The 71368-nt window shown below is 41.5% G+C and overlaps 1 protein-coding gene across 3 annotated transcripts; it reads right to left on the reverse strand.

Moving 5' to 3' along the window:
- Positions 1–361: 361 nt before the first annotated feature.
- rhobtb4 (Rho related BTB domain containing 4) lies at positions 362–54298 on the reverse strand. Of its 3 annotated transcripts, none has more exons than XM_057357225.1 (12): positions 53441–54298; positions 34701–34902; positions 34154–34257; positions 29041–29226; positions 28053–28854; positions 27713–27932; positions 26102–26220; positions 24535–24609; positions 6897–7047; positions 5565–5653; positions 5236–5341; positions 362–5155 (listed from the first exon to the last, which is right to left on the reverse strand). In XM_057357225.1, the coding sequence occupies exons 2-12, from the start codon at positions 34890–34892 to the stop codon at positions 4974–4976; spliced, it is 2226 nt and encodes a 741-aa protein (XP_057213208.1). In that variant the 5' UTR covers positions 34893–34902; positions 53441–54298; the 3' UTR covers positions 362–4973. The 3 variants fall into 3 exon arrangements, with proteins under 3 accessions (XP_057213208.1, XP_057213200.1, XP_057213216.1); XM_057357217.1 differs by lacking the exon at positions 53441–54298 and adding an exon at positions 40896–41243; XM_057357233.1 differs by lacking the exons at positions 24535–24609; positions 53441–54298 and adding an exon at positions 40896–41242.
- Positions 54299–71368: the final 17070 nt, after the last annotated feature.

The raw sequence follows: 71368 nt of genomic DNA on the forward strand, positions 1-71368 counted from the left end.
ATCTAATAATTTTTAATGTTTACATTTTCTTTCTGAATGTGCTAGAAAAAAAATACACATTAAAAACAGAATTATAAAGTGTCAAGATTTTATGTTGTCATGTTAATAGCTTCAAATAAAAAGGAGACAAAAAGAGATTTTCAAGCGTTTTCAAGCACTGTCATAAAACTGTATATGTCTCCCTCTACAGGACAGATAACAGTAGTGAATGTTCCTGTACATATCAAGTATAAATAAATTGTGTGCATTTTTATGCATATTGTATATTTTGAATAAATAAATAATATTGAAAATGATCTGATCGTGTGTAAAATTGCAAAACTACATTTTTTTTGTGTTGAAAAGTTTAAGAAAAAATATGTAAAGAAAAGGCGAGTTAATAGATTTCAGTTTAGTTTTATTAAAAGCCAAGCAAACATTAAAATACTGAAACAGATAACTTTTTTCCAACCCTTCCCCACACTCCATTTTGTACAAATCACAGTTGGTTAAAAATATTACAAAGGTTTCAATAAAACGTTTTTCTTTTTTCTTTGCAGCAGCAAAAACATTCTGATTTAGTATTTTAAAAGCCCTTCATAGTGTATGTGTAGTGTGTGTGCTTCTGGTTGCGACAGAGTACAATAATTACAGAACAGTAACAGAATCTTCGTTTTAGGACCAGAACAGTAATTCTTCAAACTAGGTTAAAAAACACAAAGTGCAAAACAGCTTTAAATAATCACAGATTTGATAAGGAAGAGAGGTAAAGAGTCGGGTCAATCTAACAGGCAGCCAGTGACACCCCCCCCTCAAGAGGAAAAAATTGGCAATGACCACTTTGACAGAACACCTACCACATCATCTGCCAAGGAGAATAAGTGCTTCATTATAACTGACCGATCCATTTTTTCTTAAAGGGATCGTTCATCCAAAAATGAAAATTCTGTCATCATTTACTCACGCTCATGTAATTTCATACCTGTATAAATTACTTTGAACACAAAGAAAGATATTTGGAAGAATGTTAGTCATTTTCAGTTCCGGGACATCATTGACTAGGAAGAAGTTTTCTTAAATTCTTCAAAATATCTCATTATGTGTTCAACAGAACAAAAATATTTTTTCCTATATGGTAGTGGATGATGTCCCAGAACTGAAAATTGTTAACATTCTTCCAAATATCTTTCTTTGTGTTCAAAGAAATTTATACAGGTATGAAATTACATGAGCGTGAGTAAATGATGACAGAATTTTCATTTTTGGTTGAACGATCCCGTTAAGAGAAGAATGGAAATGTGGATTTCAAAACTAGTTCTAGAGCCTTTCTTTTCAAACAGAATCTTAAAAGTGGTCTCTGCCTATATTAAATGAGGTTAGATGTACTTCATTTTACAAACAAGTTTAATAGAAGTGCAAGAAAAAACTACTGCTCTGGTACTACATCTTTTCAGGGAAAATCACCCTTAACAGTTTTACCTTCGGCTGACGGTAGAGGACGCAAGTGTACCTCTGACCCTCTCTTAATGTGAAACCTTCTAGTCATGATCACAGCTCACAGTAAGAACAGTTTCCACTCAACTCAGCACAATCAGAAAGAGGAAAAAATCAAATGAAACAATGTAAAAATCATAAAAAGATGCATCACATCACTCAAAGAACAGAAGGGATTGCTACATGCTGGCCACAGGCATGCAAACAAAGCAATAAAGTGGTCTGCTGGCTGTCAGGTAACTGTGTACTGTTGTGTGTGTTTATATGAACACTACAATTACCCCGACTGAAACTAAAGGCGGTGGCCTCTCTTAAAAATGATTACGACAATGATTACAGGACTTTGAATAAAAGGCACAGGTAACACAGACCACGACTTTTAACTTTTAGCTCTCATCTCTCACAAAAATTCTGAGTTTATATGCTGCGCAATGCAAACCACTTACATTAAATAACCGAGTATAGAACAATATTACTATTAACATGATGCCAGTCAGGATTCTGGATTATCTGTGGTTGAATGAGGGATGTTTTTTAATAACAAGACAAAAGTGCATAATGATTGCTTAATAATGAAAGCTACCACTATTTAAAACTACATGCTAACTCTCAAGCTAGCACTCCCAAGACCGTACCCATGCACATCTTACCTGTAAACATGCATACTTTAACGTTACATTTTTACAATTTGTCACTCAGTACAACTTTTGTTAAACTGAAAGAAATCTAACTTTGTATCTAATTTAAGGATAAAGTGCATGTCTAGCTGTTATACTGTTAGCAGTTGTTAGAGCCAAACAAATTTCTTGCAACTTGTTTTAAGAGCAAATGGGACCTCTCTGATACCGTTCAAAAGAAATCAACTAGACCTTCTAAATACTATTACAAAACATACAACTCGAGAGTTCATGAAGGCATAGTCAATTAAAGTACAAGGGAGGAAGACTTTGATGCCTTCATCACAGCAGACATCAAAGTAAAAAGTATGAGAAAGTATTTTTCCATGCAAGCACATAATATACAGGGCCATCAGAAGCACCGTTTTAATGGAAGAAACCCATTCCATGCTACAAAATGTAACCTCTTTTAAAAAGCCATAGTTTAAAAACAGTCAATGCCATGCACATCAATGCCAGACCAAATCGAAGCAAAAGAAAGTGCAAAAGCAAACAAAGACAAAAAGTGCTAACAAGCCTGAAATCACCACGGCAACAAGCTTCCATCCTAGGAAGTATACCGATGTTTATCATTTTCTCAAAGCTCATAACTGTAGTCGGTGTACCTTGCGTCAATATTCTTTCAGTTAGCAAACTCTAGGGGGTCTCTAAGGGGCAGACAGCAGCTATCCGGGACAGGGAAGCTGTGATTAAATACATAATTCTTTGCAGAGCCAGCCTGCAAATAAACAGTAAAGCCGTACATTCTATGTTTTACTAATAGCAAGCCTTTACGTAGCGGGTAGGCATACAGTGTGTCTTTGAGTGCTTCAATAAACATTCATTTATTGTTCTGTCCCTATAAATACTGCAGAAGTGGAATTCCCATCAAGGGAATGAAACAAACGCATTGAATGCTAAATTTCCCTTAAGGGCAGGTGAGTTTCAAAAGCCTCTACTCAAATCCATTTCGCATTTTTAATTTCTCCAATTTCACTGCCGTTCAGGGCACATGGGCTCTGTGCAAAGCGAGTCTATTTTTGTAGCTGTTGATGATTTCAGCTTGTCTGGTGGTGAGAAAAGCAGTGCGCAGTCTCGAGAAAGCGAAGTCAGAAAGTCAGGAATAGCAAAGAGGTGGCAGGAAAAAATGTCTTGGATTTCTTATTCACCTCCAATAGCTATTAATAACACTCTTGTTTAAAGGCACAAAACAGGCAAAACAAACATGCTTCCCCGAAAAATACTTGAAGGATGAGTGTATCTCAATTTTGAAGGAAAAGTGTAACATGGTCATAGGCACTCATGTACTTAAATGGAAGGCAATATAGACAGACTCAAGCAAACAGATTCTAACACTGCGGATCTGAAAAGTGAGGAAAGGGTATATTACAAATGTCAGTTTAACCTCAAAACCTGTTTTGAAATGCATAAAGCTTTTCTTAATAAAAAAGATGCACTTTTCAATAACAAGTTATGCCGGGCTGTTATTAAGATTGTCAAAAACAGGTAAACTTGTATAGAGAGGTGAATGAGTAGCTGAATGTTGTGACATTTTGCAGGCTTATCCTGAGCACCGATTTCGTCTGCATGTGTAAAGTGCAAAGTGACATTTTAGCCGTGAAGCATCACAATGCAACAAATGAAAGACTAGAGAAAATGGATTGATAGTTTCTCCCTCTCTTTGGTTAAGAGGTAGAGGACCAGAGGAATAACAGAGGGGAGCATTTGTTTTTAGCTTGAAGGGAAAACAAACGTCACAATCTATTTTTTTTTGGTTATCAGACATTTCGCCAATAGGTGCTACAAAATGCTTGGATTCTCGAATGCAAAGGTCCACGATTTACACACAAATGAGCTGATAATACTTTCTAAAGAAGGGTAAACTCAGAAGGCATGGGCGCCACCTGGTGGTGGAGGCGAAAGGCAAGCAAGTCAAGTAGCTTGCTAGTGGTCATATTGTAGAAAACAACTCATCCTATAGCTGTGATTGCTAATTCTCTCACGGCAGTGGTATGAATAGCCCTAAATTTATAGTTCACTTGCTGTCAAGTTTTGTCTTGTTTCAATAAATTTTGGTAAGGCGTTTGTGTCTGAATGAGTGTCTGTCTTTGGTGCTTTGCTAGAGCCTTTATGAGTGACAGACCTGAAATAAACCCTTCTGTTCCTGCCCCTGGTCTACTAAGACAAATGTTAAAAACACAAGAGTTCCTCAGTAGGCAACACAATTGGTACGCAGTGCCAATATGGGGCAATGGAAGATCAAAAATGGAGATTTTTTGTGTTGTGAGAATGTAAGCAGACATTAGTTTGAAAAAGGGGCGACTCAGCCCCTTTTAATTTGTATATCCCTGCTGCCATTTTAGTTGCTTTTTGTGTTCAAAGCATACGGTGTGTTTCAGCTCGTATGCATTGAACATGACGGTTTTCCCAGAAACAGGTCTCACAAAGAAAGCTTAACACAGCAGCACCATGCAGCATCCATGGGCCTGGGCGCCAGCGCAAAGACAGGGTGCTGGTGTAAGTGTGTATGTACAATAATAACAGTCTCGAGTAGTGGAATCAGGTCATTGCAAAGATGGCATGTGGTGAACATAACGTTGAAACAGATTTGAAATTTTCTTAAAGCCTTCTCCTATTTAATGACACATTCTGAGCGCTTGTGGTAGGCGGTCCACTAAGGCCCAGCTCGGAGGGAAGATGAAAGTTCGGGGGCAAAGAGACTCCAGAATAATTTCCAGAGAAGCCAGGACGGACACACCTGGACGTTGAAACAGGGATCCCCAGGCTCGGCTACATGCCTCAGGATGGAGATGAGTGAAGGGGTTGATGGGTAGAGTTGAACCTTCAAGAAATATGGGGTGCTGAGGAGGATGGATGTCTCCAGAAGCACCAGCCCCGTTTAGTGTGTTGCTTCCGTACGATCTCTTCCTCGCGGTCTCGCTCTTTTTGGGAGCGGAGGTAGCGGTCTTCCTCCTTCAGGAACCAGACGGGTGGCCAGCGATGCTTCTCGAAGTGTTTCTGGTTTTCTAGACAAATAAAAGACAAAATTGGCCGATTTTGAAAGGGTGAATGAAGCTAAGGTTTCTAATCAGGTAAACCTTCTTACCAGCAGACATGGTCTTCATGTCTTTAGGAAATTTGCGGCAGACGCTATTATAGTTGGTGCAGATGTGATGCAGACACCAGGCCGAGAGCTGTTTGGCATTGTGGAACTACAGCAGACAGAAAGCAGAGTTGGCACACATCACCAAAGAGTGATTTTTTTCAACGAGGCTCATTTGAAAAGCAATGTCTGTATATCCTTTGAACAAGAATGAATGGCAATTCTGTAATGTGTCCCAATTGTTCCATAGCCACTTCATTACTTAGCGTGAGTGCTTTGCATTTGCATAGTATTATTAATGGCTCTGTTCACTTCATATTTATTGATATTACCTGAGCCATCTCCAGATAGGTCAGTACGGGCCCATCAATGTCCACCCCTTTAACGGACAGCTGCAACAGGTCCTCAACAGCATGTTGCTCTGTAGACCACATCAAAGCATCATAAAACAGGTGTTAATATTTCACCCATTAGGCTTAATGGTTAACATTTGGGAAAAATATTACAAGACAACCACAGTGACACTTCATAATTCACTTCACTGATCTGTCTTTTACAAATACAGCATGCTTTTATTCAGCATGCAGCAGTAGATACAGGTGGTACATTATTATGCAACAATGGTGGACCTTTGTAAGGACTATATGCAATATGCATTACTAACAAAATATTTTTTACAAAATTGTTGGCTAGCCCCAAATGGTATATTACTCAACATTTTGTCTATGGATTTTTACAGATCCAAATAACACTGTTTTAAAACCTGTGCAGCCACACAAGCCACTACTGGTGGGCTTCCTACACAAAAGCTGTTCCAAAAGGCATCTTAACTCTTTTTCACGCCAGCATTTTTTAAAGTTGCCAGCCAGCACAAGCATTCTTGATCATTATCGCAAAACTTTCAGGGCCCTCAAAATATTTGCCTCTATATGAACATACAACATATTTTTTATCTCTTCCTCAGCAACAAATTCTTAACAAAAAAGCAGAGAAATTTCTATTTGGTCAAAGACTTCATCCATATCATTTTAGAATGATGATCACAACATAGAGTATTTGCTTGTTTTTGCTCCCCCTACTGTGTAACAGTGAAAACATGAAAAGCTTCACGCCTTGTCATAAATAACGAAAAAAAACCCCACATAATTTGCAGGAAAGCATTGTATCATAAATGACAAAAAATCTCATTAATGGCGGGGAAAGAGTTAATAATTCTCTATGACAGTGGATCTCAAAATTTTTCGTTGTAAGACCCCCGTTGTGTAGAGTGCACCACTTTGCAGCCCCCCAAATAAAGACTTAATAAATAATCTTAAACTTAGAATTTAATTAAAGCAAAACATATTCAGTTATACAATGCTGGAACATCAATTCTTTCGGTTGGTGGTGTTATTTTTCTGACGTTTGATTGCACACAATTTGATACATTTCTATACTTCATAAAATGCCACAAAATCTGTGCCCCCCTGGATCCATATTGGGCCCCCAGTTTGAGAACCACTGCTCTGTGATATCCCTGTCCTCAAAAGCACCACTGCAACTGGCTCTCAGACAAAAAAAATGTTGTATTTACTTCCAGGTAGCTTTTTTATCTCCAGCCCTATTACCCAGAATTACCCTGTAGTTTTTCACTGTCAGGCCTACAGAGTCATTACCAAACTTACCTGTAAGAGCTACAAGGTGGGGAAGACAGAGGCGGTTGGCTAGTATTATAAGGTCCATTGGCTCCAGTTCAGGACATGGTGTTAATACACCACAGTAGAGATACTCCAGAACTGCTCTCATACAGGCACAACTGGTGTTGGGAATAGACACCTGACAAAGAGAAATAAACCATTAGTTATCAAAAAATGTGATTTACTAAAGCCCAGAAGAACTTCATAAGCCATATTGAGGGATGTTTATTCAAAGCTCATCTCCAGGACATGGAAACACGAGAGGCAGATTGATCCAAGGATGAAACAATCTGCTCAGCACCTCTCCCCTATTGAGACCTGCATGGTCCTGGCCACCGACCATTAGACGAGGACTTCATGTGGGCATGGTAGGACCCAGAGAGAACAGGAAGTGGTCAGAAGGGGGATGTGGTCCATGAAGGCTCACAGAGGAAGGGGCCTGGCCTGAGTGTGATAAAAGGGCAAGGCCAGTGGACCCCATAAGGGGTCTTTAATCCTTCTGGAGATTAAAGCGCTGTGTGAAATCGTTGACAGTCTCAGTTTAAAGCTGTGGAAAAATAACTCTGTGGGCTTGTCGCTACGGGAAACCTGGCCTCTGCATTAACAAAAGCCAACAAGGCGGCCTACAGGAAACTGTCATCATATAACAGTGCACACAGAATATGCTTTACAGAATAAACAAGTCTCGGTTTCAGCATTATAAAAGCCACATTGACAGTTTTGATGCATAATTAGTTCTCAGACTAACTATTTTCATCCATATAATATCAGACCTAAGTGAGTAGTTCGGCTCACAAGGACACCAATGTCTTAAAAAGTGTCATTGTGAATTAAAGGCTAATTTTAAATGAAATGAAATGGACTCCTGAAAGAAAAAGACAAGAAATCTGGATCAAACTGGAGAGAGCTGCCCGAAGTCATGTGACATCGGTGAGATCCCTTGAGGCCCCATGACATGCCCATGTCCTAACCCCATTCGTACCCAAAGCTAAAATGGAGGAGAGCTTTTGTTTTGACACTACTTTGACTGGAGGGTGGCAAGCAAACAAAGGCATGCTTATTCTTTCATCTCCAAGGAACGGCTAAGGAATTAGACAAAAAGAGGAAAGTGCCGGGCCTGCGAATCAATCCATGGCAACCTTCTCCTCATGCTGTCACACCGCTCACATGAAGCAGTTATTCTTCTGTGAATTAGGACAGGACACAGTGGATTTAATTGCCTTTTTACGTTATTCTGTTCGAGGAGTTTGCGCTTATAAGGGACAGACACTTACGTACAGCAACCTAGAAACCGTTAGCACTTTATCTTCTGAAGGGGTTAGTGATCTACTTTGATTAATTATACACAATAAAACCGAACTTCAAGTATATCGTTACTGTCCTTCTGAAACCTTGTACGTCCATATTTCATGATTTTAATATTTTTGCCATAAATCATTATTATTAGTCACCCTTTATGTTTGTCACTGGGTATTGCAAATATCTAACCAATAAAAAGTATTAAAAAGTGTTTTTTTCCATTTCCTGAAAAATGTAGACAAGGTTTCAGAAGGACAACAGCAATACACTGATCCTAAAATACCCCCCAATACGGTTTAAAAAATGACATTCACCCCATAAATTTACCTCATGCCATTCTAGATGTATATATATCTCATTGGTACTGATATAGTGATATATAGATAAGTGAAGCCGTCATGCCGCCATATTGACTGTAGTTCTCTTATCTATACATGTTCTAATTATAACGCAACCTATCTTGACCCACAGACATATCATTTCGATTACTTTGATGATGGATAAATGCTTTAGGAGCTTCAAAAATGGGGCATTACAATTCAATGGCATTACAAATCTAACAGCCAGGTTTTTATTTAATATTATTCCAATTAAAGTTTGGCTAAAGAAAGTAAGACATATAGACATTTCATCCGACGCTCGCGCCTGGACTGCCGGTAACTTCCGGTCTTGTCTTTGTTTCGTGGTCTGACATAACTATTTTTATTTAATTTATGTTAATATTCATTTCTATGATTATTTTGTTGCATAATAATTGTATTAAACAAACAATTTGTTGAATTACCTTGTATGTTAATTTTGTTAAATAAAATTTGTTCAATGTGTCGTGTATCTTTGTTGCATTTAAAGGCGCAGTTTTTGATTTACAGCGGCCACTAGCGTTGTATTATAGATTTGCAACGAATGGCTCAGTCCAAACACGACGGTGGCCACCATAGTACAAAAAGATGTCGTTCTCATGTTGACGCAGGGAAGAGATCATGCGGGCATTAGAAAGACTGTAGAAAGAGCGATGTCTTATTTATTACATAAAATAAATGGTCTGTGGGTTTTAAGTATAAAAAGAAGGATAAAAGTCAGGCAGGAGCTAGGACCTGTGTTAATATTATAAAGACTGTCCAGCAGAGATGCGTTAGGATCCGTGGTACTAAGTCTTTTAGCAGAGATACTCACAGATATCTATGGAGATACTTTCCAGCAGAGAGTCGTTGGAGAGAAAGATCGTCTTAAAGTCACCCCTGAGGAGGTTGCTTTGATTGTTGCTTTGAAGTATGTGAGTAACATTGGTTTTTCTGTTTGTTAGAACCAAGATATGTTGTTGTTTTTGTTCTAATATTAGCTGTGTGACGGAGCAGTTTTGAGCGTCATTGTTTATCTGGAACCGCTGTAATACTGTACTCGTCCAGATACTGGAGAGAGAGAGGGAGAGCGAGAGCGTGTTGGTGCTAAAACTGTAGAGAGAGAGCGCGTTTTACTCTCTTACTTAATGATGAAAATGTACATTTAATCCGCGGGTAAAATGCATTCCGAAGAGTAGAGTAGGATCAGTACGGATCACGGATCATCCGCGATCAGTTTCACCACTATACCGCAGGGGAGAGGGAGAGGAAACGCGCGTTGTAGAGTTGTTTGTCCGTTTAGGGCTGCTGTACAAAACATGGTGGCGAATTCAATGTATATAGGCCCGCTCTGTATGTAGATATAAACAGTTTATTCTAAGGTATTAGAAACATAACGGTTCATTATGTAAGGTCTTTATACATATCTGAAGAAATAGTTTTGTATATTATATTGCATTTCTGTCAATAGATCCTCCTAAAAACCCTGTATTGTTCCTTTAAAGAAACCGTATGGGACAGTAACATCTAGCGGTTGAGCTTGGTATCGCAGTCTAAATTCAAAATATTGGAGAAGCAGGTTTAGCCAAGTAACGGTTCTTCTCGGTTTCTTTTACTTGTTATCAGAAATAATCTACAGGCACTTTATTAATTGCAAATGTGTCCCGGAAGTTAAGGGCAGTCCACGAATGCGCGCATGCGCAGTAATGCTAGTTTATGTTGTTGCTTTGAAACTGTCTATACACCTAAAATGGTATGAGGGAGAGAATATGATAGTGTAAATTTCATTTTTGGGTAGAGTATGACTAAAAATGCATCAAATAACATAAAATGTCTCAATACAATCTGTCCCGCTTCCATTACTAGAGCAGGAGTTTATGGGACCGCGGCACCGAGCAGAAGCACATTCTATAGGTCAGAGATGTTACGTCACGGGGTAGCAAGATGACACTCAGCGCTACTTCAGAAGCCTTGGGGGTGCCCTTCACCTGCCTGTCTCAAAGCCAATTAACAGAATGTCAATGTGAATATGACCTCTCATTATGGCTAAAGGGCAGGCTTAAAAGACGCAGATGGAAACTTCCTGTGTAAACCTAAAGATAATGATGCGGTGAGTGAGAGGAAGTTCTCTTTGCCCAGATCAAACGACTCAAAATTCTAGTTTAAGCAAATGTTTATGAATTTTACATTTACTTTTATGCAAGTGGCTGGCACATTTATTCAAAGCTAAACATTTAGGCACATTTATCCAAAGCTAAACATTTGATCAGTATGTGTGGTCCCGGGGAATCAAACCCATTGTCACTGTTTATGCAGTGCCTACTGAGGTACAGGAACACATGTGAAATAACTCATTTCTTCCTTTGAAAGGGAGAAACAAAGACAATAATGAAACTACATAGAAAGCACAGTGAGAAGAAATGAGGTCAAGAAACAGAGGGCTCTGTGTGTCAGGAAGTGGTCACCTATTACAAAGCAACCAGACTCCTTCTCATCAACTAACAATTACTGTGCACACTGAAACCATACAGACTCCGCCTTCATTGTCTTAGTTTTCACTTCATCTTTCGCTCGTGGGAGAAAAGTGACAAGTTTTCACATCCGAGCTTCCATTGGCTTTTGTGCTAATCACACTCAAAAGTATGATGTTGACAGGAATTCTGAGACCACAGCGTCTGCCATATGTTAAAACACTGCCTGTGTTTCTGAAAAGCTTTGCATGGGAAAAAAACAGATGGCAGGACATTTCTGAACAGGTCCTGAGAATTCAGTGACATGTGATGTAGTACAAATCTGATATAAAAAGAGCTATAAATAACATTCAGATGAGGAACTAGCACAGACGAATTTGAAGAGAACTGAATTTTTTTGAAAAGACAACTGTCCTCAGTAATAACTATGCACTGCCTAACCTTGAAAACCTTAAGATATTTTTGCACAGCGCTAGAATAGTAAAGCTTGCATCAAGGATGAATCTTGACTTTGTGCACCATGAACCAATGTGCATCAATGATTATTTGGTTACACACAAAAACATTTGAGAACAGATTTAAAAATTCACTTTGGAGTGAACTCTCGGCTTTACTCCACTGAATAACACTTTATAAAAATTTGCCACCCTGAGGTCTTGCAAGCGCTTTATATCTGGTTATACAACACCTTCTGTGACGCCTTCCACACAGACTATGACAAGGCTTTGCTCTATTCAGAACCTCATTCTATAAATAGTACAACGTTCACTACAGTGTCCCAGACCAACAGAGACTTCTACTAGTCACTTAGCAACTCTGTGTCTCACATCATTATTGTGATGAAATATACATCGGCGGCATGTACTGTACACATTCGTTTTCTTTTTATAATCTGGAAACTTTCTTGCTTTCAGTCTGTTGGCTAACTTCGCTTTTTACTGGCTATATAACTTCTTCCTAGCCACCATATTTGCTCTCTACGTAACATCTCCCAGCCAATGCCATCAGATTAGAAAAGAAGACAGCATCTTATTTCCTGCAGTTTGGGTGCTGTAAATCTAACCCCCTGTAATGCATGTAATGTTATCCAGGGTGATCCAGTTCAGCAGCAGGCCTTGGCACCTATAACCCAGCCAGTTCTCTCTCTTTGCCTCTCGTGCTGGTCAGCTTGCTCCTGAATCTCTACCCTCTGGGAGTTTGTCTTTCTAGAACTTGAGCTGACAGCCGGTAGCCTGGGGAAATCAGAGAGCGTGCATGGGATAGACCTGGATTGAGTTATGCGCAGGTGAGATGCTTTAGAAAGGAATACAGAGAAACCTTACCTTTGACACCCCACTTAATAGTTTTTAATAAAAAATGCATGAGGTAAATTTGTGCCAGGTACGGTTGGCGATATGTTTGTGAATAATTCCTACACCAAGGTAATAGGTTTGAATCCATGGGTGGGGGTGTTTGGTGGTTGTTAGTGGCATACGTGTCATAAGAAAAAAATGTAATTTTAAAAAATAATGTAAATTATGCTTTCTGGCGCCAAAAAAGACAATATTTGCTTCAACACGCAAATGTGACCCAGCATAATGAGTTGGAATGTGCACGGTCTAATTTTGAGCTACAGGAAAAAAAGTGACAAATATGGATTTTGGTCGAATTTGAGATTTTCATAAAAAATAAGTACATCGCCTTCGATCCCAATGCTACAAATCCTAAGTAAACATCTAAAATGATTACGTTTTCTGAGATGTGTATGGAGTTTATATAGACCCAAAACTCACGCGCATGGAATCTGCGCGCGCATAATGATAACCACGGACGGAAAGCTGCTCCGCAAGAGAGCATTTATACTCCGCGAGCGAGCAGAATAGTATCTGTGCACGGAAAAGAATCCTCGCGCGGGCGCATTTCTGCTCCGCGAGCAAAAACTCAGTCCGAGAGCAGAGGCTTTGACGAGCGCGCGCGCAATTCTCTCTATGCTCTAGCAACTGCTCAACACTTGCTCGCTCGTTGAGTTGACTTCTGAGACTTTGGAGGCGGGGCAATGGCAGATGTCTCCGCTCATTTGATTGGTAACTTTAACATGCATTCACCTACATGCAGTCACCTACAGATTACCTGTCTTACTACCGAATGATTAGTGTATTACCTTGCCTTAGCTATGTGTTAGTATTTTAGTAAGTGACATTTTGATTTCGTACATCTGTCAACAAAAATTATGCTATATAATATAGCAGTTAAACTCACATGTCATGTATGACCTATGTAAGAACATACTATAATAATATAATTAAATGTCTCCTGTAGTCATTAAATTTGAGTTATCTAATATCTGTTTACTGGCATAGACCGTTTTAATATTTTCAAAAACAAATAAAGAAAAACAAATAAATTATTTAAATAAAATTTTAGAGAGTACATCATAGGGCTGTAGTCAAGTCCACCATTGTCAAGTCCAAGACAAGTCCAAGACCAGGACTAGTCGAGACCGAGTCAAGTCCGAGTCCAAAGAGGTTCGAGTCCAAGTCAAGTCCGAGTCCAGAGAGGTTTGAGTCCAAGTCAAGACCGAGTCCAATTGAGACAGTCAAGAGAGACTACATCTACAAAAATCATGACTACAAGACCACATACTTAACTATTGATAATTTATGTGATGCAAGAGACAGCATATCTTCTATTCTGAGATAATCATTTTCATTATTGTTTGTAATGATCAAAAAGCAGATAAAATAAGGTCATTTTATTTTTACTATATAGGTATAGCACTAAAGTCACAAAGCCGAAGTGTAACTGTTTATTACTTTAAGGAACTTTTTTATCAGCCCTCCTAACAGCAAGGTTGTGCAGCAATGAACACTTTTGTGCGTGTGTGTGCGTGCATGTGCGCGCCTGCCCGTGCACATGTGTGTTCGATAGAGGAGCCGCTAGAAAGAGCAGAGGCTCCACGGCTCGTTCATAAGCACGTCGATGCCCATCCTTAAATAACATGTTCATCACAATGACAATAAAAATACAATCAATCTTATCTTTAAGCCCTACTTTCCAAACTTTCTAAAATACTCAAATGCAATGCTAACTCTGACACATGGCATTAACTTACCTCTCTTTGTGATGCCTTTGCAGGTGTCTTACGAAATTGGATGTTGTCCCACATGTTTCGGGGAAAGTTTTGTTGCAAAAAGTTTCCTTTTAAGCGCACTGTCGATACATTTATTATGGTTTGTAAAACCAATCTGTATTATGCCGCTGCTCGCTGACATCATGCCTGATGAATGATTGATGCTGGTTCGCGCCGCGGACGAATCGTTCATTCGAACCGGTTCTTTCTTTTTAGTGAACCGGTCGAACCAGTTCAGCTGAATCGTTCCCGTTTAACGTCTCCCGTAAACACTTAATATTATCCACAAATTAATTCAGTTATTCACTTTCTGGCGTGCATGACAGTCCCGCGGACTTGAACCAATATACCGGAGTTATTTAATTACAACAACAGCACACACTGAACTGAACTGCTGTGTGAAAAGAGAACTTATGAGCACGCATAATGAGCGCATAAGTCGAGAGCTTATGAGCTCTCGACTCGTTCTAGAGTCGAGAGTCGGCAACAGTTTTCGGATCACAAGAACATTGCTCTATCAATGTTTTGTTTTGAAGGAGAAAATAAAACAAATATCGCTGGACTCGGACGAGACCAACTAGAACATTTGCGAGACCAATGACCAAGTCCGAGACAAGTCCGAGTTCAAATACCAACGAGTCCAAGTGTTATGCCAAATTAAGACGTCTGTACAACGGGTAAGATACAGGTTGGAGACTGTAGGTGAGTACATGTTAAAAGTGACCAATCAAAGGATAGGAGAAGTCTGCCATTGTCCCGCCTCCAAAGTCTCAAAAGTCAATTCGACGAGCGAGCAAGTGTTGAGCAGTTGCGAGGAGCATAGACAAAATTGCGCATGCGCTCGTCAAAGCCTCTGCTCGCAGACTGCGTTTTTGCATGCGGAGCAGAAATGCACTCTCGCAAGGATTCTTTTCCGTGCACGGATACTGTTCTACGCTCCCGCGAGGGTGTGTTTACGCTCGTGGAACTGTTCTGCGCGCTTAAATCGCACGTGGTCTGCGCACTTAAAGCACGTGTGGTTTTCATGCGCGCGAGTTTTGGGACTGAATAAACTCCATAGATGTGCACCTTCCTAAGTCTTTCCAAGGATGCGTGTCCATCGGAAGCAAAGCGCTCGCACGTCTGACAGTTTGGTTTCGGTTTTAAAACAGGCAGGGAGAAAATAAAGTGTGGGACTGATGTCAAAAGTGCGGAGCCCGTCTGGTCACCCCTCGGAGAAAAAAAAACAAGACCGGCAAATCCGTGGCCACAGTTTTGTAATTCGTTCCCTCAGTTTAAAAATCCGTACTCACAGATTCTAAAACTGTTCCCACAGTTTACAAAACCGTGCTCTTGGTTTTGTAAACCGTCCCCTCAGTTTTTGAAATCTGTACCCACAAATTCATAATCTGTGCCAACGCTTTTGCAATCCATTCCCACAGTTTTGCAAACTGTAGCCTACTCGCGGAATTGAAGCCTCTGTCTGTCAACAGAACAAGCTCCTACAGGAACATTAATGAATATTGTATACTGTTTTATTTTAGATTATATTATAAATTGTCTTAATGTGTTTACACACGAGCGCGTGGCGCATATAACATCGTGGCGAACATCAAAATGAGAATAATGAGCAACTGCAAATGATGATGGCTCCAATATTGACTCATATTACAAGTTGTACTCAAGCCCCACAAACGTCAATGTTCACTGCGCCAAAGAGTGACACACGTGAGAGCTCCCAGCCGGTGGTCAGATAAAGGAGGGTGCCTTATACAGATTCACCCTTCCTTCAAGATACTACTGAAAGGTCACGCAACGTCACGGGTGGGCCGTTCGCTGGTGAGCTGGAAGTAATACAACAGAGAGCACGTACTTCGGGTCCCTCCAGGGCTACCCTCTCCATGGAAGCTGGCGCAAGACAACGTAACACTGAGCGTGGTTTCCAGCCAGTGCCACAGACTTCCAGTGTCGAACAACAGTCTAGTACTCCTTACTACCAAGGCCAGCCGGTTGCTACGGAAGGTCCCAAGGCAAAGCTCGCTGTTTTTGATGGTAGCAGAGACTGGGAAGCATTTCTGGCACCATTCGAGAGACAGGCCAGAAAGCATAGTTGGAGTGGGGACTACAGAGTGGACTGTTTGTACGAATGCCTGAGTGGGCCAGCAATTAAGTATGTCTGTTCGCTTCCTGAAAATATCTGTGAGGACTACATCCTTCTTAAAGAGCAGTTAACTCACCGCTTTGGTTTGCGCGAGACCCCAACCACAATCAGAAGGAAACTGGGAGAGCTCCGTCAGCTCAAGGAGTCGACAGCCGAGTTTGCAGAGGAGGTGCTACGCTACTGCAGACCAGGTGGCTGTTCTCTCACAGAAGACGGCATTCCTAACAGAGCAAATGGAGAAGATGAGTAAGAGCTATGTGTCTGCTGATCAGTTTAATATCCTGATGCAAAAGATGGAGCAGCTACAATTGAAGCTGGATAATCTTGCAGCCAGGGAGCCGAGAAAGCCAGAGGAGGTAAGCCAGGACAGGAGGCAAGGGTGGTCTCCGACACAAGATGGCAGGCTACGAGCAGGAACAAATTCGCCAAGCCCCAACCGCACTGGAGTAGGTTTGTGCTATAACTGTGGGGAAGAAGGGCATTTCCGCAGGGAGTGTGTCAGGCCGTCAACCCCGCCACGAAACTCGAGGCAAAGCAGCAGCGATCAGAACCACAGTATCACTTCAAAAGGGCTAGAACGCTGGAGGAGCCAGTCCCCCACACCACAAGTGGGGCGTGCAAAAAGCCGAGGCCCGAGTTTGCTTATGGATGTGACCATAAACTGCATTCCAACACAAGCCGTTGTGGACACGGGAGCTGAAGCAACAGTTATCTCTGAGACGTTGTATCAACAGTTATCTCTGAGACGTTGTATCAACAGTTTCCTCTCGGTATGCAGACAGCTACAATGCTGACACGTCTCCATAATGCGAAATCAGGAAAGGACATGACTGTGAAAGGTGGACTGAAAGTTAAATTTCAAATTGGCACCTGGTGCACGGAGTGGGAATTATTGGTGGCTCCGATACGTGACCCTGTCCTTATGGGGCTGGATTTTTTGCAAGCTGCAAACGTAACCATCCATACAAGTGGTAGAGTGTTCATTGAAGAAGAACTAATCCCCACTAGGATCGTTGGGGGTGATGGAGCAGATTATCACATCGCTCGAGTGGTCTTAGAGACGGAGACAATGTTACAACCGGAAAGTGAATGTCTAGTCTGGGGTGAAGTGGACAACCCAAAGCCTGGTATCTGCACAGTTCTGGAGCCCTACCTGAACAAGGAAACAGTGGCCTCGGGCAGTGTTGTCATCACCATGGAGCGCAGAGTGATTGTGAGGCTTTGCAATCTTTCCAGAAATAAAACAACCTTACCAAAGGGAGCCTGTCTAGGACTCTTGGTAGAGACATATCCAGAGGAGGACCTAATGGAAAAGGATTGTACCAACACCCAAGAACAAAGAGACGACACACATCACTCAGAGATGAGAAGACTGACAACAGCAACAGATCTACCTGAGAATCTGCAAGCCCTTTATGCCGCTGCAAGTGGAACATTAAGTAATGCTAAGCAACAACGACTTATTGAACTCTTGCTCTCATACAAATTTCTCTTCGCTGTTTCCGATGTAGACCTTGGCCTTTTAACAGCTGTCACACACAGGGTAAATACTGGGGCTGCTGGGCCCGTACGCCAGCCAGTCAGACGGACTCCCCTTGGATTTCAAGAGGAGGAGGAGAGGCACCTTAATGTTATGCTGGAAGCGGGAGTCGTCACACCCTCTGCCTCGGAGTGGGCGTCACCGGTGGTGTTAATTCGCAAAAGGGACGGAGGTGTTCGCTGGTGTGTCGACTATCGGCGCCTCAACAGCTTGACAGCCAAAGATGCTTATCCTCTCCCCAAAATTGAGGAATGCCTGGATGTCCTTGGGGAGCTTGTGTCTTCTCTACTTTAGACCTCCAGTCTGGCTACTGGCAAATTGCGGTGGATGAGATGGACAGAGCAAAGACCGCTTTCATCACTTGCTATGGCCTCTATGAGTATACCCTCGGATTGTGCAATGCCCCCAGCACTTTCCAGAGGGCGATGGAGCTTGTTCTTCGAGGACTACAGTGGGAAACGCTCCTAATCTACTTGGATGACATCATCATCTTGGGAAAAGGGGTTGATGAGAGCCTTGATTGACTTGAAGCTGTATTCCAATGCCTTTTCAGCTATGGACTAAAGCTAAAGCCATCCAAATGTCACCTGCTTAAAGAACAAGTCTTTTTCCTGGGCCATGTGTTAGTGGCGAAGGTATACGGCCCAATCCATCTCTGATTAGTGATGTGAACCCCCCCACAAGTGTACATGAGCTGAAAGCTTTTCTTGGACTGTGTAACTACTACAGGAAGTTTGTGCCAGCATTCTCGGAGCTGGCCAGTCCTCTTAATGAACTCCTAAGGAAGGAAGCAACATTCTTGTGGACTGAGGAGCACCAGAATGCTTTCACACAGCTCAAGGTAAAGTTAACTTCTGCACCTGTGCTTGGATATCCTCTAGTGGAAGGAAAGTACATCTTGGACACTGATGCATCAAATCACAGTATCGGTGCAGTGTTGTCACAACTTCAGTGGGGAGAGGAGAGAGTCATCACTTATGCAAGCGCTCACCTTACACCAGCTCAGAGGAGATACTGCGTAATGAGACGAGAATTGCTAGCTGTTGTCTTCTATACCCGCCAATTTCGACACTACCTGCTTGGCAAGAAGTTCCTTCTATGCACTGATCACAACAGCCTTACCTGGTTGTTCCGGTTCAAACATCCCGAGGGACAGCTTGCCCGCTGGCTGGAAGAGCTGTGTCAGTATGACTTCGACATCAAACACAGAGCTGAAAAACTTCACTCAAACGCTGATGCGATGTCAAGACGTGCTGGCGAGGCCCCAAATATGTGCAACTGCTATCAAGCAAGGAACAGTGTTGCAAATCTGCCATGTGGAGGCTGTAAACATTGCTAAAAGTTGCATGACCACTGGGAGAGGTTTGAAGAGGATGTTGATGATGTGGTGCCACTCGCAGTAAGGAGCATTGAGTATGCCACAGGGGAACAAGTTGTTGAAAACCCTGGCAGGGGTGAGAAAGAGAGGGCAGCTGCAGAATTGTTGGGAGCACCACGGGTGAACTGGCTGGAAGCTTTCCCAAAAGAAAAGCTAGCACAAGAGCAGAGAGCTGATCCTGATTTAGCCATCCTGCACAAGTGGAAACAGGCAGGAGTTCTTCCAACAAAGGATGACGTTGCGTTGAGAAGTCCAGCAGTAAGGAAATTCTGGCTGTGTTGGCCACAAGTTGAACTTCATCAGGGAGTCCTTTATTATCGTTGGGAAAGGCCTGGAGGACTCCATCCCTCTCTATTGTTGCTAGTACCGGCCTCGATGCAAAATAAATGTTACAAGCCTGTCATAATCCACCGCAGTCTGGTAATTTGGGAGAAGGAAAGACCTTAGAGCGACTCCATCAAAGTTTCCACTGGTATGGCATGGGTGGAGATGTACATTTGCACATACAGAGGTGTGGGCACTGCAATGCTTGCAAAGTTGCTGGACTGACTAAGAGGGCCAAACTTCAGAATTACCAAGCAGGGCCACCAATGGATCGGATCCAAATCGATATACTGGGCCCATTTCCTGTGTCTAGTTCAGGAAACAAGTACATCTTAGTCATTATTGGCCAGTTCACTCGATGGGTGGAAGCTTTTCCTGTGCCGGACCAAGGGGCGTAAACTACGGCTAAAACACTCGTGTACGAGTTCATCTCCAGGTTTGGGGCACCGCTGGAGCTACACACAGACCAGGGTCGAAATTTTGAAAGTACACTGTTCAGAAATGTTTGTAGTCTCCTGCAGATCAAGAAAAAGCGGACAACCCCTTATCATCCTGCCTCCAACGGACAAGTAGAGAGGTTCAATCGAACGCTCCTTCAGATGATTCGGTGCTACGTGAACCAGGATCAGAAAAACTGGGATGAGCATCTTCCGCTCCTTACAGCCGCGTACAGCAGCTCCCAGCATGCAGTCACTGGATTCACACCGAATAGGCTCAAGCTTGGAAGGGAGGTTTACCAACCCCAGGATCTATGGTCCGGTGTCGCAGAGCAAAGGTCGGACAGTGTGGAAGTGCCAGATTTTCTGTATAACCTGGAAAAAGGGCTGAGAGACACACATTATGTTGCCAGGGAACACCTCCATGCAGCCCAACAACGACAAAAGAAGATCTATGATCTCAGGGCTCAGGAGAGGAAGTACATTGTTGGAGATTTGGTGTATATGCGGGAGAGTACTAAGAAAAAAGGACAGAGCCCAAAACTCCAGCCACCATGGAAAGGCCCTTTCGTGATATCTGCCTGCTGTGGCCCAGTACTTTATGAGGTCCAGAGGTTACGGCAAAAGAGAGTCATGCATCATGATTGTCTCAAGCCCTATGACTGTGACGTGATTCCAGCGAGGGTCAGACGTCAGAGGAGTGAGATTCTGCGAAAGAGTAAGGATACCCCTGACAACCCCGTTCTGCTAGAACCCCTGCGGGTTCCGGAACTGTCTGCACCCCCGGGGGGCAGTGAAACGGAATCCATTTCTTCTGACCCTGAACCACAGGAGAACCAGGGTACGGAGAAGAAGCGGCAGCTGGCAGCTCGGCGACGTAGAAGGAACAGAAGTGGACATGGACTAATGTCGGACATAGGAGAAAAAGAGACAATCAAGAGAACGAATAAAGGAAGAGAAATACGGAAGCCCATGAGATATGACAGTTAATGTTTTATTATTGTCTTATATTGTTCATTACAGTTTTTTTTAGTTTAGAAATTGTTGGGTTATTACGGTTTTCATTTTACTGAAGGGACTCAGTATTGTTAAGGGGGGGATAGTGTAGCAAAAAGAGCATGGTCCCTTTAAGCTATCCTCTGTGTTCATCTTGTCTCTATTCCTATTGGCTGTGTAATGTGTCAGTCAGAGAGTATGCGCGAGTTAGGGGAATAGAGGAGTTTCTAGTTTAGTCTACAGGTTGTTCTCATGCTCATCGCACGGTCAGAAAAGCTGCCGTCCTGTGCCGGAGAGAGACAACCGAATAGTGTGAGGTTTGACATGCAAACTGTGTATATCGACTACTGTACTGTTGGTGAGTGTACCGATGTAACCAACCTGTTAAAGAAGTGAAGTAAATGCTCAGAAGGCGATCTCTTTGTCGTGGCTCCCACGCATCCACACAGGCCAACGCTTAATGAGGCTAACTAACTACACACGCAAACACGACAATATTAATAAATGTTTCTTGTGGATTTCTGCATGTGTTTTTAATTTATCTTAATAACTAACTATTCAGTCAGTGTTTATGTCTAATGCATATATTACACAAGTGATCTCTTATTAAATATTTGCACATTTAAATGATTTCAATAGCCTATTATTATATACTTTGCTAACTGCATGAGACTTTTTAGTAAAAAACTAACCCAAAATTGTTAATGATTTATAAATACATAACTTTACAGAAATGCATCAAAAGCAAGAGTTAAAAACTGCATGAATATTTGTAAGGGAAGTCAGGAAATAAGTTATTTTTGTATTTATACCACAGGGCTGTTGAATGCTTCATTCTGATTGGCTGACGAACGTTCGACGGGTGTGCATTAATTTTCAGTTAAAAGCACACCTATGACGTAGTTCCAGATTTGTCGACCGAATTACAGTTCCATATCACTGCGTCCAGTTTAACTTAAATGTAGCCTACTGTCCACCACTGAATACGTATCTAACAACAGACAAAGTGACAGGCAAATTCCATTGTCTGAGAATAAATAACTATTAATATTTATGGACAGCATGAACATTTGAACAACAATGGCGAGAGCACTGTACAGGACTCTTCAGATGAAAAACTAAAGCATATATCAAAGGTAATGGCAAGCTACATGACACAGTCAGCGGGTTAAACATAAAACACGAAGCACAAAAATAACAAAAACAACATCTTAAATTCGTCTGTGGAATGGGTAAATGGGACTTAAAACACACAGCAGGAAGCTTTCTATGCCACTGCGAGAACCGCAGCTGGCGCAGAAACCTCCGTGTCACTTTTTTCTCTTAATACTTTTCTTATACAAAAGGGGTGTTAAATACGACGAAAACAAATCAAATATAGATACTTGTCTTTTCACTCTCAGTGAAGCAAACGCGTGTGCATGTGCACTGTCTGTCTTCCTCTCGCTCTCAGAAAACTGCATATGCAGGCTCAAGCAACGCTTTCAGATGAGATGCGTAAGAAATTAGTCCTACCAGCAAGTGCATTCCGGGACAAATACCATACAAATGTCTTGAGATAAAACATCGTAACAACGTCTTGTGGTATCGGAACAACATCTTGTGGTGTTGTGACCGTGGTATAAGCGGAATAATTGACTCCGGTCCTTTCAATTATAGAAAGTTAATGCACACCCGAGGTGTAACGGCCACTCCGCCACCTCGGGGTGTGCATTAACTTTCGATAATTGAAAGGACCGGAGTCAATTATTCCTTACGTAATACATTAAACACGCATCTGTCATATCACGTGACAAAAGAACGAACGACTTAAACCCGAAGACTCAGGAGATGAACTAATCTGTCATGGTTCTGCCCCACCTTGTCTTGCTTCTCTTGACCTAGTGGCAGAACCATGATAGAACCTCTTGTTTTATGTGGAGAGTGACGTTTTGTCCCTGTTGGTCTTCCACTCTCCGGTGTGGCGTCTCTGTTCCCGCCCTTTCGTCTCCTCGTTATTGTTTGTTGATTAGTTCATGTCTCACACCTGTTCCCTCTTGATTTATCCCCTTTATAATGCCCTTGTGTCTTCTGTCTCGTGCTGGTTCATTGTACTGTGTCGTGTTTGTGTAATGTGCTTTTTATTTATTAAAGTTTGTGTTAACCCCTTACCCGCTGTCTAGCAACTTCTGGGATCCTAACTGTCTCGCTGTGGTCTATCATCTATACGAAGCATGCCATTCGTCAGAATGAATTTCAGTCCCTTTTGGTACCCAGCAAGATACTGGGAAAACGAGTTTTGAATTGTTTTCAGCCGGGGGGGTCGATGCACTATGTGTGTTGGAGCTTAAAATTGGATGCCACTTGTCTTTCCATCATGAGTTTGAATAACGCCGGACTTCCCTTTGGAGGGATAGAATGAGGTCTGATGAAGGGCATTCAAGTCAGAGTCGGAGACCAGCCTCAATATACAAAGTGCTGCCGACTCTTTCCGGGTCGAGACTCTGACCAGGGCACGACGTCCGTGATCAGCAGACAGCTGAAAACCAGAGGTTCATGCCGGGCTCACCTTCCAAAGAGGTTGAGAGTCTCGGCAATGTCCCTCCTAGTAAGGGTTGAGGAGCGGTGTCTGTTTCCCAAGCGAGATCCTGCCGGCCCTCCACAAAGACGCTTCACGAAAGCACACCTCCGGGGTGCGGTGAGGGGCCACCCCTTGGAATTCGGGTGTGTGGTTTATATCTATAGCTAGTGAGTTAACTGTTTTAGTAGTGTGATATTGTGTATTCTGCTTTTATGCTGCCCAGCTGCCAGAGAGCGCTGCCCAGCCGTCGGAGATGCTGCCCAGCTGCCAGAGAGCGCTGCCCAGCCGCCGACATCCTGTCTGTCATGTCGACATCCAGGCCTGCCCAGCCGGTGATAGCCGGCTCCCAGCCGGCCTATCCAGCCGGCGCCATGTCCTTCCAGCCGGCCATCCAGCCGGCGCCATGTCCTGTCCAGCCGGCCATCCAGCCGGCGCCATGTTGTCCAGCCGGCCTCCAGCCGGCACCATGTCCAGTCCAGCCGGCCTTCCAGCCGGCGCCATGTCCTGTCCAGCCGGCTCCATGTACTGTCCAGCCGGCCATCCAGCCGGCACCATGTGCTGTCCAGCCGGCCTTCGTGCCGGCACCATGTCTTTGTTTGGACTTTTTTTTCCCTATGTATCACGTTTTTGGTCGTGTTTTGTATAATGTTTTTTTGTCACAGTCTGTGTAGTCTTGTTTGTTCCTTGAGGAGCATCAGGATGCTGCTCCTTAAGGAGGGGCTTCTGTCATGGTTCTGCCCCACCTTGTCTTGCTTCTCTTGACCTAGTGGCAGAACCATGATAGAACCTCTTGTTTTATGTGGAGAGTGACGTTTTGTCCCTGTTGGTCTTCCACTCTCCGGTGTGGCGTCTCTGTTCCAGCCCTTTCGTCTCCTCGTTATTGTTTGTTGATTAGTTCATGTCTCACACCTGTTCCCTCTTGATTTATCCCCTTTATAATGCCCTTGTGTCTTCTGTCTCATGCTGGTTCATTGTACTGTGTCGTGTTTGTGTAATGTGCTTTTTATTTATTAAAGTTTGTGTTAACCCCTTACCCGCTGTCTGCACCTGGGTCCTCTGTCTCCGTGTCTCTCACCACCCACCATTCGTGACATAATCATTTTTGTTTTCTGTAAATGCAGCATATATGGGCAAAATAATGAATGACTCGGGCATGAAGTCTCTAGAGTTGAGCTATAATCCTTTTTGTTTCTTGTACAGATTTCAGAACTTATATGGCTGTCAGGAAATAATATAATTACTGTTTCTCATAACTTGTCCCTAACTACAATATAAGTTATTTCTTATTATATATCTGATCAAAGCTAGCATAAATAAACGTTATGGGGTAATTTGGCTATTAACATGCAACATTAATTTAACTCTGCTCAGATGAACGAAATGACTCGAAGATTCGTTCATTTTGCTGAACGAGATTCAAACATCCGAATCGCAAAAATGACTCGAACTTCCCATCACTACCCCCTAAAAACTCTTCGGATGTATACGATTCACAAGAATGGCATATTTGGATTCAAAATGACGAATTTCGCAGAAAAGCTACTAGTTTGCAGGTATGATTTTAAAGTTGTAGGCTTTCAAAATAATGAGAAAATCATATTTTGATTTGTTTATGTTGCTTCCATTTACATTCTTGGACTTGAAAATATACTACATAATCCAAAACATCTTCTGATGTTTCTATATATGCCAACCTAAAGTAATTCTACTATGATGTTATAGACATAGCACAAATTTCATTGAGTATCTCAATGTACATGCGTGTGTTCCCGCAGGCACAGGACCTCTCTAATATTTCAGCATCTCTCTGCCTGGAGTGCTCCCCTCAGAGGCTTGTTTAGTCCTGTGGGGCTGTTAACTCATTCATATGAATGAGACGGTCTCCTGTCGCTAAATCGATTTGGGTCAGGCTGTCATAGAGTTGGCCTAGTTTTAACTACCTGTGCCACTTTCTTATTAGGATTTGTCCTTCAGGGTAGGAAGAATCAAGGTGACTCGATTTACTTTACTTCCAGTTCTTCCAGAAATACGTTTTGGTGAAACTGGATTAGTTATGGTCAATTTTTGTCAAACTTTAAATCAATATCGCATGGATTACTGGTGTCAAAATTACAAGTACCTGCAGTACAGTTGAAAAGTATTGGTATTATGGTAAAGACTGAATTTTGTACTGAATTTGAACATGAATAGGTGGGACAAAATTATTATGTGTTTAAATACACTGAAGAAGTACTATAATTATTAATTACTACACTAAGTTGTTATGCAGAATAATAAAAAAACACAAAAATATAAAGCAGTATGTTTACTTAAGAACTACTTGAAAGCTACACGCAAGTGCCACTTTAAATAAACTTTTCGTTGTTATATCAAAATTGTTATCTAGGATCATAAAATTTTACAATTGGTATCAAATAAAATGGCATTGGTGTCAAAATAGATTTAGGTAACAGGCCAACCTGGACAATGACTAAAGTAGAGCAATGAACTGTGAAAGAACTGAGTAAACTATCCCTATAAGGACTGGAGACCAGTATCTTTTATTTCCTTTTTTCATTTCCTTACATACAACTGAAATGGAATATGTATCACTCTGTTCACCTCCTCAATGTAGCTCTCCATGAAGGATCCACGAAACATGGCTGCCATCCAGTCACAGCTTGAGATGAGCAGTGGTTTGTGGGCAGGCAGATAACCGTCGTCCAATCGAAACACCACATCTAAAACCGGGAGGAAAAGAGCACACATCTCGGCGTGTGTCACAGAGTCGAGGCTATAGAGGGGGAGACATGTGGACAGACGAACAGAGAGACAGACGAAAAGACAGAAACACACACACAAACACACAGACCAATAATAAATACACAGATAGACAAGGCTAAGAATAACCCTGCTGGGAATAAAAAACTTAAACCAACCTAAACTGGTTTGCTGGTCCTAAAGCTGTGGTTATAAAATGGGTTTCGGTTCCGTTTACCTGATCAGACCACCATAAACCAGTTAAGACCAGTTTTGCCAGGCTGAGGGATTATCCAGACCAGCCTAGAACTAGTAAACCAGCACAGGAGAGTTTGAGCAATTTTTCTTTTTCCACAGGGTAGATGACAGAAAATGTAAGGGGAGGGCCAGGCAGATTGTGATAAACTAGGGGAGAATTTATTTTAGTACTGAATTCTTTAGAGACTAACTTGGAGGAGTCCATGTGTTCATTGTGGCTCACTGATTCTGTTTCATTTCTCATTTTTGATGAATATCAGATAAGATTGGAGCTGGTTGTTCAGCAATATGCTTTTGGTATTAGATGATGGATGCTTCCAACTTTTTTAAAACTTATTTTCTACTCTAGATGGGAAAGCAAATACATCTCTTTAGCTTCAGTTTATAAACTTCAGCACACCACAAGGAGACTAAAGGCCACAATTGAGTTGAAAAATGTTCTGGTTTTCAAACATGAGAGAAGCACCTTCATGGTTGGGTCATGAGATTATGACAACTGCGAATGGTGCAATGAAATCATGTATTTAGAGAGAACAGGTCTCTTGGAAGAGGTTAATTACAACAAACATGCACACAACACACAAGACATGACAATAACAAAGGGTTAGCGACACAACACAGAACACCACAGAGCAGAAATGCAAACACATTCACACAATGCAAATATTCACTGACTGCAATGAAGGGGTATTGTAAAACAATGCACTGGGAATCTCATCAAAAAACACAGAGACTGAATGAAGGAAGAAAAGGCAAATTGACTTTTCTACAGTGTGAAAAATTCTATTTCAATTCTCTTGGGCTGTGGAATTGAAAATAGAACGAATGATAATCTAAGTCACTGCAAGGAACTTTTGAATGTGACACGCTGACAAATAATGGAAATTAGCCAATAACACCAGAACCTCTTGAAGAATTTGTGCTATACAAATTAGGACAGTTAAGTACCAAAAATCTATGAGAACTGCACTTGTCTCTGTTTTGGCTGTTGTGTGTCTAATTAGTTGAATATCAACAAATGGAGAAAAAAGATTTAATTTCTGATTGTGGAATCATAAATAGATAGAAGGGTTACAGATTTATCTGCGCCCCAAACGCAGATGATCATATTCAATAGATTTTTTGTGTAGCAATATTGTAGAAGTTTATGGTTGAACCTCTTAAGTAAATGAGAGTAATCCTTTATACATTTAAGTAATATTTCAGATTGCCTACCAGCAAAGGTGCCCTTGCTCAGGCATTCTTTGATGCGGTTGGCACGACGCACATGGAAGGCTTTGGTAATCTCTTGATTCATGAAGCTCTCACGATTCAGTGCATTGGCCACCATCATGCGCAGGTCGAAGACTTCCAGAAGTTCAGCAATGGTGGCCACCTGCATCAGGTCCCCACGCCTCTCATCCAGGTGACCTGTGTAAAGGTACTGCAGGACTGCCTGAAATAACCAAGTGAAGGCCAACAATGACTTTGAGAAGCTTTGTATGAACTTTGATTTGTATTAAACATAATGAATTGCATTACTATAGATTGTGTGAACATTTGAGTATCATCTAACCTGGAATGGCTCTTCCTGAATAAGATCATCCATGGACACTACTGTCATGAGTCTTGGTCGCCCTGTCACAGGATCATCTACCATCTCCAAATATACCCCTAAGAAACCCCGTCCCCATCCCAAAAGAGCACGGCCAGCTCCCAGAGGTCCCACAGAGCGCTGGCTCCTGGCGGGTAGAGAGTTATCGCTCTGTGAAGTCCTCAAAGAGCCTTGCTGCAACATGAGCAGCCTGTTGGAACCCCTGGTACCCCCTTCACCTTCCTTATCTATGTCCAGGCTTTTGGTACGCCCAGCCTGTTCTTTGGCTCCTCTTCGGCTCTGCTCCTCCTCCTCGCTCCCCTCCGAGCTATCCTCGCCGTCCTTCTCCTCGCCAGCTGTCCCAAGATCCATTGTGAAAAGGTCATAGAACTTAGAGCAGGAAGTGGCAAGGTACACCTTATGAGAGAAGACGTGAGTGGTCCCACCCTGAAGGAGAAACAGGACATCTCCGCACAAGGGCTGGCAGAAAAGAGAGTCCGGACCTTCTCCATCCATGGGCGGAGGATCGGGAATGCCCACCACGGGTCGTGGTGGTCTAGGGGGTAGGAAGGGGGCTTGAAGAAAGGGACGTTGGACTTTCTTTAAATGGGACTTCCAGAACTGGAGGTGACGTCGAGAGATGAGTGCAGCACGGATAGCATTGTCAAACACATCCTTAACACCGAACTGAGCAACAATGCTTGTTTCGTAATATGGAATGCCAAGTTCCTTAGCGACCTCGTGGCCTCGCTCTGGGGGCAGAATGTCTGTAGGTTTGATGGGTCTAGAAACACAACAGAAGCATTGTTGAAGCCAAGTGCAATAACAGAGCAATAAAAGGCTGGACCTTTTAAGTACTGTATATGCATAAGTGATCACATTGTCAAAACGGAAGCTCATGCAAACTTTTCAAGCTAAAGTTTGAGTAACAGAATACGAGCCATGAGTGGGTGGCGGATGTGGTCCGTACTTGGCCAAGGGCCGGCGAGCCCTGTTAACAGCATCCAGATCAGCGTAGCGCAGGTCCAGCTGGCAGCCCACCAGGATGATCGGGGTGCGGGGGCAGAAGTGCTTAATCTCAGGGAACCACATGGTGCGGACATGCCGCAAAGAGTTCGGATTGGCCAGCGAGAAGCACAGCACTACCACATCTGATCTAAAGATACAGAGAAAGAAATCTGTATGAATTCTCTTGAAACAAAGAAATCAAAACAGGCGTGAAATTGGCAAACCCTAGACACTCATCATCCTACACAGAGGCTTTAATATGGACACACTATAAACACAATAATTAGTTGCTTCTGGAAGATATATCTGTAAAATGTGATGTTTTAGTTAGTACTTGAATGATCAGGCTAAATGGGATTTTTGCATGGCTGCAGATCCAAGGGTTCACCAGTTCACTTATCATAATCATCCTTTTGTGAAATGAAACCTGTGGTTTTACCGTTTTCCCAGGGGCATAAATGAACTTTATAAAGAAACAGTGAGCAAGCAGCCTGACACAGTAATAATTGTAATAGTAATAACACAGTGAATGTGTAAGCATGAACTAGCATCAAATGTGAAGGCAAGGTGTTGCGCAAATGAGAAAACCTCGTCTGACTCATATTTCATAGCTGGTCTCACAAACTCATCATGTGACACCAGCATCCACAAATGACTGATGGAGCTCTGCAATGCTGTTTTAATGTGAACACACTTGGACTACTGGATTACATCACAGAGTTTTGAATTTACACTGTTAATGCATGTTCATTAATGACAAAGTGAATATGTGTCAGAAAACATTTCTCAGATACTGTATGTTGTTATGCTGGAAAATGCTTGTTGATAACATACAGCAATGCAAAACAAAGACTTATGATAACTGTTTTGAAACAATATGGGTTCTCAAAAATGTTTTATCATTAGTATTGGCTCAGGTCTAGTGTATGGTGACTAAACAATGGAAATTCCTTGGAAGATCCTTTAAATCAATTTATAACAGAGAAATAAAGACATTTACCTGTAAACAGTTAAAAGGAGTATAGCCAAACCTATTTTATTTTTTCCATATATGGTGAGGTTATAGGTATAGCCCATATATAAATATGAACACTAAGACAGCATTTGAAGATCAAGGTCCTACAAAGTGCCTTCGTTATAGTGTATGTTCATGAACATGTGAATGTCAGCAAGAATATGTGGAAATGGGTCAAACAATAAAGATAAATACAGAATGCAGCACACATAACAATAATTGACCATCTTCCTCACTGAACAATGACCGTATGTGCTATAAACGTGTTGAGGGTCATCCAGTACTGTGTTACGTAATACATGTGTGTGGTGTTCTGCAGAGCTATGTAGAGCATGTCTAAGTACAAATTCCTCACTGCGTATCTAAATGACTTCACTGTAAACACAGTCTTCTTCAGAGACAGATATTAACACACAGAGTGCATTCGAGAAATAAAATTGTTATGATCTATAGCAGTGGTTCTCAACTCTGGCCCGCGAGATCCATTTTCCTGCCGAGTTTAATTCTGATATAAAACACCTGATGAAGCTAATCAGCGTTTTTAGGAATAGATGCGTTCAACTTAATGCGGCACTGCGCAAATCTATCAGCGACATTTATGTACCGCGGTAGCGATTCAAGTGAAGATTTCTCGGTACGCATTTAAATCGCTCTCGCGGTACTTTAATGCGATATGCCAAACAATCTGCGCAGCCCAGCATTAAGTTGAACGCGTCTGTTCATGAAGTCACTGATTAGCCTCGTCAGGTGTTTTATCAGAGTTAAACTCGGCAGGAAAATGGATCTCGCGGGCCAGAGTTGAGAACCACTGATCTATAGCAAGCACTGTTCTCTATGAATAGAGCCAAGACCTGTTAATAAAACGCTATGTGGCTGTACCATGGTACACTGAAGGTATAAATAATTGATGGAGTCAGCAGCTAGGGTTTGATAAACATTATCAAGAACTGTTAAATGTGCCATTGTGTGGGTGTGTGTTTAGCTTAAGTAGGTTAAGTGTAGATCATGTGATTCTGTGTTTCCATAACAGGGCACCAACATTAAAATGTGCATCCTCTCTACAATGAGCCATGTCACACACACAGATGCAGGTTCAACAGCTGAGCTGGCTTTGGGTTTATCAGCTGACTGCATCTGTTCAATACTGCACACACAAAATGTGTGCAGTATTGAACACATCAATACTCCACCCCGACTCCACACCACGACCCCATTTTTACCTCAGCACCGTATGATCCGGGTCCGGGCACACACCAAGCCCGGGGCCCTCTCCCCGGTCAAGGGGCAGGTGCTCCGAGTTCGAGGAGGATTACCGAGCTCGGAGCCCTCACCCCGGGACAGCACGCCAAACACCCATACTATCCGTCTCAGTTCATTAGCTGCAAGGCGAACTCGTGAATAAACATTATGGGAGACGTGTCAGATCTCACACACACGTACTGTATTCTGTGGTTTCATTCGCATGGATTCACTCTCCCTCTCTTTGGTTTTCTATTGTCATATACTGTACAACTAGGTGTCAAATGTACATGGGTAGTTGACAAATATACCATACGTGTGTCCTATGGTGTGACACATCAAAAAAAAATTATGATATTGTGTATACGAGATTTTATTTTTTTTCAGATTTGACTGACACGCCATAGGACACTTTTATGGTTTTATTTGTCAACTCCCCACATTATAGAAATTAACTGTAAGTTTGTATTGTGTCTAGCCAAAAACATACTTGAGCAATTTCTACATATTTAAAAGTAAAAACGTTTTCCTCAACTATTAAAATTGACTCCTGAGACTTTTTTCATTAGAGTAACTTCGAAGCACACACTTTGTAAAGCAACCTGTTCAAGCACAATTTTCTCAATGGCCTGACAATGTCTCTAGGGCACACCAGATGTTAAACTGAAACCTCTGTCCTGAAACCTGTTGCTTGAAACTGTTAAACTTTAAACTCTGCAGCAGATTTTGTACTGTAGCTGTTTGACACTTTAATGCAACACTATGTAGTTTTTCGACCTAAATTAGTGAAATTATTTCAGTATTTGAACAACTATTAACTGGACGAATTCTACTGACGCTGCTTCCTGAGCAGCCTCCTAGCTGCTAAAACCACACTCTGTAAGTTTCGTGTTTCTGGTCGGTACACAAAGCCCCACCCATCCCCTGCCTGTGGAAGAGTGTGAAATGATTTCCAAACAACGTTTTTGCATTCGCCGGTAATATCAGCTTACTAAACAAATTCACGTGTATTGTACTGCCCATGGGGAAGCTTATACAGCGACCTTATTTACAACACTTGTAACAGTTAAAAAAAGCCTATCAACCACATGGGAGAACCGTAGCAAAAGTTCTCTAGTGTTGCTTTAACATAGTTGTTTATAGATTGATCTTTCACTGAGTAATGGCTAAGCATTTAGTTTCAATATAACTCAAAGTACAAATCCTCCATAATACTACAAATTAAAGTAATAAAGTATAAATTATTACTTATTAATAAGTAATAAGGTTTAATTTACTACTTCACACCTCTACAACAACAAAAGTCACACCCACAACACTATAAAACTGCTATAAATAAAATATAATATAATAAAATATAAATATAATCAAAAACCTCACATGCAATGACCTCTAATTATAGTATCTTACTGTATGTATGAGTAATGTGTGTGGTATCTGGGTGACAAAGGTTCAGACTCAGTTGCAGCAAGTTGACAGTGCTCATCACCGTAAGGTCTATATCCACCAGCAATAAGTGTGTTTTAGATCACGTAAGCAATTCCCTCCCTTAGAATTTATTATTAGAATCAGCTGCTAAATTTTAGTCAGGCCCAGATGATGTAATGAATGACCAACCTTTAACAGCAGTCCCTAAAAGTTTCTACAAGTAAGGTTAAACACCTTAACCGTATTTCTTTAACCATTTTTCTATAAATAATGAGTTAAAAAACATGAGTATTTTAAATATGTAAAGGGATAGTTCACCCAAAAATGAAAATTCTGTCATTATTTACATCATCCTCAAGTTTTTCCAAAACGGTATAAAATACTTTGTTCTGATGAACACAAAGAGAGATATTTAGACGAATGCTTGTAACCAAACAGTTCTTGGCCACCATTGACTACTATAGTAGGAAAAATGACAATGGTAGTCAAAAGGGCCCCAGAACTGTTTTCTGTCCTACATTCTTCAAAATATCTTCTTTTGTGTTCAACAGAACAAAGAAATTTAAAAAGCAATTTTTCCTACTATGGTAGTCAACTGGTTACCAGCTCTTCCAAATATCTTTGTCTGTGTTCATCAGAACAAGCTTGAGTCTGTGTAAATGATGACAGAATTTTCATGAATAACTTTTGGTGGTCTTGTGGATCAGTTAGAATATTAAGCATCAGAATTGTCAAGTTAGTGGTGGAAAAAAGGTCTAGCGGTATTTCATGCAAATGTAAATAACTTTGATATCTAATGCATTGAAATTCATACCCCCTTTTTACAAGTGGTTTAAGTGTCCAAACACATTAAGCGTCCACCGTACCAGCTTTCAAGAACAGTATCAATCTCTCTTATTCTCTCAGCTTGGTTCAGTAGCTCCTGTGATCTGCTGCACTGCCCTGAGCCAAAGCACCACTGCTGATCCACTGTTCCTCCGCTGCCCTGTGCTGCGCTGGGAATAAGAGCCTCCATGCAGTGATCTTTGGCTGGGCTTACAGCACATTACCTTCCCAGTTGGGAGGATTAGGGCAATAACCAAACCTTGGCAGGACAAAAAATGCCACAGCCAAGAGCGTAGAGAGATCAGAGCAAACAAACGAAAGATTGATCTGAGGAATGGCACTGTGGGAAACAGACCCAGTCTAGACTGTTTAGATTTAGAATGAGGGGGCAGTGATATTAAATGGGTGGGTACAAATGTTACAGAAGGGCTGTTTGTGATGTCATCTTAAACCTAGACATATTAAAATATTATTGAAAAAAGCGTTAATACGTTTATAACGGCGTAATACAAACACATTAGGCCAAACACACTTATAGACTGGCGGTTCAAAAAATAGTGTAACTGACCTGCCGTAAGCGAAGCGTCTGTCTTTGTGATGATCTCCAAATGTGTCCCACAACCTGAGAGAGACACTGACCTCGTCAACCACGTCTCGTGACCTCTCAAGTACCTAAACAATAGACTTCAACTGTTCAGTGGGATTTAATTGTAACAATACACCATTGCAAACACAATTTTACTCTCTCTACAATATTTAAATGTTATGCAAAATATCTGGTCGTAACCATAAAGGGAGAACTCCGTTCTTAACACACAAAAATATTGTATTACAGATTATATTTTATGTGAATATTTATTTAGTTATTTATTTATATGAACCTAATGATTTAAATTTATTTAATTTAATTTAATTTCTTTTTCAATTATTTTTAATATGAACAAAAGTATAGTATATAAACACACCAGTTAAAGAATATTATCATGCTTATGTGTATTTCAAGATAGATATTTATGTGTAGGTATTTCAGTATAAGGCTTCCGGCAAATGAGATGTTTTTATGTCAACATTCAATGCTTTTCAACGTGTACACAATATGCCAAAGGCCTTCCCACCTCCTGGCACACGCGGTATTGGTCGATGGCCCAGACAGTTGGCACGTGGGTGGCAAGCAGCTGGTACTGAGTAAGGGTGGCATTGCAGGCACGGGCACAGATCAGCCGGGTCTTGCCCACCGCGTTATCACCCACCACCACACACTTTATAGTCTCCACATTAGGTCGTTCATAATCTGTGTCTATATCCATGGAGAGGGCCCTGGGTGAGAGAGAAAGAGAAAAAGAGAGTTTAAATGCTGTCCATATTATTTTTGACTCCAAAAAAGTTGATCCTGAATTTTTTTCTAGATACATTTACTGTGTGTTTTTTATTACCAATGCACTCAGTACAAATTGCAATACTGTACACGCGCTTTGACATGTGTGTAGTGTTGCTTGTGTGTGGGCGACCTGAGTTCAAGTCCAAAAGTCGTGTTTTGTTTCAGTTTTTCTTAAAACACACACACAATACGGCCCATTCACAGGCTGATGTGAGTCAACACAGGCTCAAAACAATGAATGGCATCATAAATACTGAATATTCATTCACCAAATGTTCAAAGTTTAAACAAAAATCTGGGTCAGGTGCTATTTCTGTCTAAGGAAGGAACAATATAAACAGCCAACACAATTCTGCACTTGGCAATAAACACTTTTAAAGAGTTTCAAATACATGTTTTACTTTTTCTATGTAATGTTCTTTGTAGAAGAGTCTAGCTGAAGCTAACCAATGCCCAGTGGTAAAGTTCTTTCTTTTTTGTACAGGAGAACAGTGATCCCAATGGTAAACCAGACAGCATTAATGCTTACACCTTTTATAGCTAAACCTTCTACGTATCCACTGTGACCAAAACAGCAGCTCTTTACTAGAAGGCCTGTATGCCGACACATGACTGTAACTTAATAATTTCCATGACAACTAGGATATTCTCAGACAAAAGCAAGCAATGTGAGATCCAACTGTTTTTCTCTGAAACAATGAAAGCTGTATGTTTGGATCTGCATGCATCCTAATAATTGCAGTCATTTATTTATTAAGCTCAGCTGCTTTGCTTGAGGTAGTTGCGTACATTTGAGCAATTGTTAAAATTAATCTTTATTTCAACAACACTGTAATAAAGAGGCGTTATAAAATTAAATTACATGGAACCCGTAATTGTTCTGTGGCTTTAAATGTGCACCCACCGTGGCTTGAATTACACTTGATAGATGCACAGTATCCTGTGTTGCACAATTTTCTTTCTGGGAAACAATAAAGAATTTCCTTGAATAAACACACTAGCAGCTGCCATTGCCAACGGAGTGCAGTGCATTCTTTGGACACAGTGATACAGCTATCTGCATTACAACCGTTCAGAGCTCTCCTGTCCAAGTCAGCTTAAGTTCCATAAAAAGAGTTCATGAAAGATTAATACGGCCACTATTTATTGTTCCGTTGTCAAAGATGTCACAACTCAGGCATCCAATGATATACTGGGGTCTAAAATTGGCTCTCATTCATTTAATTCACTCTGATCTGCTTGACGAAAAGTAGGCAGGCAAATCATTTCTGCACACATTTTCAAATTTGTTTAATATTAAGATGAATATATTTTCAGATTCATATTATCGAAATTATATTATAGTTAGTATGATCATAAACACATTGTCAGCACACTACTAAAAACATCCAAAAACTAAAAATTAACTAAATTAGTAATAAGTCAAAAACTACATCACTTATTGACCCTACCGTACTTAAGTCGACTATCATTACCCGTCCCAGGTGGTAATATTGGCAAAGACAAAGTAAGTGTCAAATTTACATAAAAATATGTAAAAGAGCAGTGGTGCTCACTTTAAATCCTTATGAGGGGGACATCAAGTCACAGCCTGCCTTGAGTTTTTTTTTCAGGTTTCAGAAACACTTCTCGGAAATATCAGTGGTATGGAAATATCAGTGGTATTATGTTATTACATAACAATAACAAGGGCAGAGTGATAAATTAGCTCTAAACTATATCATTGTACTATGTAACCGTTTTGTGAGAGTCACCAACATTTACAAAGGATGCTGCAAATGTGCAGTGTTATATGTTTACACATTGCACAATAAAAAAAAGGTTTCGAAGGGAGATCATAACCTCTATCACAGTAAGGAGAAAGTGGGGAAGTAGAGTTGTGGTTGCAAGCTTGTGTACTTTGCACCTTCCTGTATACTCTACTAAATACCAACCTCAGTATTTCTTAGGGCTGTGCAAAAATATCGATACATGTAACTATCGCAATATTTTTTTTTTCAATAGTGTATCGATAGTGATACCTCTACTATCAATAATTTTTTTATCATGTCATATACATACGGCCAAAAGTAAGTGGAAGTGAGCATGGCGAAAAATATAAGAACGCTTGGAGCTTTCAGAACTGATGTGTGGGTGTGCTTTGGTTTTCAAAATAAGTCATGGAGTAATGAGTTATATGAAATAATGCTGTTTGTAAGCTTCGCAAGTCATGACACAAGTCACTTGGCTACTGCAGTGCATTAGACAAAAAGTTTATTAAGAAAAGTAACAATGACATTTATTGTGCTTTCACGGATGTGACACCAGCGCATTTACAGCACGGATGAACCAGGGGTTTTATACTGCCCATGTTCATTGTTTTAACTGTAATGCACCACAACAGCCAAGTGACTTGCGTAAGCCACCTTATTCCCCTGTGCTACCCACTTGAGGGGCGCAATCCACAGTTTGAGAACCCAAACCTCTGATCTAAAGGTCCATGCATCGCACATCATGGCCACTCTGCAGAGGTAAGGGATGTTTTTACACTTATCCTTACAGAAAACCCCCGGTGGTGCACAGCATGTTGTATTTCTAGCTCTACTTTTTATGTTTTCTATTTAAAGTATTGCAATATACCGCAAATGTGTATCGTATCGAAACACAGCAATATATTGTATCGTGGCCCATCTATCGTGATATGCATCGTATCGGGAGGCACTTGCCAATACACAGCCCTAGTATTTCTCCTACTTAAAGAGACATAGGCAAAACAATCTTTACCCTTCTCTTCCTTAACATTTCACATTCCCCAGCCGAAAATTACATTAAAGGGACAGTTCACCCTAAATTTGAATTATTTCATTATTTACTTACCCTCAGGTTGTTCCAAACCTGTATAAATGTCTTTGTTCTGCTAAACACAAAATAAGATATTTGGAAGAATGTCAGTAACCAAACAGATCTCATCCCCCATTCACACTGCCATAGTAGGGAAAATAAATACTATAGTCAACGGGGCATGAGATCTGTTTGGTTACTACTTATTCTTCCAAATATCTTCCTTTGTGTTTAGCAGAACAATGAAATCTAACTGTCCCTTTAAGAACAACTACAGCATACACAACTTCCTTTTCAAACACACACAAACAAATGTATAGCTATAAAAAAAGCAATGATACCAGAGACAAGAGTGTCTCATGAAGCTTTTAGCAGAGTCAGTGGAGTGAGTCAGTGTTTGGTCGTGAGGAATGAGATGTGCAGTGTGCCACGCTGTTTCTTGTTGTAGTGACAGGCAGTGATAGAAACAGTGGGAGGTGAGCGAGAGAGATGAGACGCGTGGCAGACGCCCACTCCATTCACAAACACTGTACAACCCACGCAACAGTTCGTCTGCTGTATTCGGTCCTGCCAGCCTAAGTGTGTGCGAGCGTGTTGTGTGTCTGAATACGTAGGTAGAGAGAGGAATTTTGCAACGTGATAACAAACTAAAACACACAAGCGAATATGGTTGTTAATGAAAAATAAACTGTTTTGTACAGAGCAATGGGTTCCAAAATATTCGGGCTAAGAGCCATGAGTTTTCCATTTATAACCAGCCACTGTGCTCTTTTTTAATAAGCAATATTCTCTTGGGCATTATGCAATAAAGATTATTATACATTATATAAATGCTGTATATATTTCATCTGTGTTAAAACACTATGATGAATGTGCACAAAACTGTATTTACAGTAAGGTTTTATCTGCTCACTTTTATATACACTTTTTCTATTGTATACTATTGTACAGTAGGTTCAGCTATAGTATTTCTTTCTCAAATGCTATATTGTGTATATTTTGTGGTCATCAATAAAACTGAACAAGTGATCGAAAAACATTTTTGTAAATCTCACAGAAGAGAATTCTTCAGTAAGTTTGAACGCTTGTTCAGTCGTTCTACAGATCCAGGCAGCGGGGAGACTTACTCACCCCTCCAATGATGTGCGTGTGTGTGTTACATAACAGCTCCAGTGGCAAAGGCTGCTCTCCCCGCTGCCACATAACCAGAATCCACAGCTAACCCTCACTCTTAGAAAGCACCTGCTAATGCCGTCCTAAAACACTCACTCCAGACCTTCCCAAAAGCACGGACACAGTTCCCTTTGCATACACACTAAATTATCCACATCTAGATAAACATACAAGCTAAAGGTTAACCCCTGTCTGACATAGTGACCTAATTTTAGGCGCTTCTGTCAATGCATTAGAAAATCCATGTCCGGTGCAAGTCTTTACAAAAGGATCTGAGGGTTTGCAAAGGCACATTTTCAAATGTTTACATTGTAAAAACAAGCACTGCTTCAAGTGAGATGAGCACAGACAACTTATGTAACTCAGCAAACAGTAAAGGAGTCAGTGGATCGATCCCATTTTATAACCATGCTGCAAAGTCTTTAAGAGTGCTGAGTCCTTGGGATCAGAGAATGAATTGGATCTTTGCCATTGTTACCATCAGTCATTGGGAAATAACAGAGGAATTAACCACTCAACTGAATCACTGTGTTCTCGAGCAGGTTAAATAAAGTTAGGGATGCTTCATTTTATATTTTCACATTTATGAATATGTAAGACAACTATACAAAGTGCATATGATGTGTGGATTTCTATCAGTCCATGGAAATTGAATGATTTGGGTATAGCAATAGTGGGCACAATTACCACACATTTTCCTTATTATGCGGTGTCAATCTGTAGATGTTCTACAATTAACAATTTGCTGACCGGAACTGACTGTAATTTCTAACAACGGACACCCATGGCCACAGCATAGACAACACATATAAGCTCACAGAGAGATGTGCACCAAAATGTGAATCAATTCTGTTTTCACAAAGCGTCCCACATTGACCACAGCATCATAGACCCTGTGGAGCTGAGCAGTCAGGTGCACTGTATTCTTAACCGCACCTTTGCTCTTGAGAGACAACTAAGCAAAGAGTGACTCATTAAAGTTAGTTATGGAAAAACTGAGAGGTCTCCAGACTTTAGTTCTCAACGGACCTGCCAGAGTGAGTGTGTGCAAGCAGTGCTGGCGGATATTGACAGCAGCATCTTATCTGTGGGCACTTGCGCTTTAGATGATCAAGCAGTTTGTATTTGTTTTACGATTATCCACGCGTGACACCCAGATTAAACATTTAGTCAGATAAAGTAACTGTAAAAGAAGGCTGTTTACAATCTGAGTCATATAAGAACAGAAAGCCCATTACAGTGCAGATCAGAATGTTCACTGCAGTTTGTAATGTGTGCGTGTGAAGTAGCTGAACATTGACGAGTAATATTGATACAATATGTCAATGATTGCTGAACAAAAAGCATTGATAGGAGCTTGGGTTATGCCTAAAAATAAACAAAACCTGCTAATATTTCGAGCAGATTTAAGCAGTCTCGATATTTCCCACGATTACATCAGGTGCAAAGGTATTGTGTGAAACGTGCAAGGCCAGCCATTGACAACTCCCCATTCATACTTCACTACATCAGCACCCATTCAGGAAACGATTCATTGATATATGCGAACCAGTAATATCGCTTTGAAATAAAACGGTTGCGAGTGAATTGAGTTCATGTATAAGACCTGAGGTGCAAAGAAAGATGAGCCAAGCCCATGCGCGCCATCGAATCAGAATGCGCAGCGGGAAATGAACAAAAAAAAAAACTAACGGAAAACAGAGGGCAACTCACTAGCTGCCCAAACGAAAGAGGTGAAGAGTTACATCAGTCGCGACGTGACACGAAGACACGCTTCCAACATCAAGCATTAGATGGGCGGTGGTGGTTAGTATGTGTGTTTTATTCGAGCAAAGACTGTGCACCGGTGGCGGAGAATCCGCAAATAATCGCTACATGATTGTTGCGAGGCGAAACATGTGACTCGCTGGTGTGCAAAAGTGAAATTTCACCACCTTACCTTCCGACGCTTCCAGAATTCACCCACATGCCAGTCTAAGCGTGGTTCGCTCCTGGCTCCCGTTAAACCGGGCGCAAGGAGATCGAATGCAGCCTTTAAATGATGCGTCTATAAACTCTGTGCCTTTAAATTAAACTCGCTGTGGTGTCACGTCTGTCACAAAAGCAGCATCTTCACACTCGCCTTTTCTTCTGAGCTGATATATGCGCTGGTAAGTTTTCACAATGAAGCGAAGAATATTAGCCAATGAGTCTGCTACACCTGCACTTCAGTGTCTCAACGACGCTTGAACATTCATAGGTAAGCACTCATTTTGGGGCGTTCGCTGGACTGTTATTGTTTCTACAGCTGATTTCGCCAATGACACGCCCCTGCTTTGCGTCACACAAACTGAACTCACCCCGAATTCATGTAACTGTGACAGACAGCCAATCAAGTCTATCCCAACCCAAAGCCCCGCCCCGTCTGGAACCCTCGTCTTTTTAACCCACAATCTATCGAGCGCTTGCTTAGTCAGTCATACGTTCTGACAGGCGGACCTGTTACAAAACGTCTTCTACGGCAGAACACGCGCTGTGTTTAGATGTTCTGAACTTCTGACACGCATTGAATCACTAGATATAGAGGCACTGAATATTCACTTGATACTGCCGTTGTTTTTGTTACGATAACGTAAGCGATATATTTCACAATACTATCAGATTTCTATTTGAACGTAATTAACCCAATCGAAAGGATAACAGACAGAAACAGCTGTGTTTTATTATACACTCTTCTTAGATAAATAATAACATGTTACATGTTATAACCAGATGATATGTGTGTATTCACAATTTTAAAAGTGATCACTTCAACAATATCAAATAACACATAGGCCTAAATGGGTATGTGTAGGAAATGCTCTTAAACAAAACAAAGCCCTCGTTGACAAATATTCCGTGAGACATTATTTATAACTACTTGAAATAGTATTCAAGGTATTCAGTCAGTGTGGTACACTGATATCATCTGTGAGCATGTTAAAGGGTTGCTCTTAAGAGGCTTGACAAGGAAAGAAAATGAAGGAAATCTACATTAAAAACGACTACATTCTGAGGAAAAACCCTTATATATTTCAATACAAAAGACATGGGCAATTAATTATTTGTCCATGCGATATCCTAAACCAGATAAACCACAAGTAATGCATACTGACCTCTAGCGATATATACTGGTATTACAACTCAACAGGACACTCCATAACGATCCGAAAAGAACAAAGCGCACAGATGACACAACACCATGGTAACGATCCCGTTTTTGTGTTATTTAAATTCGTAACATATTTACTGAAACAATTCAAGGCAGTCTTAAAAACTTGTCCTAAAACATTTGGACTGTTGATCATGGAGTCTGATCATGAGGTCACTGAACAGGTTTGGCACTGTAAGTCAAAGATTTTAGTAAAGCAGACCCTGTTCCCACACTTCAGTCAATGCCATCCTTTCTGTGTCCATCTCAGACCCAGCTGGAGTCTAGCAGGCATATCAGTGCCAGTGCAGTGGCAGGTCCTGAGAAAGTGATGCCCCTGTGGCCCCTAGACCCCTTGGAATAGAAGTGAGAATCAAAGAGTTTAGGGAGAGAGGTGGAACCCAATGCTAAGCCCATATGGTAATTTTGGGATTTGTGTGGGTTTATAAAGAATGAAGTGTTATGAGGTTAGTGAAAATGTCAGAGGCTCTAAATTATTGTGCTCTATGAGACTGGCCGGATAAACCTGCGAAACTGCAGAGTTGAACTATATTTGTTATTGTGGCTTGTGTATACTGAATCCAGACCAGATTGTCCATGATACTACTATACATTCAACTATCAGGGTTAATATCACTCTCACATCTACTGCAAATATATTCTGCTTTAGTCTACATGTGAGCAAAGTAGGTCAGCCCTGTTATACAATGGGGAATCTTTTTAAGGAGCAAACATTCTATGAAGTTGAGCCGCATAAACAGGAAGTCACAGTTTTCAGTAATGTGAAAACAGTGGATAAACAGTCAGGCAACAACATTAGTGGGAACTTTATGTTGCACCCTTATGTCTAACATACTAATAGAAGGGATAAGAATTAGTGCCATGGACACACAGTTCCTCAGGCAAATACTGTGGAGAAAAAGATGAGATTGACATTTTCAGAACAGAGGGAGGTTTATTAGTATCAAAGGCATGGTGTTGCCCATGTGAGAGGCTTGTGAGGTTGTGTGCAGAACATTCAAACAAAGATAAGGTTAAGAAAAACAACACAGATTAAAAAAAGAGAAAGGGGGTTAAAAAGTGTAGAACGATGTACAGGAAGTGTAGCTGAGCAGAGCAAAAGAGAAAGAAACATCTCTATATGTGGTATGTGTATTTCTGGCCTGTGTAGTAACTGTTTGGCAGCATCATCACTTATTTATCATACCAATACAGCCTATTGGAATCCTGAATCTTGAAAAGGCGAATAGACAGAAAGACAAGTCTGGGACTGAGTGTGCTTACAGTGTGATGGTGGGCTGCAAAGAGGGGGCAAAGGAGAATGTGTGTGTGTTTGTGTGCATGCATGCGTGTGACTAGAGAAGTCAGCTTGTTTTCACCAGACTTTATCTCCACAGCATTAGGACAGGCCACACTGTCTTATCAACCCACAATTTCAAGCTCTCCAAGTATGTCAGCACTGGGAGTTCAGGCCAGTCAATGTGCAACATGTGACCTACTTACTGTTCTGATTTATGTACATGACAACTTTCCCCCTTAATACGTAAACAGTGCATTCTAATATAATCGTCTGTTCTCACAAGAAGCGTTTTGAAAGCTGACACATCCTTCAACTTTATGCTCTGCTCTCAAGTGAAGGTCAGCGATCAATTGACACCTTCATTAACAGAACACCTTTGTCCTCCTTACAAGACATAACTCTTCCATCCAGCCCACTAGAGAATGAAGTGGAGCTTTTATTTGTGTGATGGCAGCTACATCACTCCTTATTGCACACAACAGGCCTGAAGAGATGTCCAGGGATAAGAAGTTTGAGGGCTTGGAGGTGGAAAGAGGTCAACAGATGCCCTGCATTCCTTCCTGACATAAAGCAGTTTGATGAAGAGTGATCTTGACTATGCTTTGGATCTGGTGAGCCTTTGGATGTCTGACCAGCAAAGCCTCATTATGATTGGGCTATCAGAATCCATGAGCCACTGGAAGTTCAGATGTGATTCTGATAACCTCTGCTATGCGGTTCCTGTCATCAATGAGTGAGATCTAATCTTATTGTAATTCAGGAAATAAAAGTGCCGCCCCTCTTAGCAGGATGTGAGATGTGCGTTAAATGTGCACATCTTTAAGCACAACCCGCTCAAATGAAGAGGTTAATCTCATTAAGCCTTTACTCACCTGTTTAATCATAGAGCTACACCAGCGCTGAGTGCACTAGCGCACAAGCTTCTTTCAAGATAACCAGGCCAAATCTGCCTCGAATTAAGTGATAATGTAGTTTTGCAAGTATAGCATATAGAGTGGAACTATAATGACGGAGATGAGTCAGGCTATAGCAGAGAAACATTTTCACAAATGACGCTCGCACTGTCATACAAGGATAATGAAAGTCATCTTCATGGCTAGAGTTTCATTAGATGCAACTCATACTCTTTTGTTTTTGATACCTCATTACATGCCATTAACACCCATAACCAGTTGTCTATGAACACTTGTGTCCTATGGCACAAGCTTCTATGATTCTGAGGAAGACTTAAAGTCCCCAAAAAGTTTTTAAAGTTTTTGACTTTTACTATAAATATTGACAAAATTAACATTTAGAAGATATAAGGGTCACACTTTATTTTAAGGTCCAATTCTCGCTATTAACAACACATTAACTACGACTTTTGCCTCAATAAACTCCTAATTTGGTGCTTATTAATAGTTAGGTTTAGGCATTGGGTAGGATTAGGGATGTAGAATATGGTCATGCAGAATATGTGTTTATAAGTGCTAATAAACAGCCAATATTCTAATAATATGCATGCTAATAAGCAACTTGTTGATAGTGAGAATTGGTCCCTATACTAAAGTTTTACCGGTATAACTTACAATCTCTCACTTTCACCTAAATAAATGTTTGACCAATCAAAAGCTCTTTAGAATCTAGTGGGGAATCTTAACAATTGTCAGCCGCATGTTTAAAAAATCTTTGTAAGATTGACTGGAAATGACAGGTTCTTAAATTTAAAGACTAGAATCTTTAGACATTAAACATTATCTGCTGACTGTAAACTCCTACTGGGACCTGCACTATTAAAAATAAAGGTGCTTAAAAGGTTCTGTCACAGCTATGAATCTAAAAGTTTTAAGTGTGTCTCTGGCTTTCTGATAATTCCAACAGTCAGACCTCAGGAATACTATCGTGACCTTGGTGTATAGATACTGTACACCTCAGGCTACATCTGCGAAGCGTTTGTCATTGACTATTTCAAATAGTTGGAGATGATGGAACATTTCATGGTAAAACTTCAATGCGGCGACAACATAAACAAAATTCTACCATCAACTTAAACATGGAACAAAATAAAAGTCACAGCATGCAATCAGTCAAATTCATGGACATGGGTGTATTCTGTATGTATTGTAGGCAAGCATAAAGTATTAATAAACATAAGGTAATCATAGGACACACCTAGCTTAATATATTATCTCGGTGTATTCTCTATGTATGTCTAAACCAGTATAACGTGATATTAAAGAATGTGGCATGGATTCACAGGTTGATTAAACAGTTTAGCATACCAAAGTTAGTTACCAAAACAAATATTTTTGAATCACCTCAGGCCAAACTGTAATCTGACTGTCCACCTCTGGGGAATGTGGAAATGAACAACATCAGTGTTATTCTGCTCGGTGAGAACCTAATGCGGGTGAAAACGAGTCTTAAACACCTATCTGCTTCTGTGTAAGAACCAGTCAGGGAGAGAAATAAACCTTAGGCCAGAGAGAGAACTTGATCTTGTTTTCAATGGCTCACATTTTTCTGTTGCTCCATTCCACTTTATCTCTTTCTCTCTCCCTCTTTGGGCTGGGGGCTTTTAGAAAGAACAGGAAGTGATTTTGTTGAGATAACTGTTGACTGTGATGCTGTAACTGCCTTGGAATGTATTGTCACACAGTGTGGGTTAGAAGAGAAAAAAAAATTAGACCCAGAAATAGAACAATAGTTGTAAAAAGAGGAACTACTATGTACACAAAACACAAGTTCATAGAGTTTATACACAAACATATGCGCACACAGCAAATTGACTGTCTGGCACCTTGCTGAACACTTAAAACAGCATCTCCAACGAGCACTGGAACAATCTATATTGATGTTATTTATGGGCCTGTCACATTAGGCTCCTATTGGCCAAACATAACCAATCACATGTCATTACCATCACAACACCAGTGCAGTGGCTTATGTGGGATGGAGCAAAACCACTGACAGCTTTGATCTAAAACTTTTTGAAGAACAATTATCAATCGATTGTTGTTGAACTGGGGTGTGTTAGCTATGGTGACTGTCACTGAAATGTACTGATGCACAAAAGCCAAGGCATAAAGATTGGGAGGAACCACATTTTAGTGGTTTGCCAGATAGTAATATACACCCTTTCAGGTTTTTGTTAACTGACTCGACATTAAAACTAGCTCTTCTTGAAAAGACAATTGGATGATTTCATTAAAGGCTAATGAATGCCAACAAACTTGTTCATTCTAAATCCGAATGTCAGTGTTTGTATAGTCTTTGTTGGATCAGTGTGAATTAGCCTTAAACAGAAATTAAAATCACAAGACGATATTTTGAAGAATGTTGGCACAACATCAGAACAACAGTGGCCCCCATTGACTTTCATTGTACAGACACAAAACCACATTTTGAGACACACTTCTCAAAATATCGGCTTTTGTGTTCCATATACATGTGTTGAACAACATGAGGATGAATAAATAATGATTTAACTGTTTATTTTTGATTGATCTGTTTAACACTGACACCGTGTCCACACTGGACGTGGTGCGACCATAGACTGTATAAAAGATGGACAGCGTGACGCCACTTCCTTCCATTGTAGTGAATTGATCGTAAAATGTCCGACGACGGGCGCTGACATGTTACGCAAAAATGTCAGTTTGGAGCCCGGGCATGCGCAGGAGGAATCGTCAGTGGAGCCAGAGTCTGCGCAGTAGTGAGCACGAAGTGCAGCGTGATATTAAGGTCCTGCCCATATTCCCTGATGACTCAATCGTAAACGAAGTTACCGCACCCCTTTTCTATAACATCTTATAACTAACTAAAACCAAACTTATTAAAAAAATGAACACTTGGACATACATCAACGTGATGAAAACTGACTAAAATACCAGAAAACATCTTTGGAAAAAAATATTTGAAGTGTAATTGGATTTTATAGTGTGGCTCTTGTCCCATTTGTTTACATGGAGAGGGCAGGTTTATGACCCGTACTGCAGCCAGCAACCAGGGGATGATCAAAGGGCCAGCAGCTTCACTTTTCAGGACGTGTGAGACACCCCTGGGCGCGACAATCTCATTAGAACAAGCCATGTGTCGTGTTACGACGCATCCAGTGTGGGCAAAATGTATTATTATATGGGTTCTAATAGGTTCTATTGTCTTTTGTTGCATCGCGCCGCGTCCGGTGTAGACACAGTGTAAGGATTTTACACTTTTATGATGTGTACTGCTGCCCCCCAAAATATTTGTAACATTTTTAAACACGTCAAGTCACAGTTAAAAAGTTTAATTATCACTTATTTGAATTGATACGGTTACAAAATATCAAACCAAGTGGCATCTGTAAACAAATGATGCTTATAATTTTCTCCTGAAGTCAAAAGACTACTAAATAATCCCTATACTAATTTCACAGCTGTGACCAAATGTAATATAATAAAAGAATTGTATAGTTCTGTATAATGTTTCATTGAAAAATGCAAATAATTGAGTAAAAAAATTAAGTATTATATTTACCTTAACAGTGGCACTGTGTAGTGTGCAAATCCCTATTACAATATTCACTGAAATGAATGCCAGCAATGCAGCAAAATATGAGCTGAATCAGCAAGAAACAGCAATGAGCGGTTGCTTGCCAAACATGATTTTACCATACCAAGATAACTTACTATATTAGTTTGCTTCTACTTGGTCATGTAGCCTATTAGAGATGTTCAAAGCAACAAGAACACATAACTGCAGCTAAACTGTAATTTGTGTTATGTTTCACAATCTAAAACTTCTTTTGTTAGTTGTCATTATTAAAAGGTGTACAGTCCATGCCACTCGGCTTAAAAGGACAATTATTTATTTATTCATTCATTCAAAATGTCTAAATACATCCAAATAGTGTCTTAAACTATATATAACAGCTAAGATTGATACTGTATTGTGTAACATTATTCTAAGAAATTTTGTCTTTTGTGCTTTGTTATGGAAGGAATTACAGCAGCAAGCAGTTTCAAGTTGTGGGTTTTCCTACCAAAAATGCCACACCAGACACTCCCTGCAGTACAGGTTTTTTTCTGCTGACTCACTTGTTGTGTTGGCAAACTATACTCTAATGTATATCCTTCTTATGAGATCACCGATCATGTTGGGTGTGCTATTTTGGAATGTGGTTAGCAAGCAGTTAAATTGGTTACTTTGCTTTGGCAGCTCAAAAAAAGCAAACAGATTTATACTGTGGTGCATTTGTGTCAACATGTGTGTTCCTGTATCATGTAAATTGTATAGCAGTAAAAACTTTACTAAATTAGTTATTTAATTTAGTGGTAAAACAAGTACTTTAAATTATGTGATTGATTTTATCTTAAGTTTTCTGTTCTCTTCCTCACACAGACACATGAACATACGAACATGCCCATACGTACATGCAGCAAGCATAGGAGTATAAACAAGGCCTCCTAATTCTCTTTAAATGAATCCCACACCTACCCAAAATAGCTTTAGGAAAACTTAAGGGAGTCATAATGTCTTGCATGTGTAACAATTTGGAAAAGATGGTAATTCAAACCGTGAAGGAAGCATGAACATTTCTGTGACGAGGGAGGCGGGACGAGAGCCGTGAGAGAACGAAGCGAGGCCGGTGGCGCGAGTGATAATGAGTGTCAGCTGTGCGTTACACCGGTCTCGCATCTCTCACGGAGGAGCTCCGGAAGCATAAGAGGAGGAGCGACAGGAAGGCACGACGAGAGAGGACCAGGCCTGGATTTGTTAAGTTTTAGTTATGTTTGTGTAGCCTGCAGTCGACCGTGAGGTGGCTGTCGGCCTTTTACTTTCGTTTTGTTGTGCGTTTATTTGATTAAAAGTTTGTTTAAAGTTCGCCGGTTCCCGCGTCCTTCCTCCTTTTATACGAACATTGTTACAATTTCATTCTATTACCTTCACCGAACCCCCAGTTGATCCACGGTGTCTTAAAGCAAAAGAAACTGAAAAATATTTTGCCCCGACTAGTGTTGTCACAAATCACAGTGGAAGAAACAACCCAAATGCAGGCAGGCAGTGAAGGGCTTAATGAAACAATACTTTAATAACAAAAACACAAACAAAACACCCTTGATGGGGAAAACAGAACTAAGAGCTGAATACAAAACAAAAGACTTCCCACGAGGGGGCAAAACGAAACAAGAACAGTAAAAACTAAACTAAAGGACACGACCAAACGTCTAAACTCAACACATGACAAGGGTAGAACACAACACTCACAGAACACGGGCACGGCTAGGGACAGGACAATCTACAAGCAAAACACAGGACATCCAGATACGTAACATTTTACAATACACAAGCACAAGACAAAGAAACATGAGGGCATTTATAGGTAAGACAAACGAAGGATAACAAGCGAGGGCAGGTGTGGAACATTAGACACGGAAGGGAAGCAATACATGAAACGAGAGGGGCGGGGCAAATGACGAGACACGAGAAAACACATGAGAAGTAAAAACAAACAACTCATGGCTTTCTCACATAAAACCTAAGGGCTCTGTCCCGATCCTGCCACATGACTAGAAATTCATAAACAAGAAGGTAGGACCGTGACAAGTGTTGCTTTTGGATCTGGCTCCTGTTTAAATATTACTCTGCAGAAGCCTCGTAAGTCAAAAGAAAACAAACTAAAAACAGTAAAAACAGGACAGTTAATAGTCTGCTCCATATTATGCAAATAGAAAATTAAAAATTTGAGGTTATTTTTAAATCATCTAGCTACCCAAGGCCTTTTAGAAAAAGCATATTCTTAATGTTTCTGTAAATGTAATGTGAGATCTGTGTACATACTAAAGAAAAGTCGGTGGCAATGCAAATACATGTGATTTGACAAATCTGTAAATGACTTGTAAGTGAATGTGCATACAGATTAATGTGACTGATTCGAATAGCACTACATGGCCTACTAGTACAAGAGCCAATAGACTAACATTTAGTATAATAGAATGCAACAGTTATTCTCACCATTTTAGTGGTTTTAAAAGTATTTTCCATTTTATCCAATCGTTCACATTGAAAAAAATCTCAAGAAAGGGTTTTCTCAAGAACCTTACCAAACCAACCAGGTTTAAGACGAATCACAAAATTACAAATTTTACTTAAAAGCAAACAAGCATTTTAAAATCAGAGAAAGAGCCAAACAGTACAGTATAAAACTAGTATATAACCCCTTAAACTTGTTAAACTGAAAACAATAATGTAAGATGAAAATATGTATGTATCTTAAGGCAATGATTTCAATCTCCTGTAGTAGCGAGCAATTCTGGGTGACTGGGTTCATGCTCCCTAAAAGTGTCAATAGTTGTGCAATATGCAACTCTGTTTCCATGGATCTCAAAGTATACACATATGAACAGACAAACAGAAAGCAGAAAAGCGAAGTATCTTGCCTACAGGGAGCATGGCAGTGGACCGTATTACTGAATAGTTCCAGCGAACACCTCCTCCATGTACTGCATGAAACATTTTAACATGCTTAAGTCACAACAAAGCAGTAATAAATGTAACTTGAAAAAAAGGAGGAAATCTTGCTTTTTCATAATATTCTAATTATTGTGTAAGAATATAACCCCGTCCCTGCATGTACTGTAAATACAAAACAGATTTGTGTCAGTCAAGCCTCTTTTTCTATCTAAGTGGATGGTTGTTGTCTAGTTTAAACAAACAAACAAAAAAAAATACAAAACCCTTTGCCTCTGTTTGGCTACATGCGAAAGGGCTATGAGACCCTTAGCAAAGTTACTCAATAACAGAGAGTGCTCAGATTCTACATTTCTTTTCTCTGAAAGGTCCCTTCTCAATATATTACTAAGACGTACAGTTGTTACTTACTACTTTACTCATTTTTCTACTACCCCTATCTCCATTACTGTCTTGTGATTACAGCCGGGAAACTGTTATTGTCTCTATATTGTCCTTTTCAAACAATCTTTTTGTATGCAGCTGAGATCCTCCTTCCCACAACCCCTTGCATGTTTTCCTGAGGATCTACTCTTTTCTTTTTCCTCCCATTCCCTCTCTCCTCTCTTTTCTCTTGCTATCGGCCTGCTGTCCTGGCCTCAACTTTCTTTGCATACTCTCCCGTTTCAAAAACAACTGTGAGAGCAGCCAAAAACGCAGAGGGAGATAGAGCATTGTACAATGACCATCTCTCTAAACTACATTTTTCCAGCACAGACGGATATCATGTGCTTTGGGGAAAGATGTTTGCTTTTCTCCATATTCGAATATGCATGTGCGTGCGCGTGTATACAGAGGTCAGTTGCTCGCAGTCACCAAGAATGAACAGCATTTAATCTCACGTGTGCGTTCAGAATTCAGAATTTGCCCTTGTAGTTTCTAAATATGCACATCTGTATGTATTCCTAAAGGGAGTTGGGATTTGGATGGCTCTTTTGCCCGTTAAAGAAACATGGGGAATGCAGAACACCCCTCCCTTTCCTCCTTGTGTCAGGCCATAGAGAGTACAGAACGGAGTTAAAGATGTTGCTCAATAAACTGCCCCACAGTCTTATATGGCTCCCAGCTGTGTAGAGCTGGCCAGCTCCTTGGTGCTTGAGAGGCCTGGAATGTGTGGAGTGCAAGCATTCTGGAAAGCTCAAGTCACCAAGAGTCTCGGAGTTGGAAAGAGAAAAATGAGAGAGAGACAAAGATAGAGAGAGAGAGAGAGAGAGAGAGAGAGAGAGAGAGTGGGTGGCAACAAGCTCTACAATATGCCTCACCCAAGCAACAGTGGTTTTAGTTCCACGAAGAATAAATGGGTGGGAAAAGCATGTAATTGTCTGCTTTTACTGTCTTTTGTTTGACAACACAAAGCCAGTTATTATTCATTTCTTTGCTATTTTCTTTAAATACCATTGTATTGTCCAAACAATGTGGGCACCCTCAAATCTACAGATATGAATGTGCGAGTTTAACAATGGCAAATTTCATTAACAGAGCTGACACAAATCAGTCAGCTCAGTCATGGATCCAGATCAGATCATAAAAGTTATCCAAATGCCTAAACCAAATGGATATTACAACGAATATCTGTCTCCATTGTTTAAAACGACCTCAGTTACTTTTTAAATAAAATTGAAATGTAATCTAATAAGTGTAATTAAATCGTTATTATCATGCGTTTATTCTTGCATTAGGATTTTGATTCATTATAAGAAAGAACAGAAAGGTGCGGTGCGGACTATGACCGGCAGTGAGTGTTTACGCAGCTGTGTGAACTCCCCGAAAATACAATTTATGTGGAACCATATGAATTCATGTAGCCTAAGTGTGACGCAGGCCGATTTGCCAGGGAACCATCGAGATTTCCCCAGCTGTAAGCGTGCCCTACGTGTGCAATCTATAGAAATCAGGCGATATTATACAAGTGACTCGTGGGCACTTATTGATACAGTTGACAAAACAAACATTGGCTGTGTTTCAAAAAATATTGAGCTGTCTATTTGTGGGCATAATTTCAACATGCAACATTTTGGTAGGCTATTATACGCGCGTTGCAAGACCCAGAACGCGCCAATGATGCCTATAAAATGCCTCCTAGGTGGGAAGCTCGCTCTTTTTAAAACACTGCCAGAGCATGGCAACAGTCATCCTGAAAAGCGACTTCAGGCATAGGCAGTAAGCTCTTGGAAGAAATCGCTTAGGAGTGAAAGTTGCACTTGACTTAACGTGAAGACATCGTCCTTTTTGGAAGTGACAGTTATAGGTAAGCTGGAGTTTTGGCATAGGCTACGTAGCATAACATTACACGCACAGTGCATGTATGTTTACCTCAGAAAAAACAACTATGTACACAATAATGGCACAAAACTTAGGCTATTAGGCTACAGCAGATTGACAGAATAGGTTTCTGAAGTCACTAAAGTTAACAAAACTAAACTATTACAAAACAAACCATAACCTTCTCGATATGCAATGCACACACCCGAACCAAAACACATGCGACAAAACACGTAATCATTTTGGAAACTAAAGAAGTTTTCTGACTGGGAATAACGCTTACCTTACTGTGATTTCTCCTCGGGAATCTTTCGGGATGCACAGCTCGTCAATACGTTCACTGCTTTTAACTTTATAAAACGAGACAGCTTAGCGTCCTTTTTCCAAAACGATAAATACAAATCTGGCGTTAGTCATTGAGTTTGTACAGCCCAAGACTCAGTGGTATAGTTGCTGAGCAGCAGTTCTGACGGTCCGGGGATCGCAGGACTTTGGGTTAAGAGCGCTTCCAAACAGACAAGAAGAAATGTGTTCGTATCGCCCAAATCTGCAGACGCCTTTACTGAGAGGGTGGATATTGTGGTGCTGATGCGAGTTGTCTGTGTCGTCCGTTTGCTTTTGTCACGCCTTTGAAGAACGATCTCTTCACTTTACTAGAACTCTGGAGGAATGCACTTCAGGATATCCAGATATTGTAACGCATACTCCAAAAACAATAAAGATTATAAGATTCTGTGAGTGTTCGCAGCTTTTTTGAGGTAGTGACTAACCCCGAAAAAAATCCAACCTCGGTCATTAAATAGTTGGGTGAGTATTTACATGAACGTTAATGTAATACAGGGATGTAACTTTTATTATTCGGTCCGTAAACGTGCCCGAGTTGACTATGGGCGGACAAAAAAACTACATGCCTGCGATTCCTTTGTCTCCTGGAACACATCCTCCCACCCCTCAAACATGTGAGCTGCCTCTGTCACACAGCGCTGGTGATCACCGTATCGCCTCCGGTTGCCTTTTGCCCCTAAAGCCCGACTCTATCTCGCTCTAGCTGTTGTCGTATGCTGTCGCGGTGTCCACTTGCTGTCCTGTCAAATCCACTGACGAGCGCCAGAGCCTATTAACAGCGTGACGACACTGACACTCACACTACAGCGCCACTCCCATCCATTCATAAAGTAGAGCGCGTGGACAGCGGCGTCGGTTTCAGCTCACAGATTTAAAATCGAGCACGTGATGAGCAGGAAAGGTTGGTTATGATGATGTGGTCAAACATGTGTTTTATACAAAGACAACTAAACTTTACATTTAGTTGTATTTTCATTAATATACAGTTTAAGAAAACGCTTAAGAAAACAAGATGTGTGAGGATATTATGTCGGCCATTCCTGTCAATTCATTCATTTACATTGGTCAGCAAATTTCTTCCTCATTCTTCCACTTATTCAGTGTCTTCCTCTATGAAAAGTGGCTCCTCTATGCGTGACTGTAAATGTTTACAGTTTCAGGACAAAATAAATAAAAGGAATGTGTAAATATTTGAAATATAAATATCATCATTGTTATTATCAAAATATTAAGAGGATGAACACAAAATATTGCAAAGGAATTAACTGCAACTCTAAATGCTGTGAATTATTTAGGTTGATTAAGGATGAGTAGTTGTTGTCTTTTTGAACAGAATAGGCCTACTCTGTCAATAGTTTAAAATACATAAAGACACCAGAAGCTCCACAATGGCTTGCATATATTTTCCTAATTTAGTCAATAATGTTTGTGACATACAGATTTGTCATGTAAATGATGTTTTATTAACAAAGTTCGGGAGGAGCACGTGCAGATAACTAACCCGGCTGGTTGGCTATGACCAATCTCACCAACCAGATAATTAACGACCCAAGTACGGGCACATATCGGCCCCGGGGCCCGCTCACCGTCCCTCATTATCCGTACTTATTATCTGCGAGGCGAACTCGTGAAATAGAAAAGGCAGTGTAACAGAGGACACATTCACAGGTGAGCAGTAAAATACTATGTAAAACAAAGAACTACGTATACTGTGCTGTAGCTCTTGTTGATCTGTTAGAGTGCCTCATACGGTACACAACATAAATGAATAAAAAAAAAGAAGTGAAAGTAATTAATATACAGTGGCTTGCAAAAGTATTCATCCCCCTTCATTTTATTCACATTTTGTTATGCTGCTGCTGCCTTATCTTAAACTACTTTAAATGATTATTTTTTTACATTAATCTACACTCCATGCACAATAATGACAAAACAAAAAACAGATTTTTGACATCATTGCAAATTTATTAAAAATAAAAAACAAAAATAAGTACATTGCATAAGTATTCTGGGACACTTGAAATTTAGCTCAGAAGCATTAGTTTTGCTTGTTGATGTTTATACACTTCGAGTGGAGTTAACCTGTGCCAAATTCAATTGAATAAGTATGATTTGAAGCGGCACATACCTCTCTATAAAGGGTGCAACAGCTGAAAATGCATATCAAAGTAAAAACCAAGACATGAGGTCAAAAGAACTGCCAGTAGAGCTTTGAGACAGGATTGTATCAAGGCACAGATCTGGGGAAGACTTCTGAAAAAAATCTGCTGTATTGAAGGTTCACAGTAGCATGTAGCCTCCATTTATCCTCAATGAAAGAGGTTTGGAACCACCAGGTCTCTTACTTGAGCTGACCTCCTGTCCAAACTGAGCCATCGATGAGGAAGGGTCTTGGTTAGAGCGGTGACCAAGAAGCTGATGATCACTCTGGTTGAGCTCCATGATCATATATGGAGATGGGAGAAACTTACAGAAGGACAAACATCACTGCAACACTCCACCAATCTGAGCTTTATGGCTTAGTGGCCAGACTCAAACCTTTGCTCAGTGAAGACACATGGAAACTTGAAATATGCAAAAACATACTTCAACGAATCTTTCAAACTGTCAGAAACAAGATATTCTGGTCTGATGAATCTCAGATTCATGCATCATGTCTGGAGAAAAACAAGCACTGCTCAACACCTGTACAATACCGTCTTAACAGTAAAGTGTAGTGGAAACAGCATCATGATGTGGGGGTGTTTTTCAGCTTCAGGGACTGTACACAAAATACGGAGATAATGATCATGAAAACCTAGCCCAGAACATTCAGAACCTCGGACAGGGCAGAAGGTTCATTCTCCAACATGACAATGATCCTAAGCACACAACTAAAACAATGCAAGAGTGGCTTATGGACAACTCTGTCTATGTCCTTGAGCTAGTGCTTGAACCCAACTGAACATCTCTGTAGAAACATGAAAATGTCTGTCTACTGATGATCTCCATCCAACCTGACAGAGTTTGAAAGGATCTGAGGAGAAGAATGACAGAAAATTGCCAAATGCAGATGTGTAAAGCTTTTCACATCATACCCCAAAAAGATTTGAGTCTGTAAAGGTGCTATAACCATTTTCTGAGTTGAGGGTATGAATACTTATGCAATGTACTTATTTTTGTTTTTTATTTTTAATAAATTTGCAAAGATGTCAAAAATCAGTTTTTTGTTTTGTCATTATTGTGCATGGAGTGTAGATTAATGTAAAAAAATAATCATTTAAAGTAGTTTAAGATAAGGCAGCAGCATAACAAAATGTGAATAAAATGAAGGGGGATGAATACTTTTGCAAGTCACTGTATAGATATACACATTATAATTCAAATCCAGCAAATAAAACAGAAATACAATAAAAGTTCTTTATTTTAGAAAAGCTGTACGATCCTTTAAATGTTTATTTTGAAATAATTTGTACCATATTTTTACACATGGAACTGTTTAGGCCAGAAAGTCCAGAAAGTATTTTTAATCCAACAAATGACTTTAACATTTGTTTTATATGAATTTTGTAGCAAATTAATTTTTATATATTGTTTGGCATTATGATCATTTGCAGTATTGTTGCAGTATTGTCCATTACACTAATAGTTCATGATGTGTTAACACTATGTCATGATCGTGGGTGGTGAGACAAGGATAGAGGACCCAGGTGCAGATAGAGGGTAAGGGGTTAACAACACATTTAATAACAATAAAGACAAAACCACAAAACCAACGAGGGGGGGGTAACATAACAAAACGGGAATATAATAACATGACACTTGACAATTTACAAATGACTACACTAGATTAAACTTGACAAGCCACAGGAACTCACCATACAATCACAATGAACCAGCACAGGACAGAAAACACAGGGCCATTATAAAGGGATCAAATCAAGAGGGGGACAGCTGTGGGGCATGAAATAATTAACAATCAATAATGAGGAAACGGGGGGGCGGCGACAAAGATGAGACCGGAGAGAGTGTATGGCAAGCCATAAGGGCCAAAAATGCCTCTCTCCACATTAAACATGAGGTTCTGTCATGATTCTGCCTCCTCATGTCATGTCTTTCTTGGTCTGGTGGCAGAACCATGACACACTAGTTGAGTGAAATGTACATTTCACTACATTTTCAGAATAAAAATATGCTGTTTAGAATAAAAAAATATTTCAGCTTTATTAAATATTTTATTCCTGTGATGCATTTTTCCAAAATTTCCACGAACTGTAATGCAAAAACTTCCAATCGTATGCCGTTAAGATCCTAAATGGGAACCTAACTGATTTTGCCATTGTTACAAAACTGATAGGTAGAATTTTGAGTTAGGATATTTCTGTAAAACAGCCCCAGGTCTTGTTGAAGGTACATGTGAAAAGGGTGAGAAAGGTTAACACAGACCAGGATCTATTTACAGGTGGGGGTTAAAAAACAGTCGCTGTCTCAACAAATGACCTAGTTTGTTTAACCTTGTGGCAATTGCTGATATTAACAGAATCTTTAGACGTGCTGGGATCAGTTCCAAAAAACTCCCTCATGCCTGCCACCTCATACCATGTTTCACAAAGTACTATCTGAAGCAGGCCAGTAGGATGTGTGTAGACTCATCCGTCTCATTTCAGATTTAAAGTGTCACCAAAACGTTTGAAAAATGTGTCTTCATGAAATGACTCATCGGTTCCAAATTATTTCAACTATATACTGAACTGTAGGGTGTTTTCATGTAGAGGCAGCGTGCACTACAACAACAACAAATTGTTGCTGATTTCCCTCAGTACCAATCACCCCAGATGGGTTTTTTTATTCCAAAGTGACTTTCCCAGCAGTTTTACCCAACTCTATTGATGTACCCTTGGGCACAATAGGAAATAAAGGTGGTTTCAATGTTGTCCAGTGTCCCTCTCCCTTCTCCCAGGGGGGTAAAATGCTGATCATTGGGTCGGAAAGGCTTACGTAAGCTAATTCTAACAATGCCAAGCCTGGCCAAAGCCATAGACACAAAAGACTAGGGGTTAAGCTCGGCCAGATCAATTTCTCTCAGCAACTCTCTGTGTCCCTGGCACTAAACAGGCAGAGTCAACAATGACTTGTTTTCTGTGGCATAGAGCCCTGCCATTCTCCTCACTGATCCACTTTACAAAAGCCCATTACAGAGGTGCCAATTGAGCTTGAACAATCACCCACAAAAGCTGTTATTTACATGGATTCTGGCCCAACCCCTCTGCCCAAAAAAACTGCCCAGTGGCAGGCTGGTTGAGCTCTCCTCACTGCGTGAGATCACTTTTGTGTCCAATCACAGCTAGAGTCGAGATAATTGAGCAGTGAAAGCAGGGAATGTCTTTCAAGGAAATATATTAGATAACAAATTGACAAAGAAATGTAGGTAATAATTGACTATAAAGTTAAATTTGTTCACATAAATTCCTTTATTAAATTATGATCTAAAAATGAACGTAACAATAAACTTTTTTTTCATTTATTGATCTACCTTATTGTTATTTATAAATTGTGTATCATTAATTTGTGATGTTCACATTAAAATATACTAAAAACAAATGTGAAAAATCATTGAATAAATATTAATATTTTAAATATTTAATATAAATTAATATTAGCTAAAAATAACAAATGCAGCAACAAAAAAGTATAATATTTTAAATAATTATTATAATTATAAAAGAATATTATTTTATTGTTTATTCGCATGAACCAAAACAAGATTATATTTATTGTGCAGTTACTGTTTAGTTTTACAGTGATATTTTTCTTCATATTTGATTAAAAATACATATTGTTTGAGCTATGGAGTAAACAATTCTCAAAAAAACAAACTCTTATTCCAAAATGACCTGTAAACTTTCATCTGGGAAAATTTGTGTCACCATTAGATAGCAGGTGGTACTTAGACTTGAACTGAACTACTGAGAATTAAAGGGATAGTTCACCCAAAAATGAAAATTCTGTCATCATTTACTCATCCTCACCAATTTCATACCTGTATAAATGACAGAATTAATTCACAATTTAATTTTTGGGTGGAGTATCCCTTTAAGGTATTGCATTCTGTTAATCCACACACCTGTGCTCCAACCCCCTGGCTTCCTAGTTTCTCTGAAATCAGCATGGTATGGTCCGATTTGGGTCAGGCTGCATTGCTCAACTGTACCCACCACATGCCCATCCTGACTGTGGCTCACCACTGAGAGCTATGAATAGAAACCTAGGGAACAAGACATAGGCAGTAGGCATTGGCACATGCCAGACTCCTAACAGCGTCACACCTCCAAGCAGCACATTGGGGTCGCCATGGAAACAGAGACGAGTACAGCGTACGCTGCCCTGACATCTTCGTATCATGCAAGTTTATTAACATTGCATGTCTATTTTCATCATGTCAGGTGAAAAATGGCCTCTGAATTTCAGTGAGATAATGAATCTGGACCAGCAGGTGAGTTTATTAGATTATTAATATGTTTTTTTCTTATCCCAGAGCAAGAGTTTCTCAAAGTTGCTTCCCAAGGATTTCGAACGCATGCTCTCAGGTTGCACAGAATTGTTGTGCTTCAAGATGTTTCAGGTGATTTCTGATAGTGTTACACTTACCTAACATTTATTTTTTTGTATTTATTTGGATACAGTGTAGACAGACAGGAAATGGCCGGACGAAGGAGAGGGAAACAGGAACCGGGAAGGGAGCACAAGCAGGACTCAAACTCAGGTCACCCGAAGTGCTACAGAGCAACATGTCAAAAACCAAAAATTATTAAAACACCATGCTTTCAGACATGAAAGGTAAGTAAAGTGCATCTCACTGCAAATTAAACTAAAATGGTTGGTTTTTCAGATCAGGGTTCCAGATGCCACACTGGTAGGATCCTCAGAGAACAGCTAGGAACCCTTCAGGTTCATACTTTTTGTTCCTGCAAAACTTCTAATATTGTCAACAATTGCTTCAGTATGCTCATCATATCTCCAAAGTGAAACGTCTAAGCACTTAAACTATATATTTACATTTCCTAAATAGAATATATGTTATAAAATGGATATCAGAGGAAGCTGACTAATTCTGGCCAATGTGTAAATACTAACTTTACTAACTTTTATTCCACTTGTAGAACTGAAACACCACCCAGTTGATCCATGTGTTTTGACAATAAAATATATATGCACAGTGTTCGATTCTGGATCAGTCTCTTTACTGTCAAAATTGTAATCTTTACACATTATGTGTTCATTCAGTGTCTGTCCTCTTTAACCATCAGGAAAAACAATGTTTGTCGTTCTGCTTCATTTAGATGTCAATGTTTGTTCATTTTGATCATGCTGTCCAGGACTGCAAGCCCATCTGGAGACCACAACTCAGTCTCTTATATAAACCCCTGTATAGGTTTTCTATTTACAGGACATATCGGTGTCACAGCCTCTAGGATCTTGTGACTGGTAGCCTGTGTTTTTTCCTGAAAGAGGAAACACTGACAGTTAATGAACTAAAATTAAAATCTGACTTCATCTGTAGCAATGCTGAGGTTGTTTAGATTTGGTTAGTGCAGGTTTTGTGCTATAAATCGGACAAAAGTTGATGAGGTGCACAGCAAGAAGGATAAATAGACTGTATGTAAGAAACTTTTAAGGTTTAAGCAATTGGAGAGAGTCTGGGGTCAGGTTTGTGTTTTAGTGTGTCAGCAGAGCAAATTTAGATCCAATCGGAGGGCAAACACCACTATGTGTTACTAGTGGACTTCCCAGATTGACAGAACAGCTAGAACATGCACACACACAAGCGCATGCACACGCACACACGCACACACACACACACACACACACACGCACACACACACACACACGCACACGCACACACACACACACACAGAAAAGTACACACAAAAAGTTGGTCAATTCTACACAAAATCTGTAGGACTTTGGTAAGAATCAGTACAGGATTGTCATTTTTATCCAATGAGTATTTGAACAAGCACACAGATAAGAGAAAACATCGTTGCCCTCACTGTAGAGATAAGAAAACATTACTTACACTGGTATAACAAAGTCATGTTACTGTTTCAACAATATTAGCTGTTTGACTCCTTTATGGAAATGATCAGAAATGTCAACAAAATCTATGTCTGCCACATGACATTCAAGTCTGTTGTGAATGAATAGATGTAACCGCTCTAGATCTAAATCTTAAGTGTATAAGCATGCCATAAAGTCATTGGTTTCTCATGTGATACAGATCAAAACATATTGACTTTAAAGTTGACATATGAAACCAGGTCGCACTGTGAGGAACTTACCAAGAACTCCCTGTTAAGATCTCGCTGCTCTGTAAACATTTTTAGTTGTCATAGTCACAAAGTTGCTATCTGGCTAAATATCTAACTTAACATTAAGTTCAAAGGGTGAATAGCGGCTTTATTCCGGTTTGAGAACCTATTTTACATTTGATGTTATGGAGGAAGCTAAAATGTAGCAAATTATTGTATATTAGAACTGGTAGCTACAGTGAAGTTTTTCACAGACGTATACATAGACTTATGTAACATTCCTCCCCCACTAGTTATCTTATTTCGTGTGGCCAAAAAAGTTGTCATGGTCCCCTAACCCCACCCCCCAAAACTCTCCATCGTCACAAGTGCACTGCCTCTGCTAATGTGTAAATCTCAGATGACATGATCTGATATTGTGCCAACCTTTGGACTGTTTGTTTGCCCACCTCATACTTTTTTGCCCAACCTAAATGACTTCTAATGCTTTCTGAGTCTCATGCCAACAAAAACAGATCTTTATACACATTGACCTCTTGAATGGGACTTTGAGATAAACTACATAACTCTGTATTAGATGATTGTCATTACACTCTAAAAAAAATGCTGGGTTGTTTTCAACACATGGTTGGATAAAATATGGGAGTAAAAATCATTTGTTGCTTCATAAATTAAAGGTAAAGTTTGTGAATGTAGTGGCATCTAGTGGTGAAGTTACAAATTACAACCAATGGCTCACTCCACCCTCCCTTTCGAAGCACTATGGCGGCTCTCACAGAACAAAGATGTTGTCACGTTTTCGCTTCTTTGCCGAAGGAGAGAACATATTTACGAAATGCACTCTGTAGAGCAGTTTGTACGTTTACGGCTACTGTAGAAAACACATAACGAATTCGATGCAAGGAGACCTGTGGTGTATGTAGATATACAGTATCTCACAGAAGTGAGTACACCCCTCACATTTTCACATTTTAGTAAATATTTTATTACATCTTTTCATGTGACAACACTGAAGAAATAACACTTTACTACAATGTAAAGTAGTGAGTGTGTACATTTGCTGTCCCCTCAAAATAACTAAAAACACAGCCATTAATGTCTAAACTGCTGGCAATAAAAGTGAGTACACCCCTAAGTGAAAATGGGCACTCTTTTTTGGCCGGTTCAACTTCACCCTCTCGTTCCGGCCTGGGTCTAAGAACATAAAGCCTGATGTTGTCATGGCTCTGCTTCATTTAGTCATGTTTTTCTTGGTCCTGTAGCAGAGTCATGACAAAGCCTTTGGTTATGTGTTGAGAGAAACATATTATTGTCCTTTTGACAATAGTATACATTCTCTCCAGTGTCTCGTCATTGGCCCCGCCCCTCTTGTTTCCTTGTTATCTTTCCCTGAGTGTTTTATGTTCCACACCTGCCTTCGTTCGTTATCCCTCGTTTGTCTTCCCTTTAAATACCCTCTTGTTTCTTTGTCCTGTGCTCGTGGATTGTCTTTTGATTGTTCTATGGATGTTTGGTGTGTTTCATTTGACCCCGCGTCTCAGCCTTGCCTAGTCATGTCCGTGAGTCCTGTTTAGTTAAGTTAGTTGTTTTTTTAGTGTTCTTTGGTTTTTGTCTTGCCCCCTCATGGGAAGTTTTTCTTTGTCTTTGTTAGCGTCTTTGATTATTGTGTTTGTCCCCCATCGTGGGTGTTTTGGTTTCTGTTTTTGTTAAAAATAAAATCTTGTTTTTGTTAACCCCTTACTGCCTGCCTGCATTTGGGTTCTTCTTTACACGCCAGTTCATGACAGAATCCACGAGCCACCCCAGAACCCAGCAGGCAGCAGTATGAACACTGGACGGTCCCACCTAGCTCGCCTCCTCTGCGGACTTCGCCAGGGAAGCGAGAGTGTGGACGAGTATGTGGAAAGGTTCCTGGATGTCGCCGAGAATGGCATCTTTGGGGAGGAGGAGCTGGCGGTGCTGTTCAACTCCGGTCTCAGGAATCCACTCTCAAGGGCGGAGATGAGGGTGTTGAGGCCGTTGGACTTCGACGCCGTGTGGCTGTCCGCCGCAGAGCGGTCGGAGTCCACGGTCTCAACAAGTGCCCGCTACCCATCTCCGTTGGTCACGATTCCTGAGGGTGGTTCCCTGCAGATCGGGGTTGTGGGCATCGCCACGCCATCCCCCTCACTCTCGGCAGCCTCTCCACCGTCCACCAGCCTCGTGGGCAAGCGGGGGAGGCGAGCGTCCTGGGGATCCACCTCCGAGGAGTCCCAGCCGGAGCCAGCCGTGCCTTATACCTCCTTCCATCACCCGACCACCAGCCGGGTGGCTCGGCGGAAGAAGAAGAAGCAGCGGGGGGCAGCGTGGACTCCAAACCAGCCGGTGCAGCCGACGTCCAGTTTGGTGCAGCCGGCAGCGTGGACTCCAAACCAGCCAGTGCAGCCGACGTCCAGTTTGGTGCAGCCGGCGTACAGTCCGGTGCAGCCGGTGTCCAGTCTTGTGTCCAGTCCTGTGTCCAGTCCTTTGTCCAGTCATGTGTCCAGCCCGGTGATCCAGCCGGCATCCAGTCCGGTGGTCCAGCCGGCATCCAGTCCGGTGGTCCAGCCGGCATCCAGTCCGGTGGTCCAGCCGGCGTCCAGTCCGGTGGTCCAGCTGGCGTCCAGTCCGGTGGTACAGCCGGCGTCCAGTCCGGTGATCCAGACGGCGTCCAGTCCGGTGATCCAGCCGGCGTCAAGCTCTGTCCAGCCGGCCTTCCAGCTGGCGTCAAGCCCTGTCCAGTCAGCCTTCCAGCCGGCGTCAAGCCCTGTCCAGCCGGCCTTCCAGCCGGCGTCAAGCCCTGTCCAGCCGGCGTCAAACCCTGTCCAGCCGGCCTTCCAGCCGGCGTCAAGCCCTGTCCAGCCGGCATTCCAGCCGGCGTCAAGCCCTGTCCAGCCGGCGTCAAGCCCTGTCCAGCCGGCCTTTCAGCCGGCGTCAAGCCCTGTCTAGCCGGCCTTCCAGCCGGTGTCAAACCCTGTCCAGCCGGCCTTCCAGCCGGCGTCAAGCCCTGTCCAGCCGGCCTTCCAGCCGGCGTCAAGCCCTGTCCAGCCGGCCTTCCAGCCGGCGTCAAGCCCTGTCCAGCCGGCCTTCCAGCCGGCGTCAAGCCCTGTCCAGCCGGCCTTCCAGCCGGCGTCAAGCCCTGTCCAGCCGGCCTTCCAGCCGGCGTCAAGCCCTGTCCAGCCGGCCTTCCAGCCGGCGTCAAGCCCTGTCCAGCCGGCCTTCCAGCCGGCGTCAAGCCCTGTCCAGCCGGCCTTCCAGCCGGCGTCAAGCCCTGTCCAGCCGGCCTTCCAGCCGGCGTCAAGCCCTGTCCAGCCGGCCTTCCAGCCGGCGTCAAGCCCTGTCCAGCCGGCCTTCCAGCCGGCGTCAAGCCCTGTCCAGCCGGCCTTCCAGCCGGCGTCAAGCCCTGTCCAGCCGGCCTTCCAGCCGGCGTCAAGCCCTGTCCAGCCGGCCTTCCAGCCGGCGTCAAGCCCTGTCCAGCCGGCCTTCCAGCCGGCGTCAAGCCCTGTCCAGCCGGCCTTCCAGCCGGCGTCAAGCCCTGTCCAGCCGGCCTTCCAGCCGGCGTCAAGCCCTGTCCAGCCGGCCTTCCAGCCGGCGTCAAGCCCTGTCCAGCCGGCCTTCCAGCCGGCGTCAAGCCCTGTCCAGCCGGCCTTCCAGCCGGCGTCAAGCCCTGTCCAGCCGGCCTTCCAGCCAGTCCCCAGTCCGGCAGCCAAGCCGGCCCCTGGGAAACTCCCAGGGTCAAGGACTGTCCCCCCCAGGACTTGTCCTAAGTCCCCCAGGACTCCGCGCCCTCGAGCGCAGCCGGGGACTGGGACTATTCCCCCCAACCAGTTTGGACTGCCCCCTATGAACTCTTGTTTTTCCCCACCCCCCTCCCATGTTTGTTATTTTTGTTATCCCACCCCAATCCTGCAGTCTTGTTGTCCTGTCTGCCCCTTGTCATGTTCACCATGTTTGTCTGGTTTTTGTCACTGTCTCAGTCGGTCTTGTCTCGTCCGTCTACCCCTTGGTGAGCACCTGGAGGTGCTCATTAAAGGGGGGCTTCTGTCATGGCTCTGCTTCATTTAGTCATGTTTTTCTTGGTCCTGTAGCAGAGTCATGACAAAGCCTTTGGTTATGTGTTGAGAGAAACATATTATTGTCCTTTTGACAATAGTATACATTCTCTCCAATGTCTCGTCATTGGCCCCGCCCCTCTCATTTCCTTGTTATCTTTCCCTGAGTGTTTTATGTTCCACACCTGCCTTCGTTCGTTATCCCTCGTTTGTCTTCCCTTTAAATACCCTCTTGTTTCTTTGTCCTGTGCTCATGGATTGTCTTTTGGATGTTCTATGGATGTTTGGTGTGTTTCATTTGACCCCGCGTCTCAGCCTTGCCTTGTCCTGTCCGTGAGTCCTGTTTAGTTAAGTTAGTTGTTTTTTTTAGTGTTCTTTGGTTTTTGTCTTGTGCCCTCGTGGGAAGTTTTTCTTTGTCTTTGTTAGCGTCTTTGATTATTGTGTTTGTCCCCCATCGTGGGTGTTTTGGTTTCAGTTTTTGTTAAAAATAAAATCTTGTTTTTGTTAACCCCTTACTGCCTGCCTGCATTTGGGTTCTTCTTTACACGCCAGTTCATGACAGATGTGCTCTCCCATCTGTTCGAGCCACCAGAGGAGGAACTTTCGGCCGATGCCATTCTCCCCAAGGAGGTGGTGGTCAGGGTGATCTCATGGGGCATCGAACGTCAGGTAGAGGAGGCCGGCCGAGGGGTGCAAGTGCCGACTGAATGCCCAGCTGGCAGATTGTTGGTGCCGGCTGCGCTGCATCCTGAAGTCCTCCGGTGGGGGCACTCGTCCAGACTGACTTGCCATCCAGGCATTCGGGGAATGCTGGCTGCCATCCGTCAGCATTTTTGGTGGACGTAATTGGTCCCTGATGTCAGACAGTTCGCTCAAACCAAGCCCTGTAATCGTCCTGCCACTGGTCTGCTTCGTCCTCTCCCCATCCCCTCCCGCCCTTGGTCACACATCGCCCTTGATTTCGTCACAGGGCTTCCCCCCTCGGGAGGAAACATTGTGGTTCTCATTGTGGTGGACTGCTTCTCCAAGGCGGTTCATTTTATTCCCCTGCCCAAGCTCCCCTCATCCTGGGAGACCGCCCAACTGCTGGTTGACCACGTCTTCATGGCCTACCGGTCGATGTGGTTTCCAATAGGGGGCCGCAGTTCTCCTCCCGGTTTTGGAATTTATTCTGTAGACAGATCGGGGCCTCAGAGAGTCTGTCCCCCGGCTTTCACCCCCAGACCAACGGTCAATGTGAGCGGGCCAACCAGAATCTTGGTAGAATGCTCCGAGGTCTGACATTAACTAACCCGAGTTCTTGGTGCCAACTTGGTGTAGAATATGCCCACAATTCCCACCCCTCGGCTGCTTCAGGTTTGTTCCCCTTAGAATGCTCTGTTGGTTATAACCCCCCTCTGTTTCACTCACAGGAACCCGATGCTGCGGTCCAGTCTGCTCTGGCTTTCATCCAGACGGCTTTGCACCGTCGCAATTGGCAAAAGACCAGAGGGGTTCTGGCCTGAGCCTCCAGAAGCACCAAGGTGCCGGCTGATCGCCACCGGTCTTCTCCTCCTACCTATGTGTGTGGTCAGCGGGTATGGCTGTCCTCCTAGGACCTTCCTCTCCAGGCGCCCTCTCGCAAGCCGGCACCCAGGTTGATTGGGCCATACTGCATCACCAAGGTGGTTAACCCGGTGGCTGTCAGGCTCAGGCATCCACCCTCCCTGGGTCGGGACCAGCCGGTTTTCCATGTTCCAGGTCAAACCTGCGTTTTCTTCCCCCCTCAACCCTGCTAGCAGTCGCACCATTCCCCCACCCCGCCACGTCTCGTGGACGGCTCTCCTTCTTACTCAGTCAGGAGACTACTAGACGTGCGTCGCCGCAGCAGGGGGTTCCAATATCTAGTGGACTGGGAGGGTTATGGCGCAGAGGAGAGGAGTTGGGTGCCGTCTTGGGACATTCTGGACCGCTCTTTGATCGAGGACCTCCATCGGAGACGAGGTGAGCCCCCTCCCAGGATGGTACTGTCGGGTCACGGGGTTAACCACTTGTGCGATCGTCATTACATGTTCAAACCCAGTTGCCAGCATTATTGCCCTCTAGTTAAGTAGTTGTTTTTTATTTTGTTAGTTATTTTTGTCGTGTGGATGTTTACCCTTCCCTGTTGGATTACTTTTCAGTCTTTGGATTATTTTTTCCTTTGCGTTTTTTTGCACAGTTCACTATCTCCGCTTTTGGAATTTTTAACTCCCTCTCGTTTTTTTCTGTCTGTCCCCAACGAGGACTCTTCGCCCCGCCTTTGAGCACGAGCGCCCGGACTACTTCTCTCGCCTGTGGGAGTTCGCTCTAGGTGTCACAGCTGCCGGCTCAGGCATTGGTCCCTCACCTGTAAACTGCTTCTCGCGTTCGAGGGGAATCAACTCTCCCAGAGTCAAGTCTCCCCTGCGTGTGGGTCCGGCACCCCGGAGGTGGTTTGTCATCCACCGGCAACCAGCCTTCTCTCCTCGGGTCGAGTTCACCTAGCCTACTGTTCCCCACAGACTACCTCTTGCCCTCACTTCCAGACATTTCTTTGCCGTGTGTGTGCTCTAAGAAAGTCGGTTAATCCGCAAATTGAATCCGTGTGCTCTATCCATGACATATATGTTATTGAAAGACATGTTTATATTTAATTTGTAAAAAAAACTCTCAAAATAATTTGCTGCATCCGGGTTACCGTGTGTTATTAGTTTTGAGAGGTTGTTATCTGGGAATAACAAACCTGGAAATGTCACGACTGGACATTCAGAATCAAGCATTCCAACGAGCCGTGTTATAATATTAATTAGTATACATGTGGTTATGTGATAAATACAAAGATAAATAAGAATTCTGGAAAAACAAATGAATCCATCATGACATGGCTACCCTGCCAACATAAATGGCCTCACACTGCCTGCAACACTGTCATTTCACTGAAGCTGGTAATAATCTAAGCATGTTTATTTAACACTAAAACACTTAAACCTGGATTGTTCTTGAGCCAGACAGTACCAGGAGTAGTCCTGTTGAGCTATGCAGGAGAATGGTCATATACAACAAATAGGTGCAGTCTGTGAAAATCCAACTAAAGTGATTTTTATGTGATTCAATGTTTTCAGCATAAAATCATCATACATAATGTAATGAGCATTCTGTTAAAACATTACCTTGATATCTTTAATATATGAGTAAGAACAGGCCAAAGATGGAAATCATAGTGAAATTAATGATTGATATCAAACTTTGATGCTCCTAATCTCATAATTAGACAATTTAGCCTTGTTTTCATCGACTGGGTCACATATTTAGTGACATATACAAAAACTACATAAACATATTTAGCATTTTAATATTAAAATCTTTATAATTATTTATATAATAATATGTATAATTAATTTAATGATTTAGCAAATAACACCCACAACTACGGAAGAGTATTAGGGCCAAGCAATAAAAAAATATATAAAACCTTTTTGAGATTAAAGTCATTATAATGCGAAATTAAACCCACAGTTTTTCGGGGAAAAAAGTCAAAATTAAATGTTGAGAATAAACTCAATAAATTTTGAGAATAAAGTCGTTGTGTTTCGAGAAAAAATTCGTTAAATTTCGAGAAAAAAAACTCGAAATAAAATGTCGACAATGAACTCACTATACTTTGAGAATAAAGTCGTTGTGTTTCGAGAAAAAAATCGTTAAATTTCGAGAAAAAAAACTCGAAATAAAATGTCGACAATGAACTCACTATACTTTGAGAATAAAGTCGTTGTGTTTCGAGAAAAAACTCGTTAAAAACATTTAATTTCGACTTTTTCCCCCAAAAACTGCGGGTTTAATTTCGTATTATAATGACTTTAATCTCAAAACGGTTTTATATATTTTTTATTGCTTGGCCCTAATACTCTTCCGTACACAACACATAAGTGGCCAAAGTGATTTTTTGATTATTTATAATGAAACCTGATAGTTGAAGGAAAAGCATTCTTCCAAATATTTCTCTCTGTGTTCATCGGAACAAAGAAATGTATACAGATTTGGAACAAGTCGAGGGTGAGTAATGGTTGACAGAATTTTTTTTTTTCGGGTGATCTATCCCTTTAACCCGGTTTATGTTTGTTGGTGATAATGTCTGTTTTTCACAATCAGACTTTTGTTAATACTGTTGTGATGTTTACAACAAAAGTTTAAGCAGTGGGAAAAAGGACAAAAGAAGAGAAAAATATTAAAGACACAGTTCAGTGAAACCATTCTTATAACAATTCCATATTTCATGAAAACAGCAGTTCATACAGGTTTGTAACGGCATGACTATTTGAAAGATTCCAGAAATTCTACATTCCAAGTCTCATTTAATTGTTCATTTTAACTGCGAGTTTTAAAATCTGACAAATCTGTTTGACTAAATATGATTTAAGTTCTTGGTTTCACCCTATGAGTAATCACGCGCATGAAACATGCTTTGTTTGTTCAATTGTCCCACCATTTCTAAATGGCTCACTCTCTTTTCTTACTTTTCACCTTTTCACACCACCCAGCAGAGGAGCCGGGAGCAGCTGTTCAAGCTGGGTGTGCACACGTCTGTCTCTCTCTCTCTCTCTCTCTCTCTCTCTCTCTCTCAATGACCGGATTAATCATCAGCATTCACTCCAGTTTCATCTCTAGTCTCTCCCCTCTACTATTTGTTTGTGTGTCTCATCCACCCAAACCCCCACCCCTTTTTCCCCCTGCTGACTTTATTCTATTTATATGAACTATTTTCACGAGACACTTTTCCCTAATTTCCGCCATGCTTCTGTTTTTTCCTCAGCTCCAGACTGGTGAGGAATTACTTTGTCAATCCCTGTGTGGTGAGCTTTCCCAGCAGGCTCAGTTTTAAGACTGATAGATTATAAAAAGTCCAGAGAGGGGGAGTGAGTGCTGCATCCTCCATCCAGTCATCTCCAAATTAATCATTCACATTAATGAGATGCGGTCAGTGGCTTTTGTTTGCGGAACATCAAAGTCGGGTCGCTGGGTTTGGCCGCTGCTGCAAATACGATGAAAAACAGGCATGTTGTTGTTTTGCTACAACCTTAAGTATGTACACCGATTAATCAAAGGTTGTTTTTACCATCCCTCTCTCATCAATGAAAAACATGTGCATTTGCCAAGATTAATGATTGCGGTCACTTACGTCTCTACCATCCTTGAAACCCTCTTAGCCTCTCATTTGCATGAATAAACATGTAACATCTTGCATCAGAACATATTCAGTTCAGGCTAATGAGCCGGTTATGGTCTCCACTGGCTTCTGTGAAACCAAATTCACGAGTTCACCTGCGCAGATAACAGCGATGTTGCAGGGATAATAATGATAGAGCATGGGTATGAAGGTTTATGCGTATTGGGCGTGCTGTCCAGGGAGCGGGCTCCGAGCCTGCCGGATCTATCCGAACTCGAAGCACTCTACCCTGGCCAGGGCAAGTGCGCCGAGCTCGGAACCGGCTCGAGCCCAGAGCACACCCC

This window comes from Triplophysa rosa, linkage group LG2, assembly GCF_024868665.1.
Source record: "Triplophysa rosa linkage group LG2, Trosa_1v2, whole genome shotgun sequence".
Lineage (NCBI taxonomy): Eukaryota > Metazoa > Chordata > Actinopteri > Cypriniformes > Nemacheilidae > Triplophysa > Triplophysa rosa.

Excerpts from the sequence above, each read along its gene's own strand:
- rhobtb4 (XM_057357217.1), bottom strand. The coding sequence starts at position 40,924 with ATGTGGGTGAATTCTGGAAGCGTCGGAAG. Across the intron at positions 34,258-34,700 it reads AATACCGCGTGTGCCAGGAG|GTACTTGAGAGGTCACGAGA; the intron begins GTGGGAAGGCCT and ends TCTATTGTTTAG. Across the intron at positions 5,654-6,896 it reads CCACCTTGTAGCTCTTACAG|AGCAACATGCTGTTGAGGAC; the intron begins GTAAGTTTGGTA and ends TGTGGTCTACAG.